Source organism: Elephas maximus, chromosome Y (assembly GCF_024166365.1).
Source record: "Elephas maximus indicus isolate mEleMax1 chromosome Y, mEleMax1 primary haplotype, whole genome shotgun sequence".
Taxonomy (NCBI): Eukaryota; Metazoa; Chordata; class Mammalia; order Proboscidea; family Elephantidae; genus Elephas; species Elephas maximus.
Window position 1 is genome coordinate 3,091,840 of NC_064847.1, and position 70,507 is coordinate 3,162,346.

Sequence of the window (70,507 nt, forward strand, 5' to 3'; positions counted from 1 at the left end):
CTGGGTACAGTCACCAGGCCTTCCTTCTGAGGTAGCTCTGGGTACTGTCACCAGGCCTTCCTTCTGAGTTACCTCTGCGTATAGTCACCAGGCCTTCCTTCTGAGGTACCTCTGGGTACAGTCACCAGACCTTCCTTCTGAGGTACCTCTGGGTACTGTCACCAGGTTTTCCTTCTGAGGTAACTCTGCGTACTGTCACCAGGCCTTCCTTCCGAGGTAATTCTGTGTTCAGTCAAGAGTCCTTCCTTCCGAGGAACCTCTGGGTACACTCACGAGGCCCTGTATCCGAGGTACGTCTGGGTACAGTCACCAGGCCGTCCTTTCGAGGTACCTCTGGGTATAGTCAGTAGGCCTTCCTTCTGAGGTACCTCTGGGTATCGTCACCAGGCCTTTCTTCTGAGGTAACTCTGGGTACAGTCAGCAGGCCTTCCTCCTCAAATACCTCTGGGCACAGTCACCAGGCCTTCCTTCTTAGGTACCTCTGGGTACAGTCACCAGGCCTTCCTTCTCAGTTACCTTTGGGTACACTTACCAGTTCTTCCTTCTGAGGTACCTCAGTGGACTGTCACCAGGCCTTCCTTCCAAGCTACCTCTGGGTATAGTCACCAGTCCTTCCTTCCGAGGTAACTCTGGGTACAGTCATCAGACCTTTTTTCCGAGGTAACTGTGGGTACAATCATCAGACCTTTCTTCCGAGATACCTCTGGGTAGAGTGACCAGGCCTTCCTTCCGAGGTACCTCTGAGTACAGTCAGTAGGCCTTCCTTCTGAGGTACCTCTGGGTACAGTTACCAGGCCTTCCTTCTCAGGCACCTCTGGGTACAGTCACCAGGCCTTCCTTCTCAGGCACCTCTGGGTACAGTCACCAAGCCGTCCTTCCCAGTTACGACTGGGTACTGTCACCAGGCCTTCCTTCCGAGGTACCTCAGGGTACAGGCACCAGGCCTCGTATCCAAGGTACCTCTGGATACAGTCACCAGGCCTTCCTTCCGAGGTACCTCTGGGTACAGTTACCAGGCCTTCATTCTCAGGCACCTCTGTTTACACTCACCAGGCCTTCCTTCCGAGCTACCTCTGGGTACTGTCACCAGGCCTTCCTTCGCAGTTATCTCTGGGTACAGTCACCAGGCCTTCCCTCCAGGGTTACTCTGGGTACAGTCACCAGGCCTTCCTTCCAGGTACCTCTGGGTACAGTCCGTAGGCCTTCCTTCTGAGGTAACTCTGAGTACAGTCAGGAGGCCTGCCTTCTCAGACACTTCTGGGTACTGTCACCAGGCCTTCCTTCTGAGGTATCTCTGGGTATAGTCACCAGGCCTTCCTTCCGAGGTACGTCTGGGTACAGTCTCTAAGCCTTCCTTCCGAGGTTTGTCTTTGTACAGTTTCCAGGCCTTCCTTCTGAGGTACCTCTGGGTACAGTCACCACGCCTTCCTTCTTAGGTATCTCTGGGTATAGTTACCAGGCCTTCCTTCTCAGGTAAGCCTGGGTTCTGTCACCAGGCCTTCCTTCCGAGGTACTTCTGGGTACTGTCACCAGGCCTTCCTTCTGAGGTAGCTCTGGGTACAGTCACCAAGCCTTCCTTCCCAGTTACGACTGGGTACTGTCACCAGGCCTTCCTTCCGAGGTACCTCAGGGTAAAGGCACCAGGCCTCGTATCCAAGGTACCTCTGGGTACAGTCACCAGGACTTCCTTCCGAGGTACCTCTGGGTACAGTCAGTAGGCCTTCCTTCTGAGGTCCCTCTGGGTACTGTCACCAGGCCTTTCTTCTGAGGTACGTCTTTGTACAGTCACCAGGCCTTCCTTCCGAGGTACGTCTGGGTACAGTTACCAGGCCTTCTTTCTCAGGTTCCTCTGTGTACAGTCACCAGGCCTTCCTTCTGAGCTACCTCTGGGTACTGTCACCAGGCCTTCCTTCGGAGGTAACTCTGGGTTCAGTCACCAGGCCTTCCCTCCAGGGTTACTCTGGGTACAGTCACCAGGCCTTCCTTCCAGGTACCTCTGGGTACAGTCCGTAGGCCTTCCTTCTGAGGTAACTCTGAGTACAGTCAGGAGGCCTGCCTTCTCAGACACTTCTGGGTACTGTCACCAGGCCTTCCTTCTGAGGTACCTCTGGGTCCAGTCATCAGGCCTTCCTTCCTAGGTATGCATGGGCAGAGTCACCAGGCCTTCCTTCTGAGGTACCTCTGGGTATAATCACCAGGCCTTCCTTCCGAGGTACGTCTGGGTACGGTCTCTAAGCCTTCCTTCCGAGGTTTGTCTTTGTACAGTTTCCAGGCCTTCCTTCTGAGGTACCTCTGGGTACAGTCACCACGCCTTCCTTCTTAGGTACCTCTGGGTATAGTTACCAGGCCTTCCTTCTCAGGTATGCCTGGGTACTGTCACCAGGCCTTCCTTCCGAGGTACCTCTGGGTACTGTCACCAGGCCTTCCTTCTGAGGTAAGTCTGGGTACAGTCAATAGGCCTTCCTTCTGAGGTACATCTGGGAAATGTCACCAGGCCTTCCTTCCGAGGTATCTCTGGGTACAGTTACCAGGCCCTCATTCTCAGGCACCTCTGGGTACAGTCACCAGGCCTTCCTTCTGAGGTAGCTCTGGGTACTGTCACCAGGCCTTCCGTCTGAGTTACCTCTGAGTATAGTCACCAGGCCTTCCTTCTGAGGTACCTCTGGGTACAGTCACCAGACCTTCCTTCTGAGGTACCTCTGGGTACTGTCACCAGGTTTTCCTTCTGAGGTAACTCTGCGTACTGTCACCAGGCCTTCCTTCCGAGGTAATTCTGTGTTCAGTCAAGAGTCCTTCCTTCCGAGGAACCTCTGGGTACACTCACGAGGCCCTGTATCCGAGGTACGTCTGGGTACAGTCACCAGGCCGTCCTTCCGAGGTACCTCTGGGTATAGTCAGTAGGCCTTCCTTCTGAGGTACCTCTGGGTAATGTCTCCAGGGATTCTATCTCCAGTACTTCTGGGTACAGTCAACAGGCCTTCATTCTCAGGTACCTCTGGGTAGAGTCACCAGCCCTTCATTCTCAGGTACCTCAGAGTACGGTCTCCAGGCCTTCTTTCCGAGGAACCTCTGGGTACAGTCACCAGACCTTCCTTCTGAGGTACCTCTGGGTATCGTCACCAGGCCTTTCTTCTGAGGTAACTCTGGGTACAGTCAGCAGGCCTTCCTCCTCAAATACCTCTGGGCACAGTCACCAGGCCTTCCTTCTTAGGTACCTCTGGGTACAGTCACCAGGCCTTCCTTCTCAGTTACCTTTGGGTACACTTACCAGGTCTTCCTTCTGAGGTACCTCAGTGGACTGTCACCAGGCCTTCCTTCCAAGCTACCTCTGGGTATAGACACCAGTCCTTCCTTCCGAGGTAACTCTGGGTACAGTCATCAGACCTTTTTTCCGAGGTAACTGTGGGTACAATCATCAGACCTTTCTTCCGAGATACCTCTGGGTAGAGTGACCAGGCCTTCCTTCCGAGGTACCTCTGAGTACAGTCAGTAGGCCTTTCTTCTGAGGTACCTCTGGGTACAGTTACCAGGCCTTTCTTCTCAGGCACCTCTGGGTACAGTCACCAGGCCTTCCTTCTCAGGCACCTCTGGGTACAGTCACCAAGCCGTCCTTCCCAGTTACGACTGGGTACTGTCACCAGGCCTTCCTTCCGAGGTACCTCAGGGTACAGGCACCAGGTCTCGTATCCAAGGTACCTCTGGGTACAGTCACCAGGCCTTCCTTCCGAGGTACCTCTGTGTACAGTTACCAGGCCTTCATTCTCAGGCACCTCTGTTTACAGTCACCAGGCCTTCGTTCCGAGCTACCTCTGGGTACTGTCACCAGGCCTTCCTTCGCAGTTATCTCTGGGTACAGTCACCAGGCCTTCCCTCCAGGGTTACTCTGGGTACAGTCACCAGGCCTTCCTTCCAGGTACCTCTGGGTACAGTCCGTAGGCCTTCCTTCTGAGGTAACTCTGAGTACAGTCAGGAGGCCTGCCTTCTCAGACACTTCTGGGTACTGTCACCAGGCCTTCCTTCTGAGGTACCTCTGGGTCCATTCATCAGGCCTTCCTTCCTAGGTATGCATGGGCAGAGTCACCAGGCCTTCTTTCTGAGGTACCTCTGGGTATAGTCACCAGGCCTTCCTTCCGAGGTACGTCTGGGTACAGTCTCTAAGCCTTCCTTCCGAGGTTTGTCTTTGTACAGTTTCCAGGCCTTCCTTCTGAGGTACCTCTGGGTACAGTCACCACGCCTTCCTTCTTAGGTACCTCTGGGTATAGTTACCAGGCCTTCCTTCTCAGGTACGCCTGGGTACTGTCACCAGGCCTTCCTTCCGAGGTACCTCTGGGTACTGTCACCAGGCCTTCCTTCCGAGGTACCTCTGGGTACAGGCACCAGCCATTGCTTCTGAAGTAACTCTGGGTACAGTCACCAGGCCTTGTATCCAAGGTAACTCTGGGTACAGTCAGCGGGACTTCCTTCCGAGGTACTTCTTGGTATAGTCAGTAGGCCTGCCTTCTGAGGTACCTCTGGGTAATGTCTCCTGGGCTTCCTTCTCCAGTACCTTTGGGTACAGTCACCAGGCCTTCATTCTCAGCTACCTCGGGGTACAGTCACCAGGCCTTCGTTCTGAGGTACCTCTGAGTAGAGTCAGCAGGCGTGCCTTCTCAGATGACTCTGGGTACTATCACCAGGCCTCTCTTCCGAGGTAACTCTGGGTACAGATAATCAGACCTTTCTTCCGAGATACCTCTCGGTAGAGTGACCAGGCCTTCCTTCCGAGATAACTCTGGGTACAGTCAGTCGGTCTTCCTTCTGAGCTACATCTGGGTGATGTCACCAGGCCTTCCTTCCGAGGTACCTCTGGGTACAGTCACCAGGCCTTCCCTTCACGGTTACTCTGGCTACACTCACAAGGCCTTCCTTCCGAGGTACCCCAGGGTACAGACACCAAACGTTTCTTCCATGGTAACTCTGGGTACAGTCACCAGACCTGCCTTCCGAGGTACCTCTGTTTACTGTCACCTGTCCTTCCTTCCGAGGTAAGTCTGGGTACAGTCACCAGGATTTCCTTCCGAGGTACCTCTGGGTTAGTCACCAGGCCTTCCTTCCGAGGTACGTCTGGGTACAGTCACCAGGCCTTTATTCTGAGGTACCTCTGGGTACAGTCACCAGGCCTTCCTTCTGAGGTACCTCTGGTACAGTCACCAGGCCTTCCTTCTGAGATACCTGTGGTTACAGTCACCAGACCTTCCTTCTCAGGTTCCTTTGGCTGCAGTCACCAGGCCTTTTTTCCGAGTACCTCTGAGCACAGTCATCAGCCCTTTCTCCCGAAGTACCTCTGGGAATAGTCACCAGGCCTTCCTTCTGAGGTACCTCTGGGTACAGTCAGCAGGCCTTCCTTCTCAGATACCTCTGGGCACAGTCACCAGGGCTTCCTTCTTAGGTACCTCTGAGTACAGTCACCAGCCTTTCTTCTGAGGTACCTTTTGGTACACTTACCAGGTCTTCCTTTTGAGGTACCTCTGTGGACTGTCACCAGGCCTTCCTGCTGAGGCACCTCTGGGTACACTCATTAGACACTCCTATTTAGGTACCTCTGGGTACAGTCACCAGGGCTTCCTTCCAAGGTACATTTGGGTATATTCACCAGAACTTCCTTCCGAGGTACCTCTGGGTACTGTCACCAGGCCTTCCTTCTGAGGTAAGTCTGGGTACAGTCAATAGGCCTTCCTTCTGAGGTACATCTGGGAAATGTCACCAGGCCTTCCTTCCGAGGTATCTCTGGGTACAGTTACCAGGCCTTCATTGTCAGGCACCTCTGGGTACAGTCACCAGGCCTTCCTTCTGAGGTAGCTCTGGGTACTGTCACCAGGCCTTCCTTCTGAGTTACCTCTGCGTATAGTCACCAGGCCTTCCTTCTGAGGTACCTCTGGGTACAGTCACCAGACCTTCCTTCTGAGGTACCTCTGGGTACTGTCACCAGGCCTTCCTTCCGAGGTAATTCTGTGTTCAGTCAAGAGTCCTTCCTTCCGAGGAACCTCTGGGTACACTCACGAGGCCCTGTATCCGAGGTACGTCTGGGTACAGTCACCAGGCCGTCCTTTCGAGGTACCTCTGGGTATAGTCAGTAGGCCTTCCTTCTGAGGTACCTCTGGGTATCGTCACCAGGCCTTTCTTCTGAGGTAACTCTGGGTACAGTCAGCAGGCCTTCCTCCTCAAATACCTCTGGGCACAGTCACCAGGCCTTCCTTCTTAGCTACCTCTGGGTACAGTCACCAGGCCTTCCTTCTCAGTTACCTTTGGGTACACTTACCAGTTCTTCCTTCTGAGGTACCTCAGTGGACTGTCACCAGGCCTTCCTTCCAAGCTACCTCTGGGTATAGTCACCAGTCCTTCCTTCCGAGGTAACTCTGGGTACAGTCATCAGACCTTTTTTCCGAGGTAACTGTGGGTACAATCATCAGACCTTTCTTCCGAGATACCTCTGGGTAGAGTGACCAGGCCTTCCTTCCGAGGTACCTCTGAGTACAGTCAGTAGGCCTTTCTTCTGAGGTACCTCTGGGTACAGTTACCAGGCCTTTCTTCTCAGGCACCTCTGGGTACAGTCACCAGGCCTTCCTTCTCAGGCACCTCTGGGTACAGTCACCAAGCCGTCCTTCCCAGTTACGACTGGGTACTGTCACCAGGCCTTCCTTCCGAGGTACCTCAGGGTACAGGCACCAGGTCTCGTATCCAAGGTACCTCTGGGTACAGTCACCAGGCCTTCCTTCCGAGGTACCTCTGTGTACAGTTACCAGGCCTTCATTCTCAGGCACCTCTGTTTACAGTCACCAGGCCTTCCTTCCGAGCTACCTCTGGGTACTGTCACCAGGCCTTCCTTCGCAGTTATCTCTGGGTACAGTCACCAGGCCTTCCCTCCAGGGTTACTCTGGGTACAGTCACCAGGCCTTCCTTCCAGGTACCTCTGGGTACAGTCCGTAGGCCTTCCTTCTGAGGTAACTCTGAGTACAGTCAGGAGGCCTGCCTTCTCAGACACTTCTGGGTACTGTCACCAGGCCTTCCTTCTGAGGTACCTCTGGGTCCATTCATCAGGCCTTCCTTCCTAGGTATGCATGGGCAGAGTCACCAGGCCTTCTTTCTGAGGTACCTCTGGGTATAGTCACCAGGCCTTCCTTCCGAGGTACGTCTGGGTACAGTCTCTAAGCCTTCCTTCCGAGGTTTGTCTTTGTACAGTTTCCAGGCCTTCCTTCTGAGGTACCTCTGGGTACAGTCACCACGCCTTCCTTCTTAGGTACCTCTGGGTATAGTTACCAGGCCTTCCTTCTCAGGTACGCCTGGGTACTGTCACCAGGCCTTCCTTCCGAGGTACCTCTGGGTACTGTCACCAGGCCTTCCTTCCGAGGTACCTCTGGGTACAGGCACCAGCCATTGCTTCTGAAGTAACTCTGGGTACAGTCACCAGGCCTTGTATCCAAGGTAACTCTGGGTACAGTCAGCGGGACTTCCTTCCGAGGTACTTCTTGGTATAGTCAGTAGGCCTGCCTTCTGAGGTACCTCTGGGTAATGTCTCCTGGGCTTCCTTCTCCAGTACCTTTGGGTACAGTCACCAGGCCTTCATTCTCAGCTACCTCGGGGTACAGTCACCAGGCCTTCGTTCTGAGGTACCTCTGAGTAGAGTCAGCAGGCGTGCCTTCTCAGATGACTCTGGGTACTATCACCAGGCCTCTCTTCCGAGGTAACTCTGGGTACAGATAATCAGACCTTTCTTCCGAGATACCTCTCGGTAGAGTGACCAGGCCTTCCTTCCGAGATAACTCTGGGTACAGTCAGTCGGTCTTCCTTCTGAGCTACATCTGGGTGATGTCACCAGGCCTTCCTTCCGAGGTACCTCTGGGTACAGTCACCAGGCCTTCCCTTCACGGTTACTCTGGCTACACTCACAAGGCCTTCCTTCCGAGGTACCCCAGGGTACAGACACCAAACGTTTCTTCCATGGTAACTCTGGGTACAGTCACCAGACCTGCCTTCCGAGGTACCTCTGTTTACTGTCACCTGTCCTTCCTTCCGAGGTAAGTCTGGGTACAGTCACCAGGATTTCCTTCCGAGGTACCTCTGGGTTAGTCACCAGGCCTTCCTTCCGAGGTACGTCTGGGTACAGTCACCAGGCCTTTATTCTGAGGTACCTCTGGGTACAGTCACCAGGCCTTCCTTCTGAGGTACCTCTGGTACAGTCACCAGGCCTTCCTTCTGAGATACCTGTGGTTACAGTCACCAGACCTTCCTTCTCAGGTTCCTTTGGCTGCAGTCACCAGGCCTTTTTTCCGAGTACCTCTGAGCACAGTCATCAGCCCTTTCTCCCGAAGTACCTCTGGGAATAGTCACCAGGCCTTCCTTCTGAGGTACCTCTGGGTACAGTCAGCAGGCCTTCCTTCTCAGATACCTCTGGGCACAGTCACCAGGGCTTCCTTCTTAGGTACCTCTGAGTACAGTCACCAGCCTTTCTTCTGAGGTACCTTTTGGTACACTTACCAGGTCTTCCTTTTGAGGTACCTCTGTGGACTGTCACCAGGCCTTCCTGCTGAGGCACCTCTGGGTACACTCATTAGACACTCCTATTTAGGTACCTCTGGGTACAGTCACCAGGCCTTCCTTCCAAGGTACATTTGGGTATATTCACCAGAACTTCCTTCCGAGGTACCTCTGGGTACTGTCACCAGGCCTTCCTTCTGAGGTAAGTCTGGGTACAGTCAATAGGCCTTCCTTCTGAGGTACATCTGGGAAATGTCACCAGGCCTTCCTTCCGAGGTATCTCTGGGTACAGTTACCAGGCCTTCATTGTCAGGCACCTCTGGGTACAGTCACCAGGCCTTCCTTCTGAGGTAGCTCTGGGTACTGTCACCAGGCCTTCCTTCTGAGTTACCTCTGCGTATAGTCACCAGGCCTTCCTTCTGAGGTACCTCTGGGTACAGTCACCAGACCTTCCTTCTGAGGTACCTCTGGGTACTGTCACCAGGCCTTCCTTCTGAGGTAAGTCTGGGTACAGTCAATAGGCCTTCCTTCTGAGGTACATCTGGGAAATGTCACCAGGCCTTCCTTCCGAGGTATCTCTGGGTACAGTTACCAGGCCTTCATTGTCAGGCACCTCTGGGTACAGTCACCAGGCCTTCCTTCTGAGGTAGCTCTGGGTACTGTCACCAGGCCTTCCTTCTGAGTTACCTCTGCGTATAGTCACCAGGCCTTCCTTCTGAGGTACCTCTGGGTACAGTCACCAGACCTTCCTTCTGAGGTACCTCTGGGTACTGTCACCAGGCCTTCCTTCCGAGGTAATTCTGTGTTCAGTCAAGAGTCCTTCCTTCCGAGGAACCTCTGGGTACACTCACGAGGCCCTGTATCCGAGGTACGTCTGGGTACAGTCACCAGGCCGTCCTTTCGAGGTACCTCTGGGTATAGTCAGTAGGCCTTCCTTCTGAGGTACCTCTGGGTATCGTCACCAGGCCTTTCTTCTGAGGTAACTCTGGGTACAGTCAGCAGGCCTTCCTCCTCAAATACCTCTGGGCACAGTCACCAGGCCTTCCTTCTTAGCTACCTCTGGGTACAGTCACCAGGCCTTCCTTCTCAGTTACCTTTGGGTACACTTACCAGTTCTTCCTTCTGAGGTACCTCAGTGGACTGTCACCAGGCCTTCCTTCCAAGCTACCTCTGGGTATAGTCACCAGTCCTTCCTTCCGAGGTAACTCTGGGTACAGTCATCAGACCTTTTTTCCGAGGTAACTGTGGGTACAATCATCAGACCTTTCTTCCGAGATACCTCTGGGTAGAGTGACCAGGCCTTCCTTCCGAGGTACCTCTGAGTACAGTCAGTAGGCCTTCCTTCTGAGGTACCTCTGGGTACAGTTACCAGGCCTTCCTTCTCAGGCACCTCTGGGTACAGTCACCAGGCCTTCCTTCTCAGGCACCTCTGGGTACAGTCACCAAGCCGTCCTTCCCAGTTACGACTGGGTACTGTCACCAGGCCTTCCTTCCGAGGTACCTCAGGGTACAGGCACCAGGCCTCGTATCCAAGGTACCTCTGGATACAGTCACCAGGCCTTCCTTCCGAGGTACCTCTGGGTACAGTTACCAGGCCTTCATTCTCAGGCACCTCTGTTTACAGTCACCAGGCCTTCCTTCCGAGCTACCTCTGGGTACTGTCACCAGGCCTTCCTTCGCAGTTATCTCTGGGTACAGTCACCAGGCCTTCCCTCCAGGGTTACTCTGGGTACAGTCACCAGGCCTTCCTTCCAGGTACCTCTGGGTACAGTCCGTAGGCCTTCCTTCTGAGGTAACTCTGAGTACAGTCAGGAGGCCTGCCTTCTCAGACACTTCTGGGTACTGTCACCAGGCCTTCCTTCTGAGGTATCTCTGGGTACAGTCACCAGGCCTTCCTTCCGAGGTACGTCTGGGTACAGTCTCTAAGCCTTCCTTCCGAGGTTTGTCTTTGTACAGTTTCCAGGCCTTCCTTCTGAGGTACCTCTGGGTACAGTCACCACGCCTTCCTTCTTAGGTATCTCTGGGTATAGTTACCAGGCCTTCCTTCTCAGGTAAGCCTGGGTTCTGTCACCAGGCCTTCCTTCCGAGGTACCTCTGGGTACTGTCACCAGGCCTTCCTTCTGAGGTAGCTCTGGGTACAGTCACCAAGCCTTCCTTCCCAGTTACGACTGGGTACTGTCACCAGGCCTTCCTTCCGAGGTACCTCAGGGTACAGGCACCAGGCCTCGTATCCAAGGTACCTCTGGGTACAGTCACCAGGACTTCCTTCCGAGGTACCTCTGGGTACAGTCAGTAGGCCTTCCTTCTGAGGTCCCTCTGGGTACTGTCACCAGGCCTTTCTTCTGAGGTACGTCTTTGTACAGTCACCAGGCCTTCCTTCCGAGGTACGTCTGGGTACAGTTACCAGGCCTTCCTTCTCAGGTTCCTCTGTGTACAGTCACCAGGCCTTCCTTCTGAGCTACCTCTGGGTACTGTCACCAGGCCTTCCTTCGGAGGTAACTCTGGGTGCAGTCACCAGGCCTTCCCTCCAGGGTTACTCTGGGTACAGTCACCAGGCCTTCCTTCCAGGTACCTCTGGGTACAGTCCGTAGGCCTTCCTTCTGAGGTAACTCTGAGTACAGTCAGGAGGACTGCCTTCTCAGACACTTCTGGGTACTGTCACCAGGCCTTCCTTCTGAGGTACCTCTGGGTCCAGTCATCAGGCCTTCCTTCCTAGGTATGCATGGGCAGAGTCACCAGGCCTTCCTTCTGAGGTACCTCTGGGTATAATCACCAGGCCTTCCTTCCGAGGTACGTCTGGGTACGGTCTCTAAGCCTTCCTTCCGAGGTTTGTCTTTGTACAGTTTCCAGGCCTTCCTTCTGAGGTACCTCTGGGTACAGTCACCACGCCTTCCTTCTTAGGTACCTCTGGGTATAGTTACCAGGCCTTCCTTCTCAGGTATGCCTGGGTACTGTCACCAGGCCTTCCTTCCGAGGTACCTCTGGGTACTGTCACCAGGCCTTCCTTCTGAGGTAAGTCTGGGTACAGTCAATAGGCCTTCCTTCTGAGGTACATCTGGGAAATGTCACCAGGCCTTCCTTCCGAGGTATCTCTGGGTACAGTTACCAGGCCCTCATTCTCAGGCACCTCTGGGTACAGTCACCAGGCCTTCCTTCTGAGGTAGCTCTGGGTACTGTCACCAGGCCTTCCGTCTGAGTTATCTCTGAGTATAGTCACCAGGCCTTCCTTCTGAGGTACCTCTGGGTACAGTCACCAGACCTTCCTTCTGAGGTACCTCTGGGTACTGTCACCAGGTTTTCCTTCTGAGGTAACTCTGCGTACTGTCACCAGGCCTTCCTTCCGAGGTAATTCTGTGTTCAGTCAAGAGTCCTTCCTTCCGAGGAACCTCTGGGTACACTCACGAGGCCCTGTATCCGAGGTACGTCTGGGTACAGTCACCAGGCCGTCCTTCCGAGGTACCTCTGGGTATAGTCAGTAGGCCTTCCTTCTGAGGTACCTCTGGGTAATGTCTCCAGGGATTCTATCTCCAGTACTTCTGGGTACAGTCAACAGGCCTTCATTCTCAGGTACCTCTGGGTAGAGTCACCAGCCCTTCATTCTCAGGTACCTCAGAGTACGGTCTCCAGGCCTTCTTTCCGAGGAACCTCTGGGTACAGTCACCAGACCTTCCTTCTGAGGTACCTCTGGGTATCGTCACCAGGCCTTTCTTCTGAGGTAACTCTGGGTACAGTCAGCAGGCCTTCCTCCTCAAATACCTCTGGGCACAGTCACCAGGCCTTCCTTCTTAGGTACCTCTGGGTACAGTCACCAGGCCTTCCTTCTCAGTTACCTTTGGGTACACTTACCAGGTCTTCCTTCTGAGGTACCTCAGTGGACTGTCACCAGGCCTTCCTTCCAAGCTACCTCTGGGTATAGTCACCAGTCCTTCCTTCCGAGGTAACTCTGGGTACAGTCATCAGACCTTTTTTCCGAGGTAACTGTGGGTACAATCATCAGACCTTTCTTCCGAGATACCTCTGGGTAGAGTGACCAGGCCTTCCTTCCGAGGTACCTCTGAGTACAGTCAGTAGGCCTTTCTTCTGAGGTACCTCTGGGTACAGTTACCAGGCCTTTCTTCTCAGGCACCTCTGGGTACAGTCACCAGGCCTTCCTTCTCAGGCACCTCTGGGTACAGTCACCAAGCCGTCCTTCCCAGTTACGACTGGGTACTGTCACCAGGCCTTCCTTCCGAGGTACCTCAGGGTACAGGCACCAGGTCTCGTATCCAAGGTACCTCTGGGTACAGTCACCAGGCCTTCCTTCCGAGGTACCTCTGTGTACAGTTACCAGGCCTTCATTCTCAGGCACCTCTGTTTACAGTCACCAGGCCTTCCTTCCGAGCTACCTCTGGGTACTGTCACCAGGCCTTCCTTCGCAGTTATCTCTGGGTACAGTCACCAGGCCTTCCTTCCAGGTACCTCTGGGTACAGTCCGTAGGCCTTCCTTCTGAGGTAACTCTGAGTACAGTCAGGAGGCCTGCCTTCTCAGACACTTCTGGGTACTGTCACCAGGCCTTCCTTCTGAGGTACCTCTGGGTCCATTCATCAGGCCTTCCTTCCTAGGTATGCATGGGCAGAGTCACCAGGCCTTCTTTCTGAGGTACCTCTGGGTATAGTCACCAGGGCTTCCTTCCGAGGTACGTCTGGGTACAGTCTCTAAGCCTTCCTTCCGAGGTTTGTCTTTGTACAGTTTCCAGGCCTTCCTTCTGAGGTACCTCTGGGTACAGTCACCACGCCTTCCTTCTTAGGTACCTCTGGGTATAGTTACCAGGCCTTCCTTCTCAGGTACGCCTGGGTACTGTCACCAGGCCTTCCTTCCGAGGTACCTCTGGGTACTGTCACCAGGCCTTCCTTCCGAGGTACCTCTGGGTACAGGCACCAGCCATTGCTTCTGAAGTAACTCTGGGTACAGTCACCAGGCCTTGTATCCAAGGTAACTCTGGGTACAGTCAGCGGGACTTCCTTCCGAGGTACTTCTTGGTATAGTCAGTAGGCCTGCCTTCTGAGGTACCTCTGGGTAATGTCTCCTGGGCTTCCTTCTCCAGTACCTTTGGGTACAGTCACCAGGCCTTCATTCTCAGCTACCTCGGGGTACAGTCACCAGGCCTTCGTTCTGAGGTACCTCTGAGTAGAGTCAGCAGGCGTGCCTTCTCAGATGACTCTGGGTACTATCACCAGGCCTCTCTTCCGAGGTAACTCTGGGTACAGATAATCAGACCTTTCTTCCGAGATACCTCTCGGTAGAGTGACCAGGCCTTCCTTCCGAGATAACTCTGGGTACAGTCAGTCGGTCTTCCTTCTGAGCTACATCTGGGTGATGTCACCAGGCCTTCCTTCCGAGGTACCTCTGGGTACAGTCACCAGGCCTTCCCTTCACGGTTACTCTGGCTACACTCACAAGGCCTTCCTTCCGAGGTACCCCAGGGTACAGACACCAAACGTTTCTTCCATGGTAACTCTGGGTACAGTCACCAGACCTGCCTTCCGAGGTACCTCTGTTTACTGTCACCTGTCCTTCCTTCCGAGGTAAGTCTGGGTACAGTCACCAGGATTTCCTTCCGAGGTACCTCTGGGTTAGTCACCAGGCCTTCCTTCCGAGGTACGTCTGGGTACAGTCACCAGGCCTTTATTCTGAGGTACCTCTGGGTACAGTCACCAGGCCTTCCTTCTGAGGTACCTCTGTTACAGTCACCAGGCCTTCCTTCTGAGATACCTGTGGTTACAGTCACCAGACCTTCCTTCTCAGGTTCCTTTGGCTGCAGTCACCAGGCCTTTTTTCCGAGTACCTCTGAGCACAGTCATCAGCCATTTCTCCCGAAGTACCTCTGGGAATAGTCACCAGGCCTTCCTTCTGAGGTACCTCTGGGTACAGTCAGCAGGCCTTCCTTCTCAGATACCTCTGGGCACAGTCACCAGGGCTTCCTTCTTAGGTACCTCTGAGTACAGTCACCAGCCTTCCTTCTGAGGTACCTTTGGGTACACTTACCAGGTCTTCCTTTTGAGGTACCTCTGTGGACTGTCACCAGGCCTTCCTGCTGAGGCACCTCTGGGTACACTCATTAGACACTCCTATTTAGGTACCTCTGGTACAGTCACCAGGCCTTCCTTCCAAGGTACCTTTGGGTATATTCACCAGAACTTCCTTCCGAGGTACCTCTGGGTACTGTCACCAGGCCTTCCTTCTGAGGTAAGTCTGGGTACAGTCAATAGGCCTTCCTTCTGAGGTACATCTGGGAAATGTCACCAGGCCTTCCTTCCGAGGTATCTCTGGGTACAGTTACCCGGCCTTCATTGTCAGGCACCTCTGGGTACAGTCACCAGGCCTTCCTTCTGAGGTAGCTCTGGGTACTGTCACCAGGCCTTCCTTCTGAGTTACCTCTGCGTATAGTCACCAGGCCTTCCTTCTGAGGTACCTCTGGGTACTGTCACCAGGTTTTCCTTCTGAGGTAACTCTGCGTACTGTCACCAGGCCTTCCTTCCGAGGTAATTCTGTGTTCAGTCAAGAGTCCTTCCTTCCGAGGAATCTCTGGGTACACTCACGAGGCCCTGTATCCGAGGTACGTCTGGGTACAGTCACCAGGCCGTCCTTTCGAGGTACCTCTGGGTATAGTCAGTAGGCCTTCCTTCTGAGTACCTCTGGGTATCGTCACCAGGCCTTTCTTCTGAGGTAACTCTGGGTACAGTCAGCAGGCCTTCCTCCTCAAATACCTCTGGGCACAGTCACCAGGCCTTCCTTCTTAGCTACCTCTGGGTACAGTCACCAGGCCTTCCTTCTCAGGTACCTTTGGGTACACTTACCAGTTCTTCCTTCTGAGGTACCTCAGTGGACTGTCACCAGGCCTTCCTTCCAAGCTACCTCTGGGTATAGTCACCAGTCCTTCCTTCCGAGGTAACTCTGGGTACAGTCATCAGACCTTTTTTCCGAGGTAACTGTGGGTACAATCATCAGACCTTTCTTCCGAGATACCTCTGGGTAGAGTGACCAGGCCTTCCTTCCGAGGTACCTCTGAGTACAGTCAGTAGGCCTTCCTTCTGAGGTACCTCTGGGTACAGTTACCAGGCCTTCCTTCTCAGGCACCTCTGGGTACAGTCACCAGGCCTTCCTTCTCAGGCACCTCTGGGTACAGTCACCAAGCCGTCCTTCCCAGTTACGACTGGGTACTGTCACCAGGCCTTCCTTCCGAGGTACCTCAGGGTACAGGCACCAGGCCTCGTATCCAAGGTACCTCTGGGTACAGTCACCAGGACTTCCTTCCGAGGTACCTCTGGGTACAGTCAGTAGGCCTTCCTTCTGAGGTCCCTCTGGGTACTGTCACCAGGCCTTTCTTCTGAGGTACGTCTTTGTACAGTCACCAGTCCTTCCTTCCGAGGTACGTCTGGGTACAGTTACCAGGCCTTCCTTCTCAGGTTCCTCTGTGTACAGTCACCAGGCCTTCCTTCTGAGCTACCTCTGGGTACTGTCACCAGGCCTTCCTTCGGAGGTAACTCTGGGTTCAGTCACCAGGCCTTCCCTCCAGGGTTACTCTGGGTACAGTCACCAGGCCTTCCTTCCAGGTACCTCTGGGTACAGTCCGTAGGCCTTCCTTCTGAGGTAACTCTGAGTACAGTCAGGAGGCCTGCCTTCTCAGACACTTCTGGGTACTGTCACCAGGCCTTCCTTCTGAGGTACCTCTGGGTCCAGTCATCAGGCCTTCCTTCCTAGGTATGCATGGGCAGAGTCACCAGGCCTTCCTTCTGAGGTACCTCTGGGTATAATCACCAGGCCTTCCTTCCGAGGTACGTCTGGGTACGGTCTCTAAGCCTTCCTTCCGAGGTTTGTCTTTGTACAGTTTCCAGGCCTTCCTTCTGAGGTACCTCTGGGTACAGTCACCACGCCTTCCTTCTTAGGTACCTCTGGGTATAGTTACCAGGCCTTCCTTCTCAGGTATGCCTGGGTACTGTCACCAGGCCTTCCTTCCGAGGTACCTCTGGGTACTGTCACCAGGCCTTCCTTCTGAGGTAAGTCTGGGTACAGTCAATAGGCCTTCCTTCTGAGGTACATCTGGGAAATGTCACCAGGCCTTCCTTCCGAGGTATCTCTGGGTACAGTTACCAGGCCCTCATTCTCAGGCACCTCTGGGTACAGTCACCAGGCCTTCCTTCTGAGGTACGTCTGGGTACTGTCACCAGGCCTTCCGTCTGAGTTACCTCTGAGTATAGTCACCAGGCCTTCCTTCTGAGGTACCTCTGGGTACAGTCACCAGACCTTCCTTCTGAGGTACCTCTGGGTACTGTCACCAGGTTTTCCTTCTGAGGTAACTCTGCGTACTGTCACCAGGCCTTCCTTCCGAGGTAATTCTGTGTTCAGTCAAGAGTCCTTCCTTCCGAGGAACCTCTGGGTACACTCACGAGGCCCTGTATCCGAGGTACGTCTGGGTACAGTCACCAGGCCGTCCTTCCGAGGTACCTCTGGGTATAGTCAGTAGGCCTTCCTTCTGAGGTACCTCTGGGTAATGTCTCCAGGGATTCTATCTCCAGTACTTCTGGGTACAGTCAACAGGCCTTCATTCTCAGGTACCTCTGGGTAGAGTCACCAGCCCTTCATTCTCAGGTACCTCAGAGTACGGTCTCCAGGCCTTCTTTCCGAGGAACCTCTGGGTACAGTCACCAGACCTTCCTTCTGAGGTACCTCTGGGTATCGTCACCAGGCCTTTCTTCTGAGGTAACTCTGGGTACAGTCAGCAGGCCTTCCTCCTCAAATACCTCTGGGCACAGTCACCAGGCCTTCCTTCTTAGGTACCTCTGGGTACAGTCACCAGGCCTTCCTTCTCAGTTACCTTTGGGTACACTTACCAGGTCTTCCTTCTGAGGTACCTCAGTGGACTGTCACCAGGCCTTCCTTCCAAGCTACCTCTGGGTATAGTCACCAGTCCTTCCTTCCGAGGTAACTCTGGGTACAGTCATCAGACCTTTTTTCCGAGGTAACTGTGGGTACAATCATCAGACCTTTCTTCCGAGATACCTCTGGGTAGAGTGACCAGGCCTTCCTTCCGAGGTACCTCTGAGTACAGTCAGTAGGCCTTTCTTCTGAGGTACCTCTGGGTACAGTTACCAGGCCTTTCTTCTCAGGCACCTCTGGGTACAGTCACCAGGCCTTCCTTCTCAGGCACCTCTGGGTACAGTCACCAAGCCATCCTTCCCAGTTACGACTGGGTACTGTCACCAGGCCTTCCTTCCGAGGTACCTCAGGGTACAGGCACCAGGTCTCGTATCCAAGGTACCTCTGGGTACAGTCACCAGGCCTTCCTTCCGAGGTACCTCTGTGTACAGTTACCAGGCCTTCATTCTCAGGCACCTCTGTTTACAGTCACCAGGCCTTCCTTCCGAGCTACCTCTGGGTACTGTCACCAGGCCTTCCTTCGCAGTTATCTCTGGGTACAGTCACCAGGCCTTCCCTCCAGGGTTACTCTGGGTACAGTCACCAGGCCTTCCTTCCAGGTACCTCTGGGTACAGTCCGTAGGCCTTCCTTCTGAGGTAACTCTGAGTACAGTCAGGAGGCCTGCCTTCTCAGACATTTCTGGGTACTGTCACCAGGCCTTCCTTCTGAGGTACCTCTGGGTCCATTCATCAGGCCTTCCTTCCTAGGTATGCATGGGCAGAGTCACCAGGCCTTCTTTCTGAGGTACCTCTGGGTATAGTCACCAGGCCTTCCTTCCGAGGTACGTCTGGGTACAGTCTCTAAGCCTTCCTTCCGAGGTTTGTCTTTGTACAGTTTCCAGGCCTTCCTTCTGAGGTACCTCTGGGTACAGTCACCACGCCTTCCTTCTTAGGTACCTCTGGGTATAGTTACCAGGCCTTCCTTCTCAGGTACGCCTGGGTACTGTCACCAGGCCTTCCTTCCGAGGTACCTCTGGGTACTGTCACCAGGCCTTCCTTCCGAGGTACCTCTGGGTACAGGCACCAGCCATTGCTTCTGAAGTAACTCTGGGTACAGTCACCAGGCCTTGTATCCAAGGTAACTCTGGGTACAGTCAGCGGGACTTCCTTCCGAGGTACTTCTTGGTATAGTCAGTAGGCCTGCCTTCTGAGGTACCTCTGGGTAATGTCTCCTGGGCTTCCTTCTCCAGTACCTTTGGGTACAGTCACCAGGCCTTCATTCTCAGCTACCTCGGGGTACAGTCACCAGGCCTTCGTTCTGAGGTACCTCTGAGTAGAGTCAGCAGGCGTGCCTTCTCAGATGACTCTGGGTACTATCACCAGGCCTCTCTTCCGAGGTAACTCTGGGTACAGATAATCAGACCTTTCTTCCGAGATACCTCTCGGTAGAGTGACCAGGCCTTCCTTCCGAGATAACTCTGGGTACAGTCAGTCGGTCTTCCTTCTGAGCTACATCTGTGTGATGTCACCAGGCCTTCCTTCCGAGGTACCTCTGGGTACAGTCACCAGGCCTTCCCTTCACGGTTACTCTGGCTACACTCACAAGGCCTTCCTTCCGAGGTACCCCAGGGTACAGACACCAAACGTTTCTTCCATGGTAACTCTGGGTACAGTCACCAGACCTGCCTTCCGAGGTACCTCTGTTTACTGTCACCTGTCCTTCCTTCCGAGGTAAGTCTGGGTACAGTCACCAGGATTTCCTTCCGAGGTACCTCTGGGTTAGTCACCAGGCCTTCCTTCCGAGGTAAGTCTGGGTACAGTCACCAGGCCTTTATTCTGAGGTACCTCTGGGTACAGTCACCAGGCCTTCCTTCTGAGGTACCTCTGTTACAGTCACCAGGCCTTCCTTCTGAGATACCTGTGGTTACAGTCACCAGACCTTCCTTCTCAGGTTCCTTTGGCTGCAGTCACCAGGCCTTTTTTCCGAGTACCTCTGAGCACAGTCATCAGCCATTTCTCCCGAAGTACCTCTGGGAATAGTCACCAGGCCTTCCTTCTGAGGTACCTCTGGGTACAGTCAGCAGGCCTTCCTTCTCAGATACCTCTGGGCACAGTCACCAGGGCTTCCTTCTTAGGTACCTCTGAGTACAGTCACCAGCCTTCCTTCTGAGGTACCTTTGGGTACACTTACCAGGTCTTCCTTTTGAGGTACCTCTGTGGACTGTCACCAGGCCTTCCTGCTGAGGCACCTCTGGGTACACTCATTAGACACTCCTATTTAGGTACCTCTGGTACAGTCACCAGGCCTTCCTTCCAAGGTACCTTTGGGTATATTCACCAGAACTTCCTTCCGAGGTACCTCTGGGTACTGTCACCAGGCCTTCCTTCTGAGGTAAGTCTGGGTACAGTCAATAGGCCTTCCTTCTGAGGTACATCTGGGAAATGTCACCAGGCCTTCCTTCCGAGGTATCTCTGGGTACAGTTACCAGGCCTTCATTGTCAGGCACCTCTGGGTACAGTCACCAGGCCTTCCTTCTGAGGTAGCTCTGGGTACTGTCACCAGGCCTTCCTTCTGAGTTACCTCTGCGTATAGTCACCAGGCCTTCCTTCTGAGGTACCTCTGGGTACAGTCACCAGACCTTCCTTCTGAGGTACCTCTGGGTACTGTCACCAGGTTTTCCTTCTGAGGTAACTCTGCGTACTGTCACCAGGCCTTCCTTCCGAGGTAATTCTGTGTTCAGTCAAGAGTCCTTCCTTCCGAGGAACCTCTGGGTACACTCACGAGGCCCTGTATCCGAGGTACGTCTGGGTACAGTCACCAGGCCGTCCTTTCGAGGTACCTCTGGGTATAGTCAGTAGGCCTTCCTCTGAGGTACCTCTGGGTATCGTCACCAGGCCTTTCTTCTGAGGTAACTCTGGGTACAGTCAGCAGGCCTTCCTCCTCAAATACCTCTGGGCACAGTCACCAGGCCTTCCTTCTTAGGTACCTCTGGGTACAGTCACCAGGCCTTCCTTCTCAGTTACCTTTGGGTACACTTACCAGTTCTTCCTTCGGAGGTACCTCAGTGGACTGTCACCAGGCCTTCCTTCCAAGCTACCTCTGGGTATAGTCACCAGTCCTTCCTTCCGAGGTAACTCTGGGTACAGTCATCAGACCTTTTTTCCGAGGTAACTGTGGGTACAATCATCAGACCTTTCTTCCGAGATACCTCTGGGTAGAGTGACCAGGCCTTCCTTCCGAGGTACCTCTGAGTACAGTCAGTAGGCCTTCCTTCTGAGGTACCTCTGGGTACAGTTACCAGGCCTTCCTTCTCAGGCACCTCTGGGTACAGTCACCAGGCCTTCCTTCTCAGGCACCTCTGGGTACAGTCACCAAGCCGTCCTTCCCAGTTACGACTGGGTACTGTCACCAGGCCTTCCTTCCGAGGTACCTCAGGGTACAGGCACCAGGCCTCGTATCCAAGGTACCTCTGGATACAGTCACCAGGCCTTCCTTCCGAGGTACCTCTGGGTACAGTTACCAGGCCTTCATTCTCAGGCACCTCTGTTTACAGTCACCAGGCCTTCCTTCCGAGCTACCTCTGGGTACTGTCACCAGGCCTTCCTTCGCAGTTATCTCTGGGTACAGTCACCAGGCCTTCCCTCCAGGGTTACTCTGGGTACAGTCACCAGGCCTTCCTTCCAGGTACCTCTGGGTACAGTCCGTAGGCCTTCCTTCTGAGGTAACTCTGAGTACAGTCAGGAGGCCTGCCTTCTCAGACACTTCTGGGTACTGTCACCAGGCCTTCCTTCTGAGGTATCTCTGGGTATAGTCACCAGGCATTCCTTCCGAGGTACGTCTGGGTACAGTCTCCAAGCCTTCCTTCCGAGGTTTGTCTTTGTACAGTTTCCAGGCCTTCCTTCTGAGGTACCTCTGGGTACAGTCACCACGCCTTCCTTCTTAGGTATCTCTGGGTATAGTTACCAGGCCTTCCTTCTCAGGTAAGCCTGGGTTCTGTCACCAGGCCTTCCTTCCGAGGTACCTCTGGGTACTGTCACCAGGCCTTCCTTCTGAGGTAGCTCTGGGTACAGTCACCAAGCCTTCCTTCCCAGTTACGACTGGGTACTGTCAACAGCCTGCCTTCCGAGGTACCTCAGGGTACAGGCACCAGGCCTCGTATCCAAGGTACCTCTGGGTACAGTCACCAGGACTTCCTTCCGAGGTACCTCTGGGTACAGTCAGTAGGCCTTCCTTCCGAGGTCCCTCTGGGTACTGTCACCAGGCCTTTCTTCTGAGGTACGTCTTTGTACAGTCACCAGGCCTTCCTTCCGAGGTACGTCTGGGTACAGTTACCAGGCCTTCCTTCTCAGGTTCCTCTGTGTACAGTCACCAGGCCTTCCTTCTGAGCTTCCTCTGGGCACTGTCACCAGGCCTTCCTTCGGAGGTAACTCTGGGTTCAGTCACCAGGCCTTCCCTCCAGGGTTACTCTGGGTACAGTCACCAGGCCTTCCTTCCAGGTACCTCTGGGTACAGTCCGTAGGCCTTCCTTCTGAGGTAACTCTGAGTACAGTCAGGAGGCCTGCCTTCTCAGACACTTCTGGGTACTGTCACCAGGCCTTCCTTCTGAGGTACCTCTGGGTCCAGTCATCAGGCCTTCCTTCCTAGGTATGCATGGGCAGAGTCACCAGGCCTTCCTTCTGAGGTACCTCTGGGTATAATCACCAGGCCTTCCTTCCGAGGTACGTCTGGGTACGGTCTCTAAGCCTTCCTTCCGAGGTTTGTCTTTGTACAGTTTCCAGGCCTTCCTTCTGAGGTACCTCTGGGTACAGTCACCACGCCTTCCTTCTTAGGTACCTCTGGGTATAGTTACCAGGCCTTCCTTCTCAGGTATGCCTGGGTACTGTCACCAGGCCTTCCTTCCGAGGTACCTCTGGGTACTGTCACCAGGCCTTCCTTCTGAGGTAAGTCTGGGTACAGTCAATAGGCCTTCCTTCTGAGGTACATCTGGGAAATGTCACCAGGCCTTCCTTCCGAGGTATCTCTGGGTACAGTTACCAGGCCTTCATTCTCAGGCACCTCTGGGTACAGTCACCAGGCCTTCCTTCTGAGGTAGCTCTGGGTACTGTCACCAGGCCTTCCGTCTGAGTTACCTCTGAGTATAGTCACCAGGCCTTCCTTCTGAGGTACCTCTGGGTACAGTCACCAGACCTTCCTTCTGAGGTACCTCTGGGTACTGTCACCAGGTTTTCCTTCTGAGGTAACTCTGCGTACTGTCACCAGGCCTTCCTTCCGAGGTAATTCTGTGTTCAGTCAAGAGTCCTTCCTTCCGAGGAACCTCTGGGTACACTCACGAGGCCCTGTATCCGAGGTACGTCTGGGTACAGTCACCAGGCCGTCCTTCCGAGGTACCTCTGGGTATAGTCAGTAGGCCTTCCTTCTGAGGTACCTCTGGGTAATGTCTCCAGGGATTCTATCTCCAGTACTTCTGGGTACAGTCAACAGGCCTTCATTCTCAGGTACCTCTGGGTAGAGTCACCAGCCCTTCATTCTCAGGTACCTCAGAGTACGGTCTCCAGGCCTTCTTTCCGAGGAACCTCTGGGTACAGTCACCAGACCTTCCTTCTGAGGTACCTCTGGGTATCGTCACCAGGCCTTTCTTCTGAGGTAACTCTGGGTACAGTCAGCAGGCCTTCCTCCTCAAATACCTCTGGGCACAGTCACCAGGCCTTCCTTCTTAGGTACCTCTGGGTACAGTCACCAGGCCTTCCTTCTCAGTTACCTTTGGGTACACTTACCAGGTCTTCCTTCTGAGGTACCTCAGTGGACTGTCACCAGGCCTTCCTTCCAAGCTACCTCTGGGTATAGTCACCAGTCCTTCCTTCCGAGGTAACTCTGGGTACAGTCATCAGACCTTTTTTCCGAGGTAACTGTGGGTACAATCATCAGACCTTTCTTCCGAGATACCTCTGGGTAGAGTGACCAGGCCTTCCTTCCGAGGTACCTCTGAGTACAGTCAGTAGGCCTTTCTTCTGAGGTACCTCTGGGTACAGTTACCAGGCCTTTCTTCTCAGGCACCTCTGGGTACAGTCACCAGGTCTTCCTTCTCAGGCACCTCTGGGTACAGTCACCAAGCCGTCCTTCCCAGTTACGACTGGGTACTGTCACCAGGCCTTCCTTCCGAGGTACCTCAGGGTACAGGCACCAGGTCTCGTATCCAAGGTACCTCTGGGTACAGTCACCAGGCCTTCCTTCCGAGGTACCTCTGTGTACAGTTACCAGGCCTTCATTCTCAGGCACCTCTGTTTACAGTCACCAGGCCTTCCTTCCGAGCTACCTCTGGGTACTGTCACCAGGCCTTCCTTCGCAGTTATCTCTGGGTACAGTCACCAGGCCTTCCCTCCAGGGTTACTCTGGGTACAGTCACCAGGCCTTCCTTCCAGGTACCTCTGGGTACAGTCCGTAGGCCTTCCTTCTGAGGTAACTCTGAGTACAGTCAGGAGGCCTGCCTTCTCAGACATTTCTGGGTACTGTCACCAGGCCTTCCTTCTGAGGTACCTCTGGGTCCATTCATCAGGCCTTCCTTCCTAGGTATGCATGGGCAGAGTCACCAGGCCTTCTTTCTGAGGTACCTCTGGGTATAGTCACCAGGCCTTCCTTCCGAGGTACGTCTGGGTACAGTCTCTAAGCCTTCCTTCCGAGGTTTGTCTTTGTACAGTTTCCAGGCCTTCCTTCTGAGGTACCTCTGGGTACAGTCACCACGCCTTCCTTCTTAGGTACCTCTGGGTATAGTTACCAGGCCTTCCTTCTCAGGTACGCCTGGGTACTGTCACCAGGCCTTCCTTCCGAGGTACCTCTGGGTACTGTCACCAGGCCTTCCTTCCGAGGTACCTCTGGGTACAGGCACCAGCCATTGCTTCTGAAGTAACTCTGGGTACAGTCACCAGGCCTTGTATCCAAGGTAACTCTGGGTACAGTCAGCGGGACTTCCTTCCGAGGTACTTCTTGGTATAGTCAGTAGGCCTGCCTTCTGAGGTACCTCTGGGTAATGTCTCCTGGGCTTCCTTCTCCAGTACCTTTGGGTACAGTCACCAGGCCTTCATTCTCAGCTACCTCGGGGTACAGTCACCAGGCCTTCGTTCTGAGGTACCTCTGAGTAGAGTCAGCAGGCGTGCCTTCTCAGATGACTCTGGGTACTATCACCAGGCCTCTCTTCCGAGGTAACTCTGGGTACAGATAATCAGACCTTTCTTCCGAGATACCTCTCGGTAGAGTGACCAGGCCTTCCTTCCGAGATAACTCTGGGTACAGTCAGTCGGTCTTCCTTCTGAGCTACATCTGGGTGATGTCACCAGGCCTTCCTTCCGAGGTACCTCTGGGTACAGTCACCAGGCCTTCCCTTCACGGTTACTCTGGCTACACTCACAAGGCCTTCCTTCCGAGGTACCCCAGGGTACAGACACCGAACGTTTCTTCCATGGTAACTCTGGGTACAGTCACCAGACCTGCCTTCCGAGGTACCTCTGTTTACTGTCACCTGTCCTTCCTTCCGAGGTAAGTCTGGGTACAGTCACCAGGATTTCCTTCCGAGGTACCTCTGGGTTAGTCACCAGGCCTTCCTTCCGAGGTACGTCTGGGTACAGTCACCAGGCCTTTATTCTGAGGTACCTCTGGGTACAGTCACCAGGCCTTCCTTCTGAGGTACCTCTGTTACAGTCACCAGGCCTTCCTTCTGAGATACCTGTGGTTACAGTCACCAGACCTTCCTTCTCAGGTTCCTTTGGCTGCAGTCACCAGGCCTTTTTTCCGAGTACCTCTGAGCACAGTCATCAGCCCTTTCTCCCGAAGTACCTCTGGGAGTAGTCACCAGGCCTTCGGTCTGAGGTACCTCTGGGTACAGTCAGCAGGCCTTCCTTCTCAGATACCTCTGGGCACAGTCACCAGGGCTTCCTTCTTAGGTACCTCTGAGTACAGTCACCAGCTTTTTTTCTGAGGTACCTTTTGGTACACTTACCAGGTCTTCCTTTTGAGGTACCTCTGTGGACTGTCACCAGGCCTTCCTGCTGAGGCACCTCTGGGTACACTCATTAGACACTCCTATTTAGGTACCTCTGGTACAGTCACCAGGCCTTCCTTCCAAGGTACCTTTGGGTATATTCACCAGAACTTCCTTCCGAGGTACCTCTGGGTACTGTCACCAGGCCTTCCTTCTGAGGTAAGTCTGGGTACAGTCAATAGGCCTTCCTTCTGAGGTACATCTGGGAAATGTCACCAGGCCTTCCTTCCGAGGTATCTCTGGGTACAGTTACCAGGCCTTCATTGTCAGGCACCTCTGGGTACAGTCACCAGGCCTTCCTTCTGAGGTAGCTCTGGGTACTGTCACCAGGCCTTCCTTCTGAGTTACCTCTGCGTATAGTCACCAGGCCTTCCTTCTGAGGTACCTCTGGGTACAGTCACCAGACCTTCCTTCTGAGGTACCTCTGGGTACTGTCACCAGGTTTTCCTTCTGAGGTAACTCTGCGTACTGTCACCAGGCCTTCCTTCCGAGGTAATTCTGTGTTCAGTCAAGAGTCCTTCCTTCCGAGGAACCTCTGGGTACACTCACGAGGCCCTGTATCCGAGGTACGTCTGGGTACAGTCACCAGGCCGTCCTTTCGAGGTACCTCTGGGTATAGTCAGTAGGCCTTCCTCTGAGGTACCTCTGGGTATCGTCACCAGGCCTTTCTTCTGAGGTAACTCTGGGTACAGTCAGCAGGCCTTCCTCCTCAAATACCTCTGGGCACAGTCACCAGGCCTTCCTTCTTAGGTACCTCTGGGTACAGTCACCAGGCCTTCCTTCTCAGTTACCTTTGGGTACACTTACCAGTTCTTCCTTCGGAGGTACCTCAGTGGACTGTCACCAGGCCTTCCTTCCAAGCTACCTCTGGGTATAGTCACCAGTCCTTCCTTCCGAGGTAACTCTGGGTACAGTCATCAGACCTTTTTTCCGAGGTAACTGTGGGTACAATCATCAGACCTTTCTTCCGAGATACCTCTGGGTAGAGTGACCAGGCCTTCCTTCCGAGGTACCTCTGAGTACAGTCAGTAGGCCTTCCTTCTGAGGTACCTCTGGGTACAGTTACCAGGCCTTCCTTCTCAGGCACCTCTGGGTACAGTCACCAGGCCTTCCTTCTCAGGCACCTCTGGGTACAGTCACCAAGCCGTCCTTCCCAGTTACGACTGGGTACTGTCACCAGGCCTTCCTTCCGAGGTACCTCAGGGTACAGGCACCAGGCCTCGTATCCAAGGTACCTCTGGATACAGTCACCAGGCCTTCCTTCCGAGGTACCTCTGGGTACAGTTACCAGGCCTTCATTCTCAGGCACCTCTGTTTACAGTCACCAGGCCTTCCTTCCGAGCTACCTCTGGGTACTGTCACCAGGCCTTCCTTCGCAGTTATCTCTGGGTACAGTCACCAGGCCTTCCCTCCAGGGTTACTCTGGGTACAGTCACCAGGCCTTCCTTCCAGGTACCTCTGGGTACAGTCCGTAGGCCTTCCTTCTGAGGTAACTCTGAGTACAGTCAGGAGGCCTGCCTTCTCAGACACTTCTGGGTACTGTCACCAGGCCTTCCTTCTGAGGTATCTCTGGGTATAGTCACCAGGCATTCCTTCCGAGGTACGTCTGGGTACAGTCTCCAAGCCTTCCTTCCGAGGTTTGTCTTTGTACAGTTTCCAGGCCTTCCTTCTGAGGTACCTCTGGGTACAGTCACCACGCCTTCCTTCTTAGGTATCTCTGGGTATAGTTACCAGGCCTTCCTTCTCAGGTAAGCCTGGGTTCTGTCACCAGGCCTTCCTTCCGAGGTACCTCTGGGTACTGTCACCAGGCCTTCCTTCTGAGGTAGCTCTGGGTACAGTCACCAAGCCTTCCTTCCCAGTTACGACTGGGTACTGTCAACAGCCTGCCTTCCGAGGTACCTCAGGGTACAGGCACCAGGCCTCGTATCCAAGGTACCTCTGGGTACAGTCACCAGGACTTCCTTCCGAGGTACCTCTGGGTACAGTCAGTAGGCCTTCCTTCCGAGGTCCCTCTGGGTACTGTCACCAGGCCTTTCTTCTGAGGTACGTCTTTGTACAGTCACCAGGCCTTCCTTCCGAGGTACGTCTGGGTACAGTTACCAGGCCTTCCTTCTCAGGTTCCTCTGTGTACAGTCACCAGGCCTTCCTTCTGAGCTTCCTCTGGGCACTGTCACCAGGCCTTCCTTCGGAGGTAACTCTGGGTTCAGTCACCAGGCCTTCCCTCCAGGGTTACTCTGGGTACAGTCACCAGGCCTTCCTTCCAGGTACCTCTGGGTACAGTCCGTAGGCCTTCCTTCTGAGGTAACTCTGAGTACAGTCAGGAGGCCTGCCTTCTCAGACACTTCTGGGTACTGTCACCAGGCCTTCCTTCTGAGGTACCTCTGGGTCCAGTCATCAGGCCTTCCTTCCTAGGTATGCATGGGCAGAGTCACCAGGCCTTCCTTCTGAGGTACCTCTGGGTATAATCACCAGGCCTTCCTTCCGAGGTACGTCTGGGTACGGTCTCTAAGCCTTCCTTCCGAGGTTTGTCTTTGTACAGTTTCCAGGCCTTCCTTCTGAGGTACCTCTGGGTACAGTCACCACGCCTTCCTTCTTAGGTACCTCTGGGTATAGTTACCAGGCCTTCCTTCTCAGGTATGCCTGGGTACTGTCACCAGGCCTTCCTTCCGAGGTACCTCTGGGTACTGTCACCAGGCCTTCCTTCTGAGGTAAGTCTGGGTACAGTCAATAGGCCTTCCTTCTGAGGTACATCTGGGAAATGTCACCAGGCCTTCCTTCCGAGGTATCTCTGGGTACAGTTACCAGGCCTTCATTCTCAGGCACCTCTGGGTACAGTCACCAGGCCTTCCTTCTGAGGTAGCTCTGGGTACTGTCACCAGGCCTTCCGTCTGAGTTACCTCTGAGTATAGTCACCAGGCCTTCCTTCTGAGGTACCTCTGGGTACAGTCACCAGACCTTCCTTCTGAGGTACCTCTGGGTACTGTCACCAGGTTTTCCTTCTGAGGTAACTCTGCGTACTGTCACCAGGCCTTCCTTCCGAGGTAATTCTGTGTTCAGTCAAGAGTCCTTCCTTCCGAGGAACCTCTGGGTACACTCACGAGGCCCTGTATCCGAGGTACGTCTGGGTACAGTCACCAGGCCGTCCTTCCGAGGTACCTCTGGGTATAGTCAGTAGGCCTTCCTTCTGAGGTACCTCTGGGTAATGTCTCCAGGGATTCTATCTCCAGTACTTCTGGGTACAGTCAACAGGCCTTCATTCTCAGGTACCTCTGGGTAGAGTCACCAGCCCTTCATTCTCAGGTACCTCAGAGTACGGTCTCCAGGCCTTCTTTCCGAGGAACCTCTGGGTACAGTCACCAGACCTTCCTTCTGAGGTACCTCTGGGTATCGTCACCAGGCCTTTCTTCTGAGGTAACTCTGGGTACAGTCAGCAGGCCTTCCTCCTCAAATACCTCTGGGCACAGTCACCAGGCCTTCCTTCTTAGGTACCTCTGGGTACAGTCACCAGGCCTTCCTTCTCAGTTACCTTTGGGTACACTTACCAGGTCTTCCTTCTGAGGTACCTCAGTGGACTGTCACCAGGCCTTCCTTCCAAGCTACCTCTGGGTATAGTCACCAGTCCTTCCTTCCGAGGTAACTCTGGGTACAGTCATCAGACCTTTTTTCCGAGGTAACTGTGGGTACAATCATCAGACCTTTCTTCCGAGATACCTCTGGGTAGAGTGACCAGGCCTTCCTTCCGAGGTACCTCTGAGTACAGTCAGTAGGCCTTTCTTCTGAGGTACCTCTGGGTACAGTTACCAGGCCTTTCTTCTCAGGCACCTCTGGGTACAGTCACCAGGTCTTCCTTCTCAGGCACCTCTGGGTACAGTCACCAAGCCGTCCTTCCCAGTTACGACTGGGTACTGTCACCAGGCCTTCCTTCCGAGGTACCTCAGGGTACAGGCACCAGGTCTCGTATCCAAGGTACCTCTGGGTACAGTCACCAGGCCTTCCTTCCGAGGTACCTCTGTGTACAGTTACCAGGCCTTCATTCTCAGGCACCTCTGTTTACAGTCACCAGGCCTTCCTTCCGAGCTACCTCTGGGTACTGTCACCAGGCCTTCCTTCGCAGTTATCTCTGGGTACAGTCACCAGGCCTTCCCTCCAGGGTTACTCTGGGTACAGTCACCAGGCCTTCCTTCCAGGTACCTCTGGGTACAGTCCGTAGGCCTTCCTTCTGAGGTAACTCTGAGTACAGTCAGGAGGCCTGCCTTCTCAGACATTTCTGGGTACTGTCACCAGGCCTTCCTTCTGAGGTACCTCTGGGTCCATTCATCAGGCCTTCCTTCCTAGGTATGCATGGGCAGAGTCACCAGGCCTTCTTTCTGAGGTACCTCTGGGTATAGTCACCAGGCCTTCCTTCCGAGGTACGTCTGGGTACAGTCTCTAAGCCTTCCTTCCGAGGTTTGTCTTTGTACAGTTTCCAGGCCTTCCTTCTGAGGTACCTCTGGGTACAGTCACCACGCCTTCCTTCTTAGGTACCTCTGGGTATAGTTACCAGGCCTTCCTTCTCAGGTACGCCTGGGTACTGTCACCAGGCCTTCCTTCCGAGGTACCTCTGGGTACTGTCACCAGGCCTTCCTTCCGAGGTACCTCTGGGTACAGGCACCAGCCATTGCTTCTGAAGTAACTCTGGGTACAGTCACCAGGCCTTGTATCCAAGGTAACTCTGGGTACAGTCAGCGGGACTTCCTTCCGAGGTACTTCTTGGTATAGTCAGTAGGCCTGCCTTCTGAGGTACCTCTGGGTAATGTCTCCTGGGCTTCCTTCTCCAGTACCTTTGGGTACAGTCACCAGGCCTTCATTCTCAGCTACCTCGGGGTACAGTCACCAGGCCTTCGTTCTGAGGTACCTCTGAGTAGAGTCAGCAGGCGTGCCTTCTCAGATGACTCTGGGTACTATCACCAGGCCTCTCTTCCGAGGTAACTCTGGGTACAGATAATCAGACCTTTCTTCCGAGATACCTCTCGGTAGAGTGACCAGGCCTTCCTTCCGAGATAACTCTGGGTACAGTCAGTCGGTCTTCCTTCTGAGCTACATCTGGGTGATGTCACCAGGCCTTCCTTCCGAGGTACCTCTGGGTACAGTCACCAGGCCTTCCCTTCACGGTTACTCTGGCTACACTCACAAGGCCTTCCTTCCGAGGTACCCCAGGGTACAGACACCGAACGTTTCTTCCATGGTAACTCTGGGTACAGTCACCAGACCTGCCTTCCGAGGTACCTCTGTTTACTGTCACCTGTCCTTCCTTCCGAGGTAAGTCTGGGTACAGTCACCAGGATTTCCTTCCGAGGTACCTCTGGGTTAGTCACCAGGCCTTCCTTCCGAGGTACGTCTGGGTACAGTCACCAGGCCTTTATTCTGAGGTACCTCTGGGTACAGTCACCAGGCCTTCCTTCTGAGGTACCTCTGTTACAGTCACCAGGCCTTCCTTCTGAGATACCTGTGGTTACAGTCACCAGACCTTCCTTCTCAGGTTCCTTTGGCTGCAGTCACCAGGCCTTTTTTCCGAGTACCTCTGAGCACAGTCATCAGCCCTTTCTCCCGAAGTACCTCTGGGAGTAGTCACCAGGCCTTCGGTCTGAGGTACCTCTGGGTACAGTCAGCAGGCCTTCCTTCTCAGATACCTCTGGGCACAGTCACCAGGGCTTCCTTCTTAGGTACCTCTGAGTACAGTCACCAGCTTTTTTTCTGAGGTACCTTTTGGTACACTTACCAGGTCTTCCTTTTGAGGTACCTCTGTGGACTGTCACCAGGCCTTCCTGCTGAGGCACCTCTGGGTACACTCATTAGACACTCCTATTTAGGTACCTCTGGTACAGTCACCAGGCCTTCCTTCCAAGGTACCTTTGGGTATATTCACCAGAACTTCCTTCCGAGGTACCTCTGGGTACTGTCACCAGGCCTTCCTTCTGAGGTAAGTCTGGGTACAGTCAATAGGCCTTCCTTCTGAGGTACATCTGGGAAATGTCACCAGGCCTTCCTTCCGAGGTATCTCTGGGTACAGTTACCAGGCCTTCATTGTCAGGCACCTCTGGGTACAGTCACCAGGCCTTCCTTCTGAGGTAGCTCTGGGTACTGTCACCAGGCCTTCCTTCTGAGTTACCTCTGCGTATAGTCACCAGGCCTTCCTTCTGAGGTACCTCTGGGTACAGTCACCAGACCTTCCTTCTGAGGTACCTCTGGGTACTGTCACCAGGTTTTCCTTCTGAGGTAACTCTGCGTACTGTCACCAGGCCTTCCTTCCGAGGTAATTCTGTGTTCAGTCAAGAGTCCTTCCTTCCGAGGAACCTCTGGGTACACTCACGAGGCCCTGTATCCGAGGTACGTCTGGGTACAGTCACCAGGCCGTCCTTTCGAGGTACCTCTGGGTATAGTCAGTAGGCCTTCCTCTGAGGTACCTCTGGGTATCGTCACCAGGCCTTTCTTCTGAGGTAACTCTGGGTACAGTCAGCAGGCCTTCCTCCTCAAATACCTCTGGGCACAGTCACCAGGCCTTCCTTCTTAGGTACCTCTGGGTACAGTCACCAGGCCTTCCTTCTCAGTTACCTTTGGGTACACTTACCAGTTCTTCCTTCGGAGGTACCTCAGTGGACTGTCACCAGGCCTTCCTTCCAAGCTACCTCTGGGTATAGTCACCAGTCCTTCCTTCCGAGGTAACTCTGGGTACAGTCATCAGACCTTTTTTCCGAGGTAACTGTGGGTACAATCATCAGACCTTTCTTCCGAGATACCTCTGGGTAGAGTGACCAGGCCTTCCTTCCGAGGTACCTCTGAGTACAGTCAGTAGGCCTTCCTTCTGAGGTACCTCTGGGTACAGTTACCAGGCCTTCCTTCTCAGGCACCTCTGGGTACAGTCACCAGGCCTTCCTTCTCAGGCACCTCTGGGTACAGTCACCAAGCCGTCCTTCCCAGTTACGACTGGGTACTGTCACCAGGCCTTCCTTCCGAGGTACCTCAGGGTACAGGCACCAGGCCTCGTATCCAAGGTACCTCTGGATACAGTCACCAGGCCTTCCTTCCGAGGTACCTCTGGGTACAGTTACCAGGCCTTCATTCTCAGGCACCTCTGTTTACAGTCACCAGGCCTTCCTTCCGAGCTACCTCTGGGTACTGTCACCAGGCCTTCCTTCGCAGTTATCTCTGGGTACAGTCACCAGGCCTTCCCTCCAGGGTTACTCTGGGTACAGTCACCAGGCCTTCCTTCCAGGTACCTCTGGGTACAGTCCGTAGGCCTTCCTTCTGAGGTAACTCTGAGTACAGTCAGGAGGCCTGCCTTCTCAGACACTTCTGGGTACTGTCACCAGGCCTTCCTTCTGAGGTATCTCTGGGTATAGTCACCAGGCATTCCTTCCGAGGTACGTCTGGGTACAGTCTCCAAGCCTTCCTTCCGAGGTTTGTCTTTGTACAGTTTCCAGGCCTTCCTTCTGAGGTACCTCTGGGTACAGTCACCACGCCTTCCTTCTTAGGTATCTCTGGGTATAGTTACCAGGCCTTCCTTCTCAGGTAAGCCTGGGTTCTGTCACCAGGCCTTCCTTCCGAGGTACCTCTGGGTACTGTCACCAGGCCTTCCTTCTGAGGTAGCTCTGGGTACAGTCACCAAGCCTTCCTTCCCAGTTACGACTGGGTACTGTCAACAGCCTGCCTTCCGAGGTACCTCAGGGTACAGGCACCAGGCCTCGTATCCAAGGTACCTCTGGGTACAGTCACCAGGACTTCCTTCCGAGGTACCTCTGGGTACAGTCAGTAGGCCTTCCTTCCGAGGTCCCTCTGGGTACTGTCACCAGGCCTTTCTTCTGAGGTACGTCTTTGTACAGTCACCAGGCCTTCCTTCCGAGGTACGTCTGGGTACAGTTACCAGGCCTTCCTTCTCAGGTTCCTCTGTGTACAGTCACCAGGCCTTCCTTCTGAGCTTCCTCTGGGCACTGTCACCAGGCCTTCCTTCGGAGGTAACTCTGGGTTCAGTCACCAGGCCTTCCCTCCAGGGTTACTCTGGGTACAGTCACCAGGCCTTCCTTCCAGGTACCTCTGGGTACAGTCCGTAGGCCTTCCTTCTGAGGTAACTCTGAGTACAGTCAGGAGGCCTGCCTTCTCAGACACTTCTGGGTACTGTCACCAGGCCTTCCTTCTGAGGTACCTCTGGGTCCAGTCATCAGGCCTTCCTTCCTAGGTATGCATGGGCAGAGTCACCAGGCCTTCCTTCTGAGGTACCTCTGGGTATAATCACCAGGCCTTCCTTCCGAGGTACGTCTGGGTACGGTCTCTAAGCCTTCCTTCCGAGGTTTGTCTTTGTACAGTTTCCAGGCCTTCCTTCTGAGGTACCTCTGGGTACAGTCACCACGCCTTCCTTCTTAGGTACCTCTGGGTATAGTTACCAGGCCTTCCTTCTCAGGTATGCCTGGGTACTGTCACCAGGCCTTCCTTCCGAGGTACCTCTGGGTACTGTCACCAGGCCTTCCTTCTGAGGTAAGTCTGGGTACAGTCAATAGGCCTTCCTTCTGAGGTACATCTGGGAAATGTCACCAGGCCTTCCTTCCGAGGTATCTCTGGGTACAGTTACCAGGCCTTCATTCTCAGGCACCTCTGGGTACAGTCACCAGGCCTTCCTTCTGAGGTAGCTCTGGGTACTGTCACCAGGCCTTCCGTCTGAGTTACCTCTGAGTATAGTCACCAGGCCTTCCTTCTGAGGTACCTCTGGGTACAGTCACCAGACCTTCCTTCTGAGGTACCTCTGGGTACTGTCACCAGGTTTTCCTTCTGAGGTAACTCTGCGTACTGTCACCAGGCCTTCCTTCCGAGGTAATTCTGTGTTCAGTCAAGAGTCCTTCCTTCCGAGGAACCTCTGGGTACACTCACGAGGCCCTGTATCCGAGGTACGTCTGGGTACAGTCACCAGGCCGTCCTTCCGAGGTACCTCTGGGTATAGTCAGTAGGCCTTCCTTCTGAGGTACCTCTGGGTAATGTCTCCAGGGATTCTATCTCCAGTACTTCTGGGTACAGTCAACAGGCCTTCATTCTCAGGTACCTCTGGGTAGAGTCACCAGCCCTTCATTCTCAGGTACCTCAGAGTACGGTCTCCAGGCCTTCTTTCCGAGGAACCTCTGGGTACAGTCACCAGACCTTCCTTCTGAGGTACCTCTGGGTATCGTCACCAGGCCTTTCTTCTGAGGTAACTCTGGGTACAGTCAGCAGGCCTTCCTCCTCAAATACCTCTGGGCACAGTCACCAGGCCTTCCTTCTTAGGTACCTCTGGGTACAGTCACCAGGCCTTCCTTCTCAGTTACCTTTGGGTACACTTACCAGGTCTTCCTTCTGAGGTACCTCAGTGGACTGTCACCAGGCCTTCCTTCCAAGCTACCTCTGGGTATAGTCACCAGTCCTTCCTTCCGAGGTAACTCTGGGTACAGTCATCAGACCTTTTTTCCGAGGTAACTGTGGGTACAATCATCAGACCTTTCTTCCGAGATACCTCTGGGTAGAGTGACCAGGCCTTCCTTCCGAGGTACCTCTGAGTACAGTCAGTAGGCCTTTCTTCTGAGGTACCTCTGGGTACAGTTACCAGGCCTTTCTTCTCAGGCACCTCTGGGTACAGTCACCAGGTCTTCCTTCTCAGGCACCTCTGGGTACAGTCACCAAGCCGTCCTTCCCAGTTACGACTGGGTACTGTCACCAGGCCTTCCTTCCGAGGTACCTCAGGGTACAGGCACCAGGTCTCGTATCCAAGGTACCTCTGGGTACAGTCACCAGGCCTTCCTTCCGAGGTACCTCTGTGTACAGTTACCAGGCCTTCATTCTCAGGCACCTCTGTTTACAGTCACCAGGCCTTCCTTCCGAGCTACCTCTGGGTACTGTCACCAGGCCTTCCTTCGCAGTTATCTCTGGGTACAGTCACCAGGCCTTCCCTCCAGGGTTACTCTGGGTACAGTCACCAGGCCTTCCTTCCAGGTACCTCTGGGTACAGTCCGTAGGCCTTCCTTCTGAGGTAACTCTGAGTACAGTCAGGAGGCCTGCCTTCTCAGACATTTCTGGGTACTGTCACCAGGCCTTCCTTCTGAGGTACCTCTGGGTCCATTCATCAGGCCTTCCTTCCTAGGTATGCATGGGCAGAGTCACCAGGCCTTCTTTCTGAGGTACCTCTGGGTATAGTCACCAGGCCTTCCTTCCGAGGTACGTCTGGGTACAGTCTCTAAGCCTTCCTTCCGAGGTTTGTCTTTGTACAGTTTCCAGGCCTTCCTTCTGAGGTACCTCTGGGTACAGTCACCACGCCTTCCTTCTTAGGTACCTCTGGGTATAGTTACCAGGCCTTCCTTCTCAGGTACGCCTGGGTACTGTCACCAGGCCTTCCTTCCGAGGTACCTCTGGGTACTGTCACCAGGCCTTCCTTCCGAGGTACCTCTGGGTACAGGCACCAGCCATTGCTTCTGAAGTAACTCTGGGTACAGTCACCAGGCCTTGTATCCAAGGTAACTCTGGGTACAGTCAGCGGGACTTCCTTCCGAGGTACTTCTTGGTATAGTCAGTAGGCCTGCCTTCTGAGGTACCTCTGGGTAATGTCTCCTGGGCTTCCTTCTCCAGTACCTTTGGGTACAGTCACCAGGCCTTCATTCTCAGCTACCTCGGGGTACAGTCACCAGGCCTTCGTTCTGAGGTACCTCTGAGTAGAGTCAGCAGGCGTGCCTTCTCAGATGACTCTGGGTACTATCACCAGGCCTCTCTTCCGAGGTAACTCTGGGTACAGATAATCAGACCTTTCTTCCGAGATACCTCTCGGTAGAGTGACCAGGCCTTCCTTCCGAGATAACTCTGGGTACAGTCAGTCGGTCTTCCTTCTGAGCTACATCTGGGTGATGTCACCAGGCCTTCCTTCCGAGGTACCTCTGGGTACAGTCACCAGGCCTTCCCTTCACGGTTACTCTGGCTACACTCACAAGGCCTTCCTTCCGAGGTACCCCAGGGTACAGACACCGAACGTTTCTTCCATGGTAACTCTGGGTACAGTCACCAGACCTGCCTTCCGAGGTACCTCTGTTTACTGTCACCTGTCCTTCCTTCCGAGGTAAGTCTGGGTACAGTCACCAGGATTTCCTTCCGAGGTACCTCTGGGTTAGTCACCAGGCCTTCCTTCCGAGGTACGTCTGGGTACAGTCACCAGGCCTTTATTCTGAGGTACCTCTGGGTACAGTCACCAGGCCTTCCTTCTGAGGTACCTCTGTTACAGTCACCAGGCCTTCCTTCTGAGATACCTGTGGTTACAGTCACCAGACCTTCCTTCTCAGGTTCCTTTGGCTGCAGTCACCAGGCCTTTTTTCCGAGTACCTCTGAGCACAGTCATCAGCCCTTTCTCCCGAAGTACCTCTGGGAGTAGTCACCAGGCCTTCGGTCTGAGGTACCTCTGGGTACAGTCAGCAGGCCTTCCTTCTCAGATACCTCTGGGCACAGTCACCAGGGCTTCCTTCTTAGGTACCTCTGAGTACAGTCACCAGCTTTTTTTCTGAGGTACCTTTTGGTACACTTACCAGGTCTTCCTTTTGAGGTACCTCTGTGGACTGTCACCAGGCCTTCCTGCTGAGGCACCTCTGGGTACACTCATTAGACACTCCTATTTAGGTACCTCTGGTACAGTCACCAGGCCTTCCTTCCAAGGTACCTTTGGGTATATTCACCAGAACTTCCTTCCGAGGTACCTCTGGGTACTGTCACCAGGCCTTCCTTCTGAGGTAAGTCTGGGTACAGTCAATAGGCCTTCCTTCTGAGGTACATCTGGGAAATGTCACCAGGCCTTCCTTCCGAGGTATCTCTGGGTACAGTTACCAGGCCTTCATTGTCAGGCACCTCTGGGTACAGTCACCAGGCCTTCCTTCTGAGGTAGCTCTGGGTACTGTCACCAGGCCTTCCTTCTGAGTTACCTCTGCGTATAGTCACCAGGCCTTCCTTCTGAGGTACCTCTGGGTACAGTCACCAGACCTTCCTTCTGAGGTACCTCTGGGTACTGTCACCAGGTTTTCCTTCTGAGGTAACTCTGCGTACTGTCACCAGGCCTTCCTTCCGAGGTAATTCTGTGTTCAGTCAAGAGTCCTTCCTTCCGAGGAACCTCTGGGTACACTCACGAGGCCCTGTATCCGAGGTACGTCTGGGTACAGTCACCAGGCCTTCCTTCTTAGGTACCTCTGGGTACAGTCACCAGGCCTTCCTTCTCAGTTACCTTTGGGTACACTTACCAGTTCTTCCTTCTGAGGTACCTCAGTGGACTGTCACCAGGCCTTCCTTCCAAGCTACCTCTGGGTATAGTCACCAGTCCTTCCTTCCGAGGTAACTCTGGGTACAGTCATCAGACCTTTTTTCCGAGGTAACTGTGGGTACAATCATCAGACCTTTCTTCCGAGATACCTCTGGGTAGAGTGACCAGGCCTTCCTTCCGAGGTACCTCTGAGTACAGTCAGTAGGTCTTCCTTCTGAGGTACCTCTGGGTACAGTTACCAGGCCTTCCTTCTCAGGCACCTCTGGGTACAGTCACCAGGCCTTCCTTCTCAGGCACCTCTGGGTACAGTCACCAAGCCGTCCTTCCCAGTTACGACTGGGTACTGTCACCAGGCCTTCCTTCCGAGGTACCTCAGGGTACAGGCACCAGGCCTCGTATCCAAGGTACCTCTGGGTACAGTCACCAGGCCTTCCTTCTGAGCTACCTCTGGGTACTGTCACCAGGCCTTCCTTCGGAGGTAACTCTGGGTTCAGTCACCAGGCCTTCCCTCCAGGGTTACTCTGGGTACAGTCACCAGGCCTTCCTTCCAGGTACCTCTGGGTACAGTCCGTAGGCCTTCCTTCTGAGGTAACTCTGAGTACAGTCAGGAGGCCTGCCTTCTCAGACACTTCTGGGTACTGTCACCAGGCCTTCCTTCTGAGGTACCTCTGGGTCCAGTCATCAGGCCTTCCTTCCTAGGTATGCATGGGCAGAGTCACCAGGCATTCCTTCTGAGGTACCTCTGGGTATAATCACCAGGCCTTCCTTCCGAGGTACGTCTGGGTACAGTCTCTAAGCCTTCCTTCCGAGGTTTGTCTTTGTACAGTTTCCAGGCCTTCCTTCTGAGGTACCTCTGGGTACAGTCACCACGCCTTCCTTCTTAGGTACCTCTGGGTATAGTTACCAGGCCTTCCTTCTCAGGTATGCCTGGGTACTGTCACCAGGCCTTCCTTCCGAGGTTCCTCTGGGTACTGTCACCAGGCCTTCCTTCCGAGGTACCTCTGGGTACAGGCACCAGCCATTGCTTCCGAAGTAACTCTGGGTACAGTCACCAGGCCTTGTATCCAAGGTAACTCTGGGTACAGTCAGCGGGACTTCCTTTCGAGGTACTTCTTGGTATAGTCAGTAGGCCTGCCTTCTGAGGTACCTCTGTGTAATGTCTAGTGGGCTTCCTTCTCCAGTACCTTTGGGTACAGTCACCAGGCCTTCATTCTCAGCTACCTCGGGGTACAGTCACCAGACCTTCGTTCTGAGGTACCACTGAGTAGAGTCAGCAGGCGTGCCTTCTAAGATGACTGTGGGTACTATCACCAGGCCTCTCTTCCGAAGTAACTCTGGGTACAGATAATCAGACCTTTCTTCCGAGATACCTCTCGGTAGAGTGACCAGGCCTTCCTTCCGAGGTACCTCTGGGTACAGTCAGTAGGCCTTCCTTCCGAGGTCCCTCTGGGTACTGTCACCAGGCCTTTCTTCTGAGGTACGTCTGGGTACAGTCACCAGGCCTTCCTTCCGAGGTACGTCTGGGTACAGTTACCAGGCCTTCCTTCTCAGGTTCCTCTGTGTACAGTCACCAGGCCTTCCTTCTGAGCTAACTCTGGGTACTGTCACCAGGCCTTCCTTCGGAGGTAACTCTGGGTTCAGTCACCAGGCCATCCCTCCAGGGTTACTCTGGGTACAGTCACCAGGCCTTCCTTCCAGGTACCTCTGGGTACAGTCCGTAGGCCTTCCTTCTGAGGTAACTCTGAGTACAGTCAGGAGGCCTGCCTTCTCAGACACTTCTGGGTACTGTCACCAGGCCTTCCTTCTGAGGTACCTCTGGGTCCAGTCATCAGGCCTTCCTTCCTAGGTATGCATGGGCAGAGTCACCAGGCCTTCCTTCTGAGGTACCTCTGGGTATAGTCACCAGGCCTTCCTTCCGAGGTACGTCTGGGTACAGTCTCTAAGCCTTCCTTTCGAGGTTTGTCTTTGTACAGTTTCCAGGCCTTCCTTCTGAGGTACCTCTGGGTATAGTCACCAGGCCTTCCTTCCGAGGTACGTCTGGGTACAGTCTCTAAGCCTTCCTTCCGAGGTTTGTCTTTGTACAGTTTCCAGGCCTTCCTTCTGAGGTACCTCTGGGTACTGTCACCAGGTTTTCCTTCTGAGGTAACTCTGCGTACTGTCACCAGGCCTTCCTTCCGAGGTAATTCTGTGTTCAGTCAAGAGTCCTTCCTTCCGAGGAACCTCTGGGTACACTCACGAGGCCCTGTATCCGAGGTACGTCTGGGTACAGTCACCAGGTCTTCCTTCCGAGGTACCTCTGGGTATAGTCAGTAGGCCTTCCTTCTGAGGTACCTCTGGGTAATGTCTCCAGGGATTCTATCTCCAGTACTTCTGGGTACAGTCAACAGGCCTTCATTCTCAGGTACCTCTGGGTAGAGTCACCAGCCCTTCATTCTCAGGTACCTCAGAGTACGGTCTCCAGGACTTCTTTCCGAGGAACCTCTGGGTACAGTCACCAGACCTTCCTTCTGAGGTACCTCTGGGTATCGTCACCAGGCCTTTCTTCTGAGGTAACTCTGGGTACAGTCAGCAGGCCTTCCTCCTCAAATACCTCTGGGCACAGTCACCAGGCCTTCCTTCTTAGGTACCTCTGGGTACAGTCACCAGGCCTTCCTTCTCACTTACCTTTGGGTACACTTACCAGGTCTTCCTTCTGAGGTACCTCAGTGGACTGTCACCAGGCCTTCCTTCCAAGCTACCTCTGGGTATAGTCACCAGTCCTTCCTTCCGAGGTAACTCTGGGTACAGTCATCAGACCTTTTTTCCGAGGTAACTGTGGGTACAATCATCAGACCTTTCTTCCGAGATACCTCTGGGTAGAGTGACCAGGTCTTCCTTCCGAGGTACCTCTGAGTACAGTCAGTAGGCCTTCCTTGTGAGGTACCTCTGGGTACAGTTACCAGGCCTTCCTTCTCAGGCACCTCTAGGTACAGTCACCAGGCCTTCCTTCTCAGGCACCTCTGGGTACAGGCACCAAGCCGTCCTTCCCAGTTACGACTGGGTACTGTCACGAGGCCTTCCTTCCGAGGTACCTCAGGGTACAGGCACCAGGCCTCGTATCCAAGGTACCTCTGGGTACAGTCACCAGGCCTTCCTTCCGAGGTACCTCTGGGTACAGTTACCAGGCCTTCATTCTCAGGCACCTCTGTTTACAGTCACCAGGCCTTCCTTCCGAGCTACCTCTGGGTACTGTCACCAGGCCTTTCTTCGCAGTTATCTCTGGGTACAGTCACCAGGCCTTCCCTCCAGGGTTACTCTGGGTACAGTCACCAGGCCTTCCTTCCAGGTACCTCTGGGTACAGTCCGTAGGCCTTCCTTCTGAGGTAACTCTGAGTACAGTCAGGAGGCCTGCCTTCTCAGACACTTCTGGGTACTGTCACCAGGCCTTCCTTCTGAGGTACCTCTGGGTCCAGTCATCAGGCCTTCCTTCCTAGGTATGCATGGGCAGAGTCACCAGGCCTTCCTTCTGAGGTACCTCTGGGTATAGTCACCAGGCCTTCCTTTCGAGGTACGTCTGGGTACAGTCTCTAAGCCTTCCTTCCGAGGTTTGTCTTTGTACAGTTTCCAGGCCTTCCTTCTGAGGTACCTCTGGGTACAGTCACCACGCCTTCCTTCTTAGGTACCTCTGGGTATAGTTACCAGGCCTTCCTTCTCAGGTACGCCTGGGTACTGTCACCAGGCCTTCCTTCCGAGGTACCTCTGGGTACAGGCACCAGCCATTGCTTCCGAAGTAACTCTGGGTACAGTCACCAGGCCTTGTATCCAAGGTAACTCTGGGTACAGTCAGCGGGACTTCCTTCCGAGGTACTTCTTGGTATAGTCAGTAGGCCTTCCTTCTGAGGTACCTCTGGGTAATGTCTCCTGGGCTTCCTTCTCCAGTACCTTTGGGTACAGTCACCAGGCCTTCATTCTCAGATACCTCGGGGTACAGTCACCAGGCCTTCGTTCTGAGGTACCTCTGAGTAGAGTCAGCAGGCGTGCCTTCTCAGATGACTCTGGGTACTATCACCAGGCCTCTCTTTCGAGGTAACTCTGGGTACACATAATCAAACCTTTCTTCCGAGATAACTCTCGGTAGAGTGACCAGGCCTTTCTTCCGAGATAAATCTGGGTACAGTCAGTCGGTCTTCCTTCTGAGGTACATCTGGGTGATGTCACCAGGTCTTCCTTCCGAGGTACCTCTGGGTACAGTCACCAGGCCTTCCCTTCACGGTTACTCTGGCCACACTCACAAGGCCTTCCTTCCGAGGTACCCCAGGGTACAGACACCAAAGGTTTCTTCCATGGTAACTCTGGGTACAGTCACCAGACCTGCCTTCCGAGGTACCTCTGTTTACTGTCACCTGTCCTTCCTTCCGAGGTAAGTCTGGGTACAGTCACCAGGATTTCCTTCCGAGGTACCTCTGGGTTAGTCACCAGGCCTTCCTTCCGAGGTACGTCTGGGTACAGTCACCAGGCCTTTATTCTGAGGTACCTCTGGGTACAGTCACCAGGCCTTCCTTCTGAGGTACCTCTGTTACAGTCACCAGGCCTTCCTTCTGAGATACCTGTGGTTAGAGTCACCAGACCTTCCTTCTCAGGTTCCTTTGGCTGCAGTCACCAGGCCTTTTTTCCGAGTACCTCTGAGTACAGTCATCAGCCCTTTCTCCCGAAGTACCTCTGGGAATAGTCACCAGGCCTTCCTTCTCAGATACCTCTGGGCACAGTCACCAGGGCTTCCTTCTTAGGTACCTCTGAGTACAGTCACCAGCCTTTCTTCTGAGGTACCTTTTGGTACACTTACCAGGTCTTCCTTTTGAGGTACCTCTGTGGACTGTCACCAGGCCTTCCTGCTGAGGCACCTCTGGGTACACTCATTAGACACTCCTATTTAGGTACCTCTGGTACAGCCACCAGGCCTTCCTTCCAAGGTACCTTTGGGTATATTCACCAGAACTTCCTTCCGAGGTACCTCTGGGTACTGTCACCAGGCCTTCCTTCTGAGGTAAGTCTGGGTACAGTCAATAGGCCTTCCTTCTGAGGTACATCTGGGAAATGTCACCAGGCCTTCCTTCCGAGGTATCTCTGGGTACAGTTACCAGGCCTTCATTCTCAGGCACCTCTGGGTACAGTCACCAGGCCTTCCTTCTGAGGTAGCTCTGGGTACTGTCACCAGGCCTTCCTTCTGAGTTACCTCTGCGTATAGTCACCAGGCCTTCCTTCTGAGGTACCTCTGGGTACAGTCACCAGACCTTCCTTCTGAGGTACCTCTGGGTACTGTCACCAGGTTTTCCTTCTGAGGTAACTCTGCGTACTGTCACCAGGCCTTCCTTCCGAGGTAATTCTGTGTTCAGTCAAGAGTCCTTCCTTCCGAGGAACCTCTGGGTACACTCACGAGGCCCTGTATCCGATGTACGTCTGGGTACAGTCACCAGGCCGTCCTTTCGAGGTACCTCTGGGTATAGTCAGTAGGCCTTCCTTCTGAGGTACCTCTGGGTATCGTCACCAGGCCTTTCTTCTGAGGTAACTCTGGGTACAGTCAGCAGGCCTTCCTCCTCAAATACCTCTGTGCACAGTCACCAGGCCTTCCTTCTTAGGTACCTCTGGGTACAGTCACCAGGCCTTCCTTCTCAGTTACCTTTGGGTACACTTACCAGTTCTTCCTTCTGAGGTACCTCAGTGGACTGTCACCAGGACTTCCTTCCAAGCTACCTCTGGGTATAGTCACCAGTCCTTCCTTCCGAGGTAACTCTGGGTACAGTCATCAGACCTTTTTTCCGAGGTAACTGTGGGTACAATCATCAGACCTTTCTTCCGAGATACCTCTGGGTAGAGTGACCAGGCCTTACTTCCGAGGTACCTCTGAGTACAGTCAGTAGGCCTTCCTTCTGAGGTACCTCTGGGTACAGTTACCAGGCCTTCCTTCTCGGGCACCTCTAGGTACAGTCACCAGGCCTTCCTTCTCAGGCACCTCTGGGTACAGTCACCAAGCCGTCCTTCCCAGTTACGACTGGGTACTGTCACCAGGCCTTCCTTCCGAGGTACCTCTGGGTACAGTTACCAGGCCTTCATTCTCAGGCACCTCTGTTTACAGTCACCAGGCCTTCCTTCTGAGGTACCTCTGGGTACTGTCACCAGGTTTTCCTTCTGAGGTAACTCTGCGTACTGTCACCAGGCCTTCCTTCCGAGGTAATTCTGTGTTCAGTCAAGAGTCCTTCCTTCCGAGGAACCTCTGGGTACACTCACGAGGCCCTGTATCCGAGGTACGTCTGGGTACAGTCACCAGGCCTTCCTTCCGAGGTACGTCTGGGTACAGTTACCAGGCCTTCCTTCTCAGGTTCCTCTGTGTACAGTCACCAGGCCTTCCTTCTGAGCTACCTCTGGGTACTGTCACCAGGCCTTCCTTCGGAGGTAACTCTGGGTTCAGTCACCAGGCCTTCCCTCCAGGGTTACTCTGGGTACAGTCACCAGGCCTTCCTTCCAGGTACCTCTGGGTACAGTCCGTAGGCCTTCCTTCTGAGGTAACTCTGAGTACAGTCAGGAGGCCTGCCTTCTCAGACACATCTGGGTACTGTCACCAGGCCTTCCTTCTGAGGTACCTCTGGGTCCAGTCATCAGGCCTTCCTTCCTAGGTATGCATGGGCAGAGTCACCAGGCCTTCCTTCTGAGGTACCTCTGCGTATAATCACCAGGCCTTCCTTCCGAGGTACGTCTGGGTACGGTCTCTAAGCCTTCCTTCCGAGGTTTGTCTTTGTACAGTTTCCAGGCCTTCCTTCTGAGGTACCTCTGGGTACAGTCACCACGCCTTCCTTCTTAGGTACCTCTGGGTATAGTTACCAGGCCTTCCTTCTCAGGTATGCCTGGGTACTGTCACCAGGCCTTCCTTCCGAGGTACCTCTGGGTACTGTCACCAGGCCTTCCTTCTGAGGTAAGTCTGGGTACAGTCAATAGGCCTTCCTTCTGAGGTACATCTGGGAAATGTCACCAGGCCTTCCTTCCGAGGTATCTCTGGGTACAGTTACCAGGCCTTCATTCTCAGGCACCTCTGGGTACAGTCACCAGGCCTTCCTTCTGAGGTAGCTCTGGGTACTGTCACCAGGCCTTCCGTCTGAGTTACCTCTGAGTATAGTCACCAGGCCTTCCTTCTGAGGTACCTCTGGGTACAGTCACCAGACCTTCCTTCTGAGGTACCTCTGGGTACTGTCACCAGGTTTTCCTTCTGAGGTAACTCTGCGTACTGTCACCAGGCCTTCCTTCCGAGGTAATTCTGTGTTCAGTCAAGAGTCCTTCCTTCCGAGGAACCTCTGGGTACACTCACGAGGCCCTGTATCCGAGGTACGTCTGGGTACAGTCACCAGGCCGTCCTTCCGAGGTACCTCTGGGTATAGTCAGTAGGCCTTCCTTCTGAGGTACCTCTGGGTAATGTCTCCAGGGATTCTATCTCCAGTACTTCTGGGTACAGTCAACAGGCCTTCATTCTCAGGTACCTCTGGGTAGAGTCACCAGCCCTTCATTCTCAGGTACCTCAGAGTACGGTCTCCAGGCCTTCTTTCCGAGGAACCTCTGGGTACAGTCACCAGACCTTCCTTCTGAGGTACCTCTGGGTATCGTCACCAGGCCTTTCTTCTGAGGTAACTCTGGGTACAGTCAGCAGGCCTTCCTCCTCAAATACCTCTGGGCACAGTCACCAGGCCTTCCTTCTTAGGTACCTCTGGGTACAGTCACCAGGCCTTCCTTCTCAGTTACCTTTGGGTACACTTACCAGGTCTTCCTTCTGAGGTACCTCAGTGGACTGTCACCAGGCCTTCCTTCCAAGCTACCTCTGGGTATAGTCACCAGTCCTTCCTTCCGAGGTAACTCTGGGTACAGTCATCAGACCTTTTTTCCGAGGTAACTGTGGGTACAATCATCAGACCTTTCTTCCGAGATACCTCTGGGTAGAGTGACCAGGCCTTCCTTCCGAGGTACCTCTGAGTACAGTCAGTAGGCCTTTCTTCTGAGGTACCTCTGGGTACAGTTACCAGGCCTTTCTTCTCAGGCACCTCTGGGTACAGTCACCAGGCCTTCCTTCTCAGGCACCTCTGGGTACAGTCACCAAGCCGTCCTTCCCAGTTACGACTGGGTACTGTCACCAGGCCTTCCTTCCGAGGTACCTCAGGGTACAGGCACCAGGTCTCGTATCCAAGGTACCTCTGGGTACAGTCACCAGGCCTTCCTTCCGAGGTACCTCTGTGTAGAGTTACCAGGCCTTCATTCTCAGGCACCTCTGTTTACAGTCACCAGGCCTTCCTTCCGAGCTACCTCTGGGTACTGTCACCAGGCCTTCCTTCGCAGTTATCTCTGGGTACAGTCACCAGGCCTTCCCTCCAGGGTTACTCTGGGTACAGTCACCAGGCCTTCCTTCCAGGTACCTCTGGGTACAGTCCGTAGGCCTTCCTTCTGAGGTAACTCTGAGTACAGTCAGGAGGCCTGCCTTCTCAGACACTTCTGGGTACTGTCACCAGGCCTTCCTTCTGAGGTACCTCTGGGTCCAGTCATCAGGCCTTCCTTCCTAGGTATGCATGGGCAGAGTCACCAGGCCTTCTTTCTGAGGTACCTCTGGGTATAGTCACCAGGCCTTCCTTCCGAGGTACGTCTGGGTACAGTCTCTAAGCCTTCCTTCCGAGGTTTGTCTTTGTACAGTTTCCAGGCCTTCCTTCTGAGGTACCTCTGGGTACAGTCACCACGCCTTCCTTCTTAGGTACCTCTGGGTATAGTTACCAGGCCTTCCTTCTCAGGTACGCCTGGGTACTGTCACCAGGCCTTCCTTCCGAGGTACCTCTAGGTACTGTCACCAGGCCTTCCTTCCGAGGTACCTCTGGGTACAGGCACCAGCCATTGCTTCTGAAGTAACTCTGGGTACAGTCACCAGGCCTTGTATCCAAGGTAACTCTGGGTACAGTCAGCGGGACTTCCTTCCGAGGTACTTCTTGGTATAGTCAGTAGGCCTGCCTTCTGAGGTACCTCTGGGTAATGTCTCCTGGGCTTCCTTCTCCAGTACCTTTGGGTACAGTCACCAGGCCTTCATTCTCAGCTACCTCGGGGTACAGTCACCAGGCCTTCGTTCTGAGGTACCTCTGAGTAGAGTCAGCAGGCGTGCCTTCTCAGATGACTCTGGGTACTATCACCAGGCCTCTCTTCCGAGGTAACTCTGGGTACAGATAATCAGACCTTTCTTCCGAGATACCTCTCGGTAGAGTGACCAGGCCTTCCTTCCGAGATAACTCTGGGTACAGTCAGTCGGTCTTCCTTCTGAGCTACATCTGGGTGATGTCACCAGGCCTTCCTTCCGAGGTACCTCTGGGTACAGTCACCAGGCCTTCCCTTCACGGTTACTCTGGCTACACTCACAAGGCCTTCCTTCCGAGGTACCCCAGGGTACAGACACCAAACGTTTCTTCCATGGTAACTCTGGGTACAGTCACCAGACCTGCCTTCCGAGGTACCTCTGTTTACTGTCACCTGTCCTTCCTTCCGAGGTAAGTCTGGGTACAGTCACCAGGATTTCCTTCCGAGGTACCTCTGGGTTAGTCACCAGGCCTTCCTTCCGAGGTACGTCTGGGTACAGTCACCAGGCCTTTATTCTGAGGTACCTCTGGGTACAGTCACCAGGCCTTCCTTCTGAGGTACCTCTGTTACAGTCACCAGGCCTTCCTTCTGAGATACCTGTGGTTACAGTCACCAGACCTTCCTTCTCAGGTTCCTTTGGCTGCAGTCACCAGGCCTTTTTTCCGAGTACCTCTGAGCACAGTCATCAGCCATTTCTCCCGAAGTACCTCTGGGAATAGTCACCAGGCCTTCCTTCTGAGGTACCTCTGGGTACAGTCAGCAGGCCTTCCTTCTCAGATACCTCTGGGCACAGTCACCAGGGCTTCCTTCTTAGGTACCTCTGAGTACAGTCACCAGCCTTTCTTCTGAGGTACCTTTGGGTACACTTACCAGGTCTTCCTTTTGAGGTACCTCTGTGGACTGTCACCAGGCCTTCCTGCTGAGGCACCTCTGGGTACACTCATTAGACACTCCTATTTAGGTACCTCTGGTACAGTCACCAGGCCTTCCTTCCAAGGTACCTTTGGGTATATTCACCAGAACTTCCTTCCGAGGTACCTCTGGGTACTGTCACCAGGCCTTCCTTCTGAGGTAAGTCTGGGTACAGTCAATAGGCCTTCCTTCTGAGGTACATCTGGGAAATGTCACCAGGCCTTCCTTCCGAGGTATCTCTGGGTACAGTTACCAGGCCTTCATTCTCAGGCACCTCTGGGTACAGTCACCAGGCCTTCCTTCTGAGGTAGCTCTGGGTACTGTCACCAGGCCTTCCTTCTGAGTTACCTCTGCGTATAGTCACCAGGCCTTCCTTCTGAGGTACCTCTGGGTACAGTCACCAGACCTTCCTTCTGAGGTACCTCTGGGTACTGTCACCAGGTTTTCCTTCTGAGGTAACTCTGCGTACTGTCACCAGGCCTTCCTTCCGAGGTAATTCTGTGTTCAGTCAAGAGTCCTTCCTTCCGAGGAACCTCTGGGTACACTCACGAGGCCCTGTATCCGAGGTACGTCTGGGTACAGTCACCAGGCCGTCCTTTCGAGGTACCTCTGGGTATAGTCAGTAGGCCTTCCTTCTGAGGTACCTCTGGGTATCGTCACCAGGCCTTTCTTCTGAGGTAACTCTGGGTACAGTCAGCAGGCCTTCCTCCTCAAATACCTCTGGGCACAGTCACCAGGCCTTCCTTCTTAGGTACCTGTGGGTACAGTCACCAGGCCTTCCTTCTCAGTTACCTTTGGGTACACTTACCAGTTCTTCCTTCTGAGGTACCTCAGTGGACTGTCACCAGGCCTTCCTTCCAAGCTACCTCTGGGTATAGTCACCAGTCCTTCCTTCCGAGGTAACTCTGGGTACAGTCATCAGACCTTTTTTCCGAGGTAACTGTGGGTACAATCATCAGACCTTTCTTCCGAGATACCTCTGGGTAGAGTGACCAGGCCTTCCTTCCGAGGTACCTCTGAGTACAGTCAGTAGGCCTTCCTTCTGAGGTACCTCTGGGTACAGTTACCAGGCCTTCCTTCTCAGGCACCTCTGGGTACAGTCACCAGGCCTTCCTTCTCAGGCACCTCTGGGTACAGTCACCAAGCCGTCCTTCCCAGTTACGACTGGGTACTGTCACCAGGCCTTCCTTCCGAGGTACCTCAGGGTACAGGCACCAGGCCTCGTATCCAAGGTACCTCTGGATACAGTCACCAGGCCTTCCTTCCGAGGTACCTCTGGGTACAGTTACCAGGCCTTCATTCTCAGGCACCTCTGTTTACAGTCACCAGGCCTTCCTTCCGAGCTACCTCTGGGTACTGTCACCAGGCCTTCCTTCGCAGTTATCTCTGGGTACAGTCACCAGGCCTTCCCTCCAGGGTTACTCTGGGTACAGTCACCAGGCCTTCCTTCCAGGTACCTCTGGGTACAGTCCGTAGGCCTTCCTTCTGAGGTAACTCTGAGTACAGTCAGGAGGCCTGCCTTCTCAGACACTTCTGGGTACTGTCACCAGGCCTTCCTTCTGAGGTATCTCTGGGTATAGTCACCAGGCATTCCTTCCGAGGTACGTCTGGGTACAGTCTCAAAGCCTTCCTTCCGAGGTTTGTCTTTGTACAGTTTCCAGGCCTTCCTTCTGAGGTACCTCTGGGTACAGTCACCACGCCTTCCTTCTTAGGTATCTCTGGGTATAGTTACCAGGCCTTCCTTCTCAGGTAAGCCTGGGTTCTGTCACCAGGCCTTCCTTCCGAGGTACCTCTGGGTACTGTCACCAGGCCTTCCTTCTGAGGTAGCTCTGGGTACAGTCACCAAGCCTTCCTTCCCAGTTACGACTGGGTACTGTCACCAGCCTGCCTTCCGAGGTACCTCAGGGTACAGGCACCAGGCCTCGTATCCAAGGTACCTCTGGGTACAGTCACCAGGCCTTCCTTCCGAGGTACCTCTGTGTAGAGTTACCAGGCCTTCATTCTCAGGCACCTCTGTTTACAGTCACCAGGCCTTCCTTCCGAGCTACCTCTGGGTACTGTCACCAGGCCTTCCTTCGCAGTTATCTCTGGGTACAGTCACCAGGCCTTCCCTCCAGGGTTACTCTGGGTACAGTCACCAGGCCTTCCTTCCAGGTACCTCTGGGTACAGTCCGTAGGCCTTCCTTCTGAGGTAACTCTGAGTACAGTCAGGAGGCCTGCCTTCTCAGACACTTCTGGGTACTGTCACCAGGCCTTCCTTCTGAGGTACCTCTGGGTCCAGTCATCAGGCCTTCCTTCCTAGGTATGCATGGGCAGAGTCACCAGGCCTTCTTTCTGAGGTACCTCTGGGTATAGTCACCAGGCCTTCCTTCCGAGGTACGTCTGGGTACAGTCTCTAAGCCTTCCTTCCGAGGTTTGTCTTTGTACAGTTTCCAGGCCTTCCTTCTGAGGTACCTCTGGGTACAGTCACCACGCCTTCCTTCTTAGGTACCTCTGGGTATAGTTACCAGGCCTTCCTTCTCAGGTACGCCTGGGTACTGTCACCAGGCCTTCCTTCCGAGGTACCTCTAGGTACTGTCACCAGGCCTTCCTTCCGAGGTACCTCTGGGTACAGGCACCAGCCATTGCTTCTGAAGTAACTCTGGGTACAGTCACCAGGCCTTGTATCCAAGGTAACTCTGGGTACAGTCAGCGGGACTTCCTTCCGAGGTACTTCTTGGTATAGTCAGTAGGCCTGCCTTCTGAGGTACCTCTGGGTAATGTCTCCTGGGCTTCCTTCTCCAGTACCTTTGGGTACAGTCACCAGGCCTTCATTCTCAGCTACCTCGGGGTACAGTCACCAGGCCTTCGTTCTGAGGTACCTCTGAGTAGAGTCAGCAGGCGTGCCTTCTCAGATGACTCTGGGTACTATCACCAGGCCTCTCTTCCGAGGTAACTCTGGGTACAGATAATCAGACCTTTCTTCCGAGATACCTCTCGGTAGAGTGACCAGGCCTTCCTTCCGAGATAACTCTGGGTACAGTCAGTCGGTCTTCCTTCTGAGCTACATCTGGGTGATGTCACCAGGCCTTCCTTCCGAGGTACCTCTGGGTACAGTCACCAGGCCTTCCCTTCACGGTTACTCTGGCTACACTCACAAGGCCTTCCTTCCGAGGTACCCCAGGGTACAGACACCAAACGTTTCTTCCATGGTAACTCTGGGTACAGTCACCAGACCTGCCTTCCGAGGTACCTCTGTTTACTGTCACCTGTCCTTCCTTCCGAGGTAAGTCTGGGTACAGTCACCAGGATTTCCTTCCGAGGTACCTCTGGGTTAGTCACCAGGCCTTCCTTCCGAGGTACGTCTGGGTACAGTCACCAGGCCTTTATTCTGAGGTACCTCTGGGTACAGTCACCAGGCCTTCCTTCTGAGGTACCTCTGTTACAGTCACCAGGCCTTCCTTCTGAGATACCTGTGGTTACAGTCACCAGACCTTCCTTCTCAGGTTCCTTTGGCTGCAGTCACCAGGCCTTTTTTCCGAGTACCTCTGAGCACAGTCATCAGCCATTTCTCCCGAAGTACCTCTGGGAATAGTCACCAGGCCTTCCTTCTGAGGTACCTCTGGGTACAGTCAGCAGGCCTTCCTTCTCAGATACCTCTGGGCACAGTCACCAGGGCTTCCTTCTTAGGTACCTCTGAGTACAGTCACCAGCCTTTCTTCTGAGGTACCTTTGGGTACACTTACCAGGTCTTCCTTTTGAGGTACCTCTGTGGACTGTCACCAGGCCTTCCTGCTGAGGCACCTCTGGGTACACTCATTAGACACTCCTATTTAGGTACCTCTGGTACAGTCACCAGGCCTTCCTTCCAAGGTACCTTTGGGTATATTCACCAGAACTTCCTTCCGAGGTACCTCTGGGTACTGTCACCAGGCCTTCCTTCTGAGGTAAGTCTGGGTACAGTCAATAGGCCTTCCTTCTGAGGTACATCTGGGAAATGTCACCAGGCCTTCCTTCCGAGGTATCTCTGGGTACAGTTACCAGGCCTTCATTCTCAGGCACCTCTGGGTACAGTCACCAGGCCTTCCTTCTGAGGTAGCTCTGGGTACTGTCACCAGGCCTTCCTTCTGAGTTACCTCTGCGTATAGTCACCAGGCCTTCCTTCTGAGGTACCTCTGGGTACAGTCACCAGACCTTCCTTCTGAGGTACCTCTGGGTACTGTCACCAGGTTTTCCTTCTGAGGTAACTCTGCGTACTGTCACCAGGCCTTCCTTCCGAGGTAATTCTGTGTTCAGTCAAGAGTCCTTCCTTCCGAGGAACCTCTGGGTACACTCACGAGGCCCTGTATCCGAGGTACGTCTGGGTACAGTCACCAGGCCGTCCTTTCGAGGTACCTCTGGGTATAGTCAGTAGGCCTTCCTTCTGAGGTACCTCTGGGTATCGTCACCAGGCCTTTCTTCTGAGGTAACTCTGGGTACAGTCAGCAGGCCTTCCTCCTCAAATACCTCTGGGCACAGTCACCAGGCCTTCCTTCTTAGGTACCTGTGGGTACAGTCACCAGGCCTTCCTTCTCAGTTACCTTTGGGTACACTTACCAGTTCTTCCTTCTGAGGTACCTCAGTGGACTGTCACCAGGCCTTCCTTCCAAGCTACCTCTGGGTATAGTCACCAGTCCTTCCTTCCGAGGTAACTCTGGGTACAGTCATCAGACCTTTTTTCCGAGGTAACTGTGGGTACAATCATCAGACCTTTCTTCCGAGATACCTCTGGGTAGAGTGACCAGGCCTTCCTTCCGAGGTACCTCTGAGTACAGTCAGTAGGCCTTCCTTCTGAGGTACCTCTGGGTACAGTTACCAGGCCTTCCTTCTCAGGCACCTCTGGGTACAGTCACCAGGCCTTCCTTCTCAGGCACCTCTGGGTACAGTCACCAAGCCGTCCTTCCCAGTTACGACTGGGTACTGTCACCAGGCCTTCCTTCCGAGGTACCTCAGGGTACAGGCACCAGGCCTCGTATCCAAGGTACCTCTGGATACAGTCACCAGGCCTTCCTTCCGAGGTACCTCTGGGTACAGTTACCAGGCCTTCATTCTCAGGCACCTCTGTTTACAGTCACCAGGCCTTCCTTCCGAGCTACCTCTGGGTACTGTCACCAGGCCTTCCTTCGCAGTTATCTCTGGGTACAGTCACCAGGCCTTCCCTCCAGGGTTACTCTGGGTACAGTCACCAGGCCTTCCTTCCAGGTACCTCTGGGTACAGTCCGTAGGCCTTCCTTCTGAGGTAACTCTGAGTACAGTCAGGAGGCCTGCCTTCTCAGACACTTCTGGGTACTGTCACCAGGCCTTCCTTCTGAGGTATCTCTGGGTATAGTCACCAGGCATTCCTTCCGAGGTACGTCTGGGTACAGTCTCAAAGCCTTCCTTCCGAGGTTTGTCTTTGTACAGTTTCCAGGCCTTCCTTCTGAGGTACCTCTGGGTACAGTCACCACGCCTTCCTTCTTAGGTATCTCTGGGTATAGTTACCAGGCCTTCCTTCTCAGGTAAGCCTGGGTTCTGTCACCAGGCCTTCCTTCCGAGGTACCTCTGGGTACTGTCACCAGGCCTTCCTTCTGAGGTAGCTCTGGGTACAGTCACCAAGCCTTCCTTCCCAGTTACGACTGGGTACTGTCACCAGCCTGCCTTCCGAGGTACCTCAGGGTACAGGCACCAGGCCTCGTATCCAAGGTACCTCTGGGTACAGTCACCAGGACTTCCTTCCGAGGTACCTCTGGGTACAGTCAGTAGGCCTTCCTTCCGAGGTCCCTCTGGTACTGTCACCAGGCCTTTCTTCTGAGGTACGTCTTTGTACAGTCACGAGGCCTTCCTTCCGAGGTACGTCTGGGTACAGTTACCAGGCCTTCCTTCTCAGGTTCCTCTGTGTACAGTCACCAGGCCTTCCTTCTGAGCTACCTCTGGGCACTGTCACCAGGCCTTCCTTCGGAGGTAACTCTGGGTTCAGTCACCAGGCCTTCCCTCCAGGGTTACTCTGGGTACAGTCACCAGGCCTTCCTTCCAGGTACCTCTGGGTACAGTCCGTAGGCCTTCCTTCTGAGGTAACTCTGAGTACAGTCAGGAGGCCTGCCTTCTCAGACACTTCTGGGTACTGTCACCAGGCCTTCCTTCTGAGGTACCTCTGGGTCCAGTCATCAGGCCTTCCTTCCTAGGTATGCATGGGCAGAGTCACCAGGCCTTCCTTCTGAGGTACCTCTGGGTATAATCACCAGGCCTTCCTTCCGAGGTACGTCTGGGTACGGTCTCTAAGCCTTCCTTCCGAGGTTTGTCTTTGTACAGTTTCCAGGCCTTCCTTCTGAGGTACCTCTGGGTACAGTCACCACGCCTTCCTTCTTAGGTACCTCTGGGTATAGTTACCAGGCCTTCCTTCTCAGGTATGCCTGGGTACTGTCACCAGGCCTTCCTTCCGAGGTACCTCTGGGTACTGTCACCAGGCCTTCCTTCTGAGGTAAGTCTGGGTACAGTCAATAGGCCTTCCTTCTGAGGTACATCTGGGAAATGTCACCAGGCCTTCCTTCCGAGGTATCTCTGGGTAAAGTTACCAGGCCTTCATTCTCAGGCACCTCTGGGTACAGTCACCAGGCCTTCCTTCTGAGGTAGCTCTGGGTACTGTCACCAGGCCTTCCGTCTGAGTTACCTCTGAGTATAGTCACCAGGCCTTCCTTCTGAGGTACCTCTGGGTACAGTCACCAGACCTTCCTTCTGAGGTACCTCTGGGTACTGTCACCAGGTTTTCCTTCTGAGGTAACTCTGCGTACTGTCACCAGGCCTTCCTTCCGAGGTAATTCTGTGTTCAGTCAAGAGTCCTTCCTTCCGAGGAACCTCTGGATACACTCACGAGGCCCTGTATCCGAGGTACGTCTGGGTACAGTCACCAGGCCGTCCTTCCGAGGTACCTCTGGGTATAGTCAGTAGGCCTTCCTTCTGAGGTACCTCTGGGTAATGTCTCCAGGGATTCTATCTCCAGTACTTCTGGGTACAGTCAACAGGCCTTCATTCTCAGGTACCTCTGGGTAGAGTCACCAGCCCTTCATTCTCAGGTACCTCAGAGTACGGTCTCCAGGCCTTCTTTCCGAGGAACCTCTGGGTACAGTCACCAGACCTTCCTTCTGAGGTACCTCTGGGTATCGTCACCAGGCCTTTCTTCTGAGGTAACTCTGCGTACAGTCAGCAGGCCTTCCTCCTCAAATACCTCTGGGCACAGTCACCAGGCCTTCCTTCTTAGGTACCTCTGGGTACAGTCACCAGGCCTTCCTTCTCAGTTACCTTTGGGTACACTTACCAGGTCTTCCTTCTGAGGTACCTCAGTGGACTGTCACCAGGCCTTCCTTCCAAGCTACCTCTGGGTATAGTCACCAGTCCTTCCTTCCGAGGTAACTCTGGGTACAGTCATCAGACCTTTTTTCCGAGGTAACTGTGGGTACAATCATCAGACCTTTCTTCCGAGATACCTCTGGGTAGAGTGACCAGGCCTTCCTTCCGAGGTACCTCTGAGTAAAGTCAGTAGGCCTTTCTTCTGAGGTACCTCTGGGTACAGTTACCAGGCCTTTCTTCTCAGGCACCTCTGGGTACAGTCACCAGGCCTTCCTTCTCAGGCACCTCTGGGTACAGTCACCAAGCCGTCCTTCCCAGTTACGACTGGGTACTGTCACCAGGCCTTCCTTCCGAGGTACCTCAGGGTACAGGCACCAGGTCTCGTATCCAAGGTACCTCTGGGTACAGTCACCAGGCCTTCCTTCCGAGGTACCTCTGTGTACAGTTACCAGGCCTTCATTCTCAGGCACCTCTGTTTACAGTCACCAGGCCTTCCTTCCGAGCTACCTCTGGGTACTGTCACCAGGCCTTCCTTCGCAGTTATCTCTGGGTACAGTCACCAGGCCTTCCCTCCAGGGTTACTCTGGGTACAGTCACCAGGCCTTCCTTCCAGGTACCTCTGGGTACAGTCCGTAGGCCTTCCTTCTGAGGTAACTCTGAGTACAGTCAGGAGGCCTGCCTTCTCAGACACTTCTGGGTACTGTCACCAGGCCTTCCTTCTGAGGTACCTCTGGGTCCATTCATCAGGCCTTCCTTCCTAGGTATGCATGGGCAGAGTCACCAGGCCTTCTTTCTGAGGTACCTCTGGGTATAGTCACCAGGCCTTCCTTCCGAGGTAAGTCTGGGTACAGTCTCTAAGCCTTCCTTCCGAGGTTTGTCTTTGTACAGTTTCCAGGCCTTCCTTCTGAGGTACCTCTGGGTACAGTCACCACGCCTTCCTTCTTAGGTACCTCTGGGTATAGTTACCAGGCCTTCCTTCTCAGGTACGCCTGGGTACTGTCACCAGGCCTTCCTTCCGAGGTACCTCTGGGTACTGTCACCAGGCCTTCCTTCCGAGGTACCTCTGGGTACAGGCACCAGCCATTGCTTCTGAAGTAACTCTGGGTACAGTCACCAGGCCTTGTATCCAAGGTAACTCTGGGTACAGTCAGCGGGACTTCCTTCCGAGGTACTTCTTGGTATAGTCAGTAGGCCTGCCTTCTGAGGTACCTCTGGGTAATGTCTCCTGGGCTTCCTTCTCCAGTACCTTTGGGTACAGTCACCAGGCCTTCATTCTCAGCTACCTCGGGGTACAGTCACCAGGCCTTCGTTCTGAGGTACCTCTGAGTAGAGTCAGCAGGCGTGCCTTCTCAGATGACTCTGGGTACTATCACCAGGCCTCTCTTCCGAGGTAACTCTGGGTACAGATAATCAGACCTTTCTTCCGAGATACCTCTCGGTAGAGTGACCAGGCCTTCCTTCCGAGATAACTCTGGGTACAGTCAGTCGGTCTTCCTTCTGAGCTACATCTGGGTGATGTCACCAGGCCTTCCTTCCGAGGTACCTCTGGGTACAGTCACCAGGCCTTCCCTTCACGGTTACTCTGGCTACACTCACAAGGCCTTCCTTCCGAGGTACCCCAGGGTACAGACACCAAACGTTTCTTCCATGGTAACTCTGGGTACAGTCACCAGACCTGCCTTCCGAGGTACCTCTGTTTACTGTCACCTGTCCTTCCTTCCGAGGTAAGTCTGGGTACAGTCACCAGGATTTCCTTCCGAGGTACCTCTGGGTTAGTCACCAGGCCTTCCTTCCGAGGTACGTCTGGGTACAGTCACCAGGCCTTTATTCTGAGGTACCTCTGGGTACAGTCACCAGGCCTTCCTTCTGAGGTACCTCTGTTACAGTCACCAGGCCTTCCTTCTGAGATACCTGTGGTTACAGTCACCAGACCTTCCTTCTCAGGTTCCTTTGGCTGCAGTCACCAGGCCTTTTTTCCGAGTACCTCTGAGCACAGTCATCAGCCCTTTCTCCCGAAGTACCTCTGGGAATAGTCACCAGGCCTTCCTTCTGAGGTACCTCTGGGTACAGTCAGCAGGCCTTCCTTCTCAGATACCTCTGTGCACAGTCACCAGGGCTTCCTTCTTAGGTACCTCTGAGTACAGTCACCAGCCTTCCTTCTGAGGTACCTTTGGGTACACTTACCAGGTCTTCCTTTTGAGGTACCTCTGTGGACTGTCACCAGGCCTTCCTGCTGAGGCACCTCTGGGTACACTCATTAGACACTCCTATTTAGGTACCTCTGGTACAGTCACCAGGCCTTCCTTCCAAGGTACCTTTGGGTATATTCACCAGAACTTCCTTCCGAGGTACCTCTGGGTACTGTCACCAGGCCTTCCTTCTGAGGTAAGTCTGGGTACAGTCAATAGGCCTTCCTTCTGAGGTACATCTGGGAAATGTCACCAGGCCTTCCTTCCGAGGTATCTCTGGGTACAGTTACCAGGCCTTCATTCTCAGGCACCTCTGGGTACAGTCACCAGGCCTTCCTTCTGAGGTAGCTCTGGGTACTGTCACCAGGCCTTCCTTCTGAGTTACCTCTGCGTATAGTCACCAGGCCTTCCTTCTGAGGTACCTCTGGGTACAGTCACCAGACCTTCCTTCTGAGGTACCTCTGGGTACTGTCACCAGGTTTTCCTTCTGAGGTAACTCTGCGTACTGTCACCAGGCCTTCCTTCCGAGGTAATTCTGTGTTCAGTCAAGAGTCCTTCCTTCCGAGGAACCTCTGGGTACACTCACGAGGCCCTGTATCCGAGGTACGTCTGGGTACAGTCACCAGGCCTTCCTTCTTAGGTACCTCTGGGTACAGTCACCAGGCCTTCCTTCTCAGTTACCTTTGGGTACACTTACCAGTTCTTCCTTCTGAGGTACCTCAGTGGACTGTCACCAGGCCTTCCTTCCAAGCTACCTCTGGGTATAGTCACCAGTCCTTCCTTCCGAGGTAACTCTGGGTACAGTCATCAGACCTTTTTTCCGAGGTAACTGTGGGTACAATCATCAGACCTTTCTTCCGAGATACCTCTGGGTAGAGTGACCAGGCCTTCCTTCCGAGGTACCTCTGAGTACAGTCAGTAGGCCTTCCTTCTGAGGTACCTCTGGGTACAGTTACCAGGCCTTCCTTCTCAGGCACCTCTGGGTACAGTCACCAGGCCTTCCTTCTCAGGCACCTCTGGGTACAGTCACCAAGCCGTCCTTCCCAGTTACGACTGGGTACTGTCACCAGGCCTTCCTTCCGAGGTACCTCAGGGTACAGGCACCAGGCCTCGTATCCAAGGTACCTCTGGGTACAGTCACCAGGCCTTCCTTCTGAGCTACCTCTGGGTACTGTCACCAGGCCTTCCTTCGGAGGTAACTCTGGGTTCAGTCACCAGGCCTTCCCTCCAGGGTTACTCTGGGTACAGTCACCAGGCCTTCCTTCCAGGTACCTCTGGGTACAGTCCGTAGGCCTTCCTTCTGAGGTAACTCTGAGTACAGTCAGGAGGCCTGCCTTCTCAGACACTTCTGGGTACTGTCACCAGGCCTTCCTTCTGAGGTACCTCTGGGTCCAGTCATCAGGCCTTCCTTCCTAGGTATGCATGGGCAGAGTCACCAGGCATTCCTTCTGAGGTACCTCTGGGTATAATCACCAGGCCTTCCTTCCGAGGTACGTCTGGGTACAGTCTCTAAGCCTTCCTTCCGAGGTTTGTCTTTGTACAGTTTCCAGGCCTTCCTTCTGAGGTACCTCTGGGTACAGTCACCACGCCTTCCTTCTTAGGTACCTCTGGGTATAGTTACCAGGCCTTCCTTCTCAGGTATGCCTGGGTACTGTCACCAGGCCTTCCTTCCGAGGTACCTGTGGGTACTGTCACCAGGCCTTCCTTCCGAGGTACCTCTGGGTACAGGCACCAGCCATTGCTTCCGAAGTAACTCTGGGTACAGTCACCAGGCCTTGTATCCAAGGTAACTCTGGGTACAGTCAGCGGGACTTCCTTCCGAGGTACTTCTTGGTATAGTCAGTAGGCCTGCCTTCTGAGGTACCTCTGGGTAATGTCTCCTGGGCTTCCTTCTCCAGTACCTTTGGGTACAGTCACCAGGCCTTCATTCTCAGCTACCTCGGGGTACAGTCACCAGACCTTCGTTCTGAGGTACCACTGAGTAGAGTCAGCAGGCGTGCCTTCTAAGATGACTGTGGGTACTATCACCAGGCCTCTCTTCCGAGGTAACTCTGGGTACAGATAATCAGACCTTTCTTCCGAGATACCTCTCGGTAGAGTGACCAGGCCTTCCTTCCGAGGTACCTCTGGGTAAAGTCAGTAGGCCTTCCTTCCGAGGTCCCTCTGGGTACTGTCACCAGGCCTTTCTTCTGAGGTACGTCTGGGTACAGTCACCAGGCCTTCCTTCCGAGGTACGTCTGGGTACATTTACCAGGCCTTCCTTCTCAGGTTCCTCTGTGTACAGTCACCAGGCCTTCCTTCTGAGCTACCTCTGGGTACTGGCACCAGGCCTTCCTTCGGAGGTAACTCTGGGTTCAGTCACCAGGCCATCCCTCCAGGGTTACTCTGGGTACAGTCACCAGGCCTTCCTTCCAGGTACCTCTGGGTACAGTCCGTAGGCCTTCCTTCTGAGGTAACTCTGAGTACAGTCAGGAGGCCTGCCTTCTCAGACACTTCTGGGTACTGTCACCAGGCCTTCCTTCTGAGGTACCTCTGGGTCCAGTCATCAGGCCTTCCTTCCTAGGTATGCATGGGCAGAGTCACCAGGCCTTCCTTCTGAGGTACCTCTGGGTATAGTCACCAGGCCTTCCTTCCGAGGTACGTCTGGGTACAGTCTCTAAGCCTTCCTTCCGAGGTTTGTCTTTGTACAGTTTCCAGGCCTTCCTTCTGAGGTACCTCTGGGTATAGTCACCAGGCCTTCCTTCCGAGGTACGTCTGGGTACAGTCTCTAAGCCTTCCTTCCGAGGTTTGTCTTTGTACAGTTTCCAGGCCTTCCTTCTGAGGTACCTCTGGGTACTGTCACCAGGCCTTCCTTCCGAGGTACCTCTGGGTACTGTCACCAGGCCTTCCTTCTGAGGTAAGTCTGGGTACAGTCAATAGGCCTTCCTTCTGAGATACATCTGGGAAATGTCACCAGGCCTTCCTTCCGAGGTATCTCTGGGTACAGTTACCAGGCCCTCATTCTCAGGCACCTCTGGGTACAGTCACCAGGCCTTCCTTCTGAGGTAGCTCTGGGTACTGTCACCAGGCCTTCCGTCTGAGTTACCTCTGAGTATAGTCACCAGGCCTTCCTTCTGAGGTACCTCTGGGTACAGTCACCAGACCTTCCTTCTGAGGTACCTCTGGGTACTGTCACCAGGTTTTCCTTCTGAGGTAACTCTGCGTACTGTCACCAGGCCTTCCTTCCGAGGTAATTCTGTGTTCAGTCAAGAGTCCTTCCTTCCGAGGAACCTCTGGGTACACTCACGAGGCCCTGTATCCGAGGTACGTCTGGGTACAGTCACCAGGCCGTCCTTCCGAGGTACCTCTGGGTATAGTCAGTAGGCCTTCCTTCTGAGGTACCTCTGGGTAATGTCTCCAGGGATTCTATCTCCAGTACTTCTGGGTACAGTCAACAGGCCTTCATTCTCAGGTACCTCTGGGTAGAGTCACCAGCCCTTCATTCTCAGGTACCTCAGAGTACGGTCTCCAGGCCTTCTTTCCGAGGAACCTCTGGGTACAGTCACCAGACCTTCCTTCTGAGGTACCTCTGGGTATCGTCACCAGGCCTTTCTTCTGAGGTAACTCTGGGTACAGTCAGCAGGCCTTCCTCCTCAAATACCTCTGGGCACAGTCACCAGGCCTTCCTTCTTAGGTACCTCTGGGTACAGTCACCAGGCCTTCCTTCTCAGTTACCTTTGGGTACACTTACCAGGTCTTCCTTCTGAGGTACCTCAGTGGACTGTCACCAGGCCTTCCTTCCAAGCTACCTCTGGGTATAGTCACCAGTCCTTCCTTCCGAGGTAACTCTGGGTACAGTCATCAGACCTTTTTTCCGAGGTAACTGTGGGTACAATCATCAGACCTTTCTTCCGAGATACCTCTGGGTAGAGTGACCAGGCCTTCCTTCCGAGGTACCTCTGAGTACAGTCAGTAGGCCTTTCTTCTGAGGTACCTCTGGGTACAGTTACCAGGCCTTTCTTCTCAGGCACCTCTGGGTACAGTCACCAGGCCTTCCTTCTCAGGCACCTCTGGGTACAGTCACCAAGCCGTCCTTCCCAGTTACGACTGGGTACTGTCACCAGGCCTTCCTTCCGAGGTACCTCAGGGTACAGGCACCAGGTCTCGTATCCAAGGTACCTCTGGGTACAGTCACCAGGCCTTCCTTCCGAGGTACCTCTGAGTACAGTTACCAGGCCTTCATTCTCAGGCACCTCTGTTTACAGTCACCAGGCCTTCCTTCCGAGCTACCTCTGGGTACTGTCACCAGGCCTTCCTTCGCAGTTATCTCTGGGTACAGTCACCAGGCCTTCCCTCCAGGGTTACTCTGGGTACAGTCACCAGGCCTTCCTTCCAGGTACCTCTGGGTACAGTCCGTAGGCCTTCCTTCTGAGGTAACTCTGAGTACAGTCAGGAGGCCTGCCTTCTCAGACACTTCTGGGTACTGTCACCAGGCCTTCCTTCTGAGGTACCTCTGGGTCCATTCATCAGGCCTTCCTTCCTAGGTATGCATGGGCAGAGTCACCAGGCCTTCTTTCTGAGGTACCTCTGGGTATAGTCACCAGGCCTTCCTTCCGAGGTACGTCTGGGTACAGTCTCTAAGCCTTCCTTCCGAGGTTTGTCTTTGTACAGTTTCCAGGCCTTCCTTCTGAGGTACCTCTGGGTACAGTCACCACGCCTTCCTTCTTAGGTACCTCTGGGTATAGTTACCAGGCCTTCCTTCTCAGGTACGCCTGGGTACTGTCACCAGGCCTTCCTTCCGAGGTACCTCTGGGTACTGTCACCAGGCCTTCCTTCCGAGGTACCTCTGGGTACAGGCACCAGCCATTGCTTCTGAAGTAACTCTGGGTACAGTCACCAGGCCTTGTATCCAAGGTAACTCTGGGTACAGTCAGCGGGACTTCCTTCCGAGGTACTTCTTGGTATAGTCAGTAGGCCTGCCTTCTGAGGTACCTCTGGGTAATGTCTCCTGGGCTTCCTTCTCCAGTACCTTTGGGTACAGTCACCAGGCCTTCATTCTCAGCTACCTCGGGGTACAGTCACCAGGCCTTCGTTCTGAGGTACCTCTGAGTAGAGTCAGCAGGCGTGCCTTCTCAGATGACTCTGGGTACTATCACCAGGCCTCTCTTCCGAGGTAACTCTGGGTACAGATAATCAGACCTTTCTTCCGAGATACCTCTCGGTAGAGTGACCAGGCCTTCCTTCCGAGATAACTCTGGGTACAGTCAGTCGGTCTTCCTTCTGAGCTACATCTGGGTGATGTCACCAGGCCTTCCTTCCGAGGTACCTCTGGGTACAGTCACCAGGCCTTCCCTTCACGGTTACTCTGGCTACACTCACAAGGCCTTCCTTCCGAGGTACCCCAGGGTACAGACACCAAACGTTTCTTCCATGGTAACTCTGGGTACAGTCACCAGACCTGCCTTCCGAGGTACCTCTGTTTACTGTCACCTGTCCTTCCTTCCGAGGTAAGTCTGGGTACAGTCACCAGGATTTCCTTCCGAGGTACCTCTGGGTTAGTCACCAGGCCTTCCTTCCGAGGTACGTCTGGGTACAGTCACCAGGCCTTTATTCTGAGGTACCTCTGGGTACAGTCACCAGGCCTTCCTTCTGAGGTACCTCTGTTACAGTCACCAGGCCTTCCTTCTGAGATACCTGTGGTTACAGTCACCAGACCTTCCTTCTCAGGTTCCTTTGGCTGCAGTCACCAGGCCTTTTTTCCGAGTACCTCTGAGCACAGTCATCAGCCATTTCTCCCGAAGTACCTCTGGGAATAGTCACCAGGCCTTCCTTCTGAGGTACCTCTGGGTACAGTCAGCAGGCCTTCCTTCTCAGATACCTCTGGGCACAGTCACCAGGGCTTCCTTCTTAGGTACCTCTGAGTACAGTCACCAGCCTTCCTTCTGAGGTACCTTTGGGTACACTTACCAGGTCTTCCTTTTGAGGTACCTCTGTGGACTGTCACCAGGCCTTCCTGCTGAGGCACCTCTGGGTACACTCATTGGACACTCCTATTTAGGTACCTCTGGTACAGTCACCAGGCCTTCCTTCCAAGGTACCTTTGGGTATATTCACCAGAACTTCCTTCCGAGGTACCTCTGGGTACTGTCACCAGGCCTTCCTTCTGAGGTAAGTCTGGGTACAGTCAATAGGCCTTCCTTCTGAGGTACATCTGGGAAATGTCACCAGGCCTTCCTTCCGAGGTATCTCTGGGTACAGTTACCAGGCCTTCATTGTCAGGCACCTCTGGGTACAGTCACCAGGCCTTCCTTCTGAGGTAGCTCTGGGTACTGTCACCAGGCCTTCCTTCTGAGTTACCTCTGCGTATAGTCACCAGGCCTTCCTTCTGAGGTACCTCTGGGTACAGTCACCAGACCTTCCTTCTGAGGTACCTCTGGGTACTGTCACCAGGTTTTCCTTCTGAGGTAACTCTGCGTACTGTCACCAGGCCTTCCTTCCGAGGTAATTCTGTGTTCAGTCAAGAGTCCTTGCTTCCGAGGAACCTCTGGGTACACTCACGAGGCCCTGTATCCGAGGTACGTCTGGGTACAGTCACCAGGCCGTCCTTTCGAGGTACCTCTGGGTATAGTCAGTAGGCCTTCCTTCTGAGGTACCTCTGGGTATCGTCACCAGGCCTTTCTTCTGAGGTAACTCTGGGTACAGTCAGCAGGCCTTCCTCCTCAAATACCTCTGGGCACAGTCACCAGGCCTTCCTTCTTAGCTACCTCTGGGTACAGTCACCAGGCCTTCCTTCTCAGTTACCTTTGGGTACACTTACCAGTTCTTCCTTCTGAGGTACCTCAGTGGACTGTCACCAGGCCTTCCTTCCAAGCTACCTCTGGGTATAGTCACCAGTCCTTCCTTCCGAGGTAACTCTGGGTACAGTCATCAGACCTTTTTTCCGAGGTAACTGTGGGTACAATCATCAGACCTTTCTTCCGAGATACCTCTGGGTAGAGTGACCAGGCCTTCCTTCCGAGGTACCTCTGAGTACAGTCAGTAGGTCTTCCTTCTGAGGTACCTCTGGGAACAGTTACCAGGCCTTCCTTCTCAGGCACCTCTGGGTACAGTCACCAGGCCTTCCTTCTCAGGCACCTCTGGGTACAGTCACCAAGCCGTCCTTCCCAGTTACGACTGGGTACTGTCACCAGGCCTTCCTTCCGAGGTACCTCAGGGTACAGGCACCAGGCCTTCCTTCCAGGTACCTCTGGGTACAGTCCGTAGGCCTTCCTTCTGAGGTAACTCTGAGTACAGTCAGGAGGCCTGCCTTCTCAGACACTTCTGGGTACTGTCACCAGGCCTTCCTTCTGAGGTATCTCTGGGTATAGTCACCAGGCATTCCTTCCGAGGTACGTCTGGGTACAGTCTCTAAGCCTTCCTTCCGAGGTTTGTCTTTGTACAGTTTCCAGGCCTTCCTTCTGAGGTACCTCTGGGTACAGTCACCACGCCTTCCTTCTTAGGTATCTCTGGGTATAGTTACCAGGCCTTCCTTCTCAGGTAAGCCTGGGTTCTGTCACCAGGCCTTCCTTCCGAGGTACCTCTGGGTACTGTCACCAGGCCTTCCTTCTGAGGTAGCTCTGGGTACAGTCACCAAGCCTTCCTTCCCAGTTACGACTGGGTACTGTCACCAGGCCTTCCTTCCGAGGTACCTCAGGGTACAGGCACCAGGCCTTCCTTCCAGGTACCTCTGGGTACAGTCCGTAGGCCTTCCTTCTGAGGTAACTCTGAGTACAGTCAGGAGGCCTGCCTTCTCAGACACTTCTGGGTACTGTCACCAGGCCTTCCTTCTGAGGTACCTCTGGGTCCAGTCATCAGGCCTTCCTTCCTAGGTATGCATGGGCAGAGTCACCAGGCCTTCCTTCTGAGGTACCTCTGGGTATAGTCACCAGGCCTTCCTTCCGAGGTACGTCTGGGTACAGTCTCTAAGCGTTCCTTCCGAGGTTTGTCTTTGTACAGTTTCCAGGCCTTCCTTCTGAGGTACCTCTGGGTATAGTCACCAGGCCTTCCTTCCGAGGTACGTCTGGGTACAGTCTCTAAGCCTTCCTTCCGAGGTTTGTCTTTTTACAGTTTCCAGGCCTTCCTTCTGAGGTACCTCTGGGTACTGTCACCAGGTTTTCCTTCTGAGGTAACTCTGCGTACTGTCACCAGGCCTTCCTTCCGAGGTAATTCTGTGTTCAGTCAAGAGTCCTTCCTTCCGAGGAACCTCTGGGTACACTCACGAGGCCCTGTATCCGAGGTACGTCTGGGTACAGTCACCAGGTCTTCCTTCCGAGGTACCTCTGGGTATAGTCAGTAGGCCTTCCTTCTGAGGTACCTCTGGGTAATGTCTCCAGGGATTCTATCTCCAGTACTTCTGGGTACAGTCAACAGGCCTTCATTCTCAGGTACCTCTGGGTAGAGTCACCAGCCCTTCATTCTCAGGTACGCCTGGGTACTGTCACCAGGCCTTCCTTCCGAGGTACCTCTGGGTACTGTCACAAGGCCTTCCTTCTGAGGTAGCTCTGGGTACAGTCACCAAACCTTCCTTCCCAGTTACGCCTGGGTACTGTCACCAGGCCTTCCTTCCAAGGTACCTTTGGGTATATTCACCAGAACTTCCTTCCGAGGTACCTCTGGGTACTGTCACCAGGCCTTCCTTCTGAGGTAAGTCTGGGTACAGTCAATAGGCCTTCCTTCTGAGGTACATCTGGGAAATGTCACCAGGCCTTCCTTCCGAGGTATCTCTGGGTACAGTTACCAGGCCTTCATTCTCAGGCACCTCTGGGTACAGTCACCAGGCCTTCCTTCTGAGGTAGCTCTGGGTACTGGCACCAGGCCTTCCTTCTGAGTTACCTCTGCGTATAGTCACCAGGCCTTCCTTCTGAGGTACCTCTGGGTACTGTCACCAGGTTTTCCTTCTGAGGTAACTCTGCGTACTGTCACCAGGCCTTCCTTCCGAGGTAATTCTGTGTTCAGTCAAGAGTCCTTCCTTCCGAGGAACCTCTGGGTACACTCACGAGGCCCTGTATCCGAGGTACGTCTGGGTACAGTCACCAGGCCGTCCTTTCGAGGTACCTCTGGGTATAGTCAGTAGGCCTTCCTTCTGAGGTACCTCTGGGTATCGTCACCAGGCCTTTCTTCTGAGGTAACTCTGGGTACAGTCAGCAGGCCTTCCTCCTCAAATACCTCTGGGCACAGTCACCAGGCCTTCCTTCTTAGGTACCTCTGGGTACAGTCACCAGGCCTTCCTTCTCAGTTACCTTTGGGTACACATACCAGTTCTTCCTTCTGAGGTACCTCAGTGGACTGTCACCAGGCCTTCCTTCCAAGCTACCTCTGGGTATAGTCACCAGTCCTTCCTTCCGAGGTAACTCTGGGTACAGTCATCAGACCTTTTTTCCGAGGTAACTGTGGGTACAATCATCAGACCTTTCTTCCGAGATACCTCTGGGTAGACTGACCAGGCCTTACTTCCGAGGTACCTCTGAGTACAGTCAGTAGGCCTTCCTTCTGAGGTACCTCTGGGTACAGTTACCAGGCCTTCCTTCTCAGGCACCTCTAGGTACAGTCACCAGGCCTTCCTTCTCAGGCACCTCTGGGTACAGTCACCAAGCCGTCCTTCCCAGTTACGACTGGGTACTGTCACCAGGCCTTCCTTCCGAGGTACCTCTGGGTACAGTTACCAGGCCTTCATTCTCAGGCACCTCTGTTTACAGTCACCAGGCCTTCCTTCTGAGGTACCTCTGGGTACTGTCACCAGGTTTTCCTTCTGAGGTAACTCTGCGTACTGTCACCAGGCCTTCCTTCCGAGGTAATTTTGTGTTCAGTCAAGAGTCCTTCCTTCCGAGGAACCTCTGGGTACACTCACGAGGCCCTGTATCCGAGGTACGTCTGGGTACAGTCACCAGGCCTTCCTTCTTAGGTACCTCTGGGTACAGTCACCAGGCCTTCCTTCTCAGTTACCTTTGGGTACACTTACCAGTTCTTCCTTCTGAGGTACCTCAGTGGACTGTCACCAGGCCTTCCTTCCAAGCTACCTCTGGGTATAGTCACCAGTCCTTCCTTCCGAGGTAACTCTGGGTACAGTCATCAGACCTTTTTTCCGAGGTAACTGTGGGTACAATCATCAGACCTTTCTTCCGAGATACCTCTGGGTAGAGTGACCAGGCCTTCCTTCCGAGGTACCTCTGAGTACAGTCAGTAGGCCTTCCTTCTGAGGTACCTCTGGGTACAGTTACCAGGCCTTCCTTCTCAGGCACCTCTGGGTACAGTCACCAGGCCTTCCTTCTCAGGCACCTCTGGGTACAGTCACCAAGCCGTCCTTCCCAGTTACGACTGGGTACTGTCACCAGGCCTTCCTTCCGAGGTACCTCAGGGTACAGGCACCAGGCCTCGTATCCAAGGTATCTCTGGGTACAGTCACCAGGCCTTCCTTCTGAGCTACCTCTGGGTACTGTCACCAGGCCTTCCTTCGGAGGTAACTCTGGGTTCAGTCACCAGGCCTTCCCTCCAGGGTTACTCTGGGTACAGTCACCAGGCCTTCCTTCCAGGTACCTCTGGGTACAGTCCGTAGGCCTTCCTTCTGAGGTAACTCTGAGTACAGTCAGGAGGCCTGCCTTCTCAGACACTTCTGGGTACTGTCACCAGGCCTTCCTTCTGAGGTACCTCTGGGTCCAGTCATCAGGCCTTCCTTCCTAGGTATGCATGGGCAGAGTCACCAGGCATTCCTTCTGAGGTACCTCTGGGTATAATCACCAGGCCTTCCTTCCGAGGTACGTCTGGGTACAGTCTCTAAGCCTTCCTTCCGAGGTTTGTCTTTGTACAGTTTCCAGGCCTTCCTTCTGAGGTACCTCTGGGTACAGTCACCACGCCTTCCTTCTTAGGTACCTCTGGGTATAGTTACCAGGCCTTCCTTCTCAGGTATGCCTGGGTACTGTCACCAGGCCTTCCTTCCGAGGTACCTCTGGGTACTGTCACCAGGCCTTCCTTCCGAGGTACCTCTGGGTACAGGCACCAGCCATTGCTTCCGAAGTAACTCTGGGTACAGTCACCAGGCCTTGTATCCAAGGTAACTCTGGGTACAGTCAGCGGGACTTCCTTCCGAGGTACTTCTTGGTATAGTCAGTAGGCCTGCCTTCTGAGGTACCTCTGGGTAATGTCTCCTGGGCTTCCTTCTCCAGTACCTTTGGGTACAGTCACCAGGCCTTCATTCTCAGCTACCTCGGGGTACAGTCACCAGACCTTCGTTCTGAGGTACCACTGAGTAGAGTCAGCAGGCGTGCCTTCTAAGATGACTGTGGGTACTATCACCAGGCCTCTCTTCCGAGGTAACTCTGGGTACAGATAATCAGACCTTTCTTCCGAGATACCTCTCGGTAGAGTGACCAGGCCTTCCTTCCGCGGTACCTCTGGGTACAGTCAGTAGGCCTTCCTTCCGAGGTCCCTCTGGGTACTGTCACCAGGCCTTTCTTCTGAGGTACGTCTGGGTACAGTCACCAGGCCTTCCTTCCGAGGTACGTCTGGGTACAGTTACCAGGCCTTCCTTCTCAGGTTCCTCTGTGTACAGTCACCAGGCCTTCCTTCTGAGCTACCTCTGGGTACTGTCACCAGGCCTTCCTTCGGAGGTAACTCTGGGTTCAGTCACCAGGCCATCCCTCCAGGGTTACTCTGGGTACAGTCACCAGGCCTTCCTTCCAGGTACCTCTGGGTACAGTCCGTAGGCCTTCCTTCTGAGGTAACTCTGAGTACAGTCAGGAGGCCTGCCTTCTCAGACACTTCTGGGTACTGTCACCAGGCCTTCCTTCTGAGGTACCTCTGGGTCCAGTCATCAGGCCTTCCTTCCTAGGTATGCATGGGCAGAGTCACCAGGCCTTCCTTCTGAGGTACCTCTGGGTATAGTCACCAGGCCTTCCTTCCGAGGTACGTCTGGGTACAGTCTCTAAGCCTTCCTTCCGAGGTTTGTCTTTGTACAGTTTCCAGGCCTTCCTTCTGAGGTACCTCTGGGTACTGTCACCAGGTTTTCCTTCTGAGGTAACTCTGCGTACTGTCACCAGGCCTTCCTTCCGAGGTAATTCTGTGTTCAGTCAAGAGTCCTTCCTTCCGAGGAACCTCTGGGTACACTCACGAGGCCCTGTATCCGAGGTACGTCTGGGTACAGTCACCAGGCCATCCTTCCGAGGTACCTCTGGGTATAGTCAGTAGGCCTTCCTTCTGAGGTACCTCTGGGTAATGTCTCCAGGGATTCTATCTCCAGTACTTCTGGGTACAGTCAACAGGCCTTCATTCTCAGGTACCTCTGGGTAGAGTCACCAGCCCTTCATTCTCAGGTACCTCAGAGTACGGTCTCCAGGACTTCTTTCCGAGGAACCTCTGGGTACAGTCACCAGACCTTCCTTCTGAGGTACCTCTGGGTATCGTCACCAGGCCTTTCTTCTGAGGTAACTCTGGGTACAGTCAGCAGGCCTTCCTCCTCAAATACCTCTGGGCACAGTCACCAGGCCTTCCTTCTTAGGTACCTCTGGGTACAGTCACCAGGCCTTCCTTCTCAGTTACCTTTGGGTACACTTACCAGGTCTTCCTTCTGAGGTACCTCAGTGGACTGTCACTAGGCCTTCCTTCCAAGCTACCTCTGGGTATAGTCACCAGTCCTTCCTTCCGAGGTAACTCTGGGTACAGTCATCAGACCTTTTTTCCGAGGTAACTGTGGGTACAATCATCAGACCTTTCTTCCGAGATACCTCTGGGTAGAGTGACCAGGCCTTCCTTCCGAGGTACCTCTGAGTACAGTCAGTAGGCCTTCCTTCTGAGGTACCTCTGGGTACAGTTACCAGGCCTTCCTTCTCAGGCACCTCTAGGTACAGTCACCAGGCCTTCCTTCTCAGGCACCTCTGGGTACAGTCACCAAGCCGTCCTTCCCAGTTACGACTGGGTACTGTCACCAGGCCTTCCTTCCGAGGTACCTCTGGGTACAGTTACCAGGCCTTCATTCTCAGGCACCTCTGTTTACAGTCACCAGGCCTTCCTTCTGAGGTACCTCTGGGTACTGTCACCAGGTTTTCCTTCTGAGGTAACTCTGCGTACTGTCACCAGGCCTTCCTTCCGAGGTAATTCTGTGTTCAGTCAAGAGTCCTTCCTTCCGAGGAACCTCTGGGTACACTCACGAGGCCCTGTATCCGAGGTACGTCTGGGTACAGTCACCAAGGCTTCCTTCTTAGGTACC